The sequence below is a fragment of the Mytilus californianus genome, unplaced genomic scaffold (genome assembly GCF_021869535.1).
Source record: "Mytilus californianus isolate M0D057914Y unplaced genomic scaffold, xbMytCali1.0.p SCAF_5, whole genome shotgun sequence".
NCBI classification, from domain to species: domain Eukaryota; kingdom Metazoa; phylum Mollusca; class Bivalvia; order Mytilida; family Mytilidae; genus Mytilus; species Mytilus californianus.
Window position 1 is genome coordinate 29,147,537 of NW_026262701.1, and position 58,928 is coordinate 29,206,464.

General features: G+C 32.4%; 2 protein-coding genes across 9 annotated transcripts; one reads left to right on the forward strand and one right to left on the reverse strand.

Moving 5' to 3' along the window:
- Positions 1 to 6,686: 6,686 nt before the first annotated feature.
- On the reverse strand, positions 6,687 to 33,275 carry LOC127702578 (protein O-glucosyltransferase 2-like). 4 transcript variants are annotated; one of them, XM_052206832.1, is made up of 10 exons: positions 32,759 to 33,275; positions 27,762 to 27,967; positions 22,680 to 22,891; positions 20,387 to 20,464; positions 19,328 to 19,500; positions 16,709 to 16,946; positions 15,510 to 15,719; positions 12,636 to 12,725; positions 10,388 to 10,504; positions 6,687 to 9,031 (listed from the first exon to the last, which is right to left on the reverse strand). In XM_052206832.1, exons 1-10 carry the CDS (start codon positions 32,962 to 32,964, stop codon positions 9,005 to 9,007), a joined length of 1,557 nt encoding a protein of 518 aa, XP_052062792.1. In that variant the 5' UTR covers positions 32,965 to 33,275; the 3' UTR covers positions 6,687 to 9,004. The 4 variants fall into 4 exon arrangements, with proteins under 4 accessions (XP_052062792.1, XP_052062796.1, XP_052062795.1 ...); XM_052206836.1 differs by lacking the exons at positions 27,762 to 27,967; positions 32,759 to 33,275 and adding an exon at positions 27,278 to 27,284; XM_052206835.1 differs by lacking the exons at positions 27,762 to 27,967; positions 32,759 to 33,275 and adding an exon at positions 26,732 to 26,738.
- A 30-nt stretch (positions 33,276 to 33,305) lies between these two features.
- Positions 33,306 to 53,131, forward strand: LOC127702583 (protein BANP-like). Of its 5 annotated transcripts, none has more exons than XM_052206851.1 (11): positions 33,306 to 33,393; positions 34,873 to 35,021; positions 35,822 to 35,907; positions 37,233 to 37,420; positions 38,208 to 38,248; positions 39,326 to 39,397; positions 39,971 to 40,046; positions 41,209 to 41,372; positions 42,965 to 43,194; positions 43,915 to 44,121; positions 50,472 to 53,131. In XM_052206851.1, the coding sequence occupies exons 2-11, from the start codon at positions 34,889 to 34,891 to the stop codon at positions 50,610 to 50,612; spliced, it is 1,338 nt and encodes a 445-aa protein (XP_052062811.1). In that variant the 5' UTR covers positions 33,306 to 33,393; positions 34,873 to 34,888; the 3' UTR covers positions 50,613 to 53,131. The 5 variants fall into 5 exon arrangements, with proteins under 5 accessions (XP_052062811.1, XP_052062810.1, XP_052062812.1 ...); XM_052206850.1 differs by lacking the exon at positions 33,306 to 33,393 and adding an exon at positions 33,402 to 33,513; XM_052206852.1 differs by lacking the exons at positions 33,306 to 33,393; positions 34,873 to 35,021; positions 35,822 to 35,907 and adding an exon at positions 36,272 to 36,324.
- Positions 53,132 to 58,928: the final 5,797 nt, after the last annotated feature.

Here is a 58,928-nt window from a genome sequence, read left to right on the forward strand (position 1 = left end):
TCTTTCAGCCAAACAGCAGGTGCTTCTTACAACTTTTAGTAGACTGGTTTCAAATAAGTTGCCAAAACCTGCCAGTTGGTTTAGATATGATAAATCTAGAAGTGGAAGAAAGGATTTTGAGATGCTACCTTTTCTTTGATTTTTTTTTGTGACTTGAATTTATCTATGAACAAAGAGTATACACTTGAATATGATATGGATCAAAATTTAATAAATCAGCTCTCATTTTTTTAAACATCACAGTCATGTTCTATTCTATGTGTATTATGTCATGTGTTAAACCTTTGAACACAGAAAGCACAATCCAGGTGTGATGAATGAGGAGCTAATAGGGGGGGGGGGGGGTTTATGGCAAGGGGAGGGAATACACCTATTTACCTCCTTATTCTGGTCGCTTCCTTTGGTGAAAGGTAATTGATTAGATATTAATGGGAGCACCTCAGATGTTATCAAAATTTGCCATTTTGTAGAGCTTAGTAAAAAAAAATGAAAAAAAAAAATGTAAAAAAAAGAAATGAAATAAAAAATGAATTAAAAAACTGTAAACTAAGTTCTAGGAAATAGCAGTATGGGTTGGTTTGGAATTTAATGATATAGAATTCTTCTTTTTGCATTTTAAATTCATCTGATTTGCATATGTGATAGAGAGAGAGTACAAGACTTTAAGGTTTATTCTGTTTTAATCTAACAGCAGGTGCTTATCTTTCATCTTACTGTAATCATCTCATAGCAATATTCAATAAAATTACTAAAACCTGCCAGTAGATTAAAATTGAATAAATCTAGAAAGAGGGTATAAAGTATTTTCATTATTTGGATTAGATTAATTTTGTTTTATGATCGACATTTTTCATAATTAGTTGTTAGATGAAGGTGGAAAACATGATATTTAATTAAAACATCTAAGTGGTTTTTTTTTTAAATTAAAACTTATTAGCTAATAGTTTTAAAAGAAGCTATTACAATTTTGACAAAGATTTACAATGGAATGAAAAACAGCTTTTATCTCCCTTTTATCAAGACCCACTTTTTACAATAAAAGAATACATGTTTAAGAAAACAAAAATGTTTTGATAATTTCTGAATTTGCACCAATTGTTCTCTCAATTCACAGCATTTTTTACTCATAATTTTTTTAACACTATAACTCATGTTCTTTGTTTAATTATTATTTGTTTACATATGGAAAATGTACCGCTTTGTTTTTTTTCTGTCTTTGTATGCCAAGATTTGTGTTTTAAGAATAATGTACTCTTTTTTTATTACAAAGTTGCAATCAAACTATTCATCCTGATTACCAGCTAGAGACCATTTGTTATATATATATATTGCCAGTAATAAAATTTACTTAAGAGAAATGCAGTCTAGCTGCTTTGTTGATATGGAATAAATGAAGGTTTTTTGTGTATGGTTATTGAAATAATAATATTCATTAATAAAAATTCATATAAAAAATAAGCAATGATGGCTTGTTGTCGTTTTAAAATATCCCTACTCTTAAGAGTTGGGGCTATATTGCATTCACCTTGTCTGTCCCTCTGTCTGGCAGTTTGTCCAACAAATATTTCTGTCACATTTTTCTCAGGTACCGCTGAACAGAATGGTCATTTTGGTCAGCAGCTCGACAGTGATGAGTGGTAACATGTGAGGACTTTTCAGATCTGTCGCACACCTACTATCTGTTTGCTGATACTTTTGAGTTAAAAAACTAGTGATATAAATATCATTTTAACAGGACGTGGTCAATTATGTTTGGTACACATTTACATCATATTATTTGGTGTTCAACCACTCGTCCTCTTTTCTTTATTCATGGGCCATTGAAATGTGTTTTTGTCGAGCCTTCGACTTTTGTCGAAAAAGCGAGACATAGCAATCCTACATTCCGTCGGCGTCATAGTCGGCGGTGGCGTCCACAAATATTCACTCTGTGGTTAAAGTTTTTGAAATTTTAATAACTTTCTTAAACTATCCTGGATTTCTACCAAACTTGGACAGAAGCTTGTTTATGATCATAAGATTATATTCAAAAGTAAATTTTGTAAAAAAAATTCCATTTTTTCCGTATTTTACTTATAAATGGACTTAGTTTTTCTGCCAGTTAACATTACATTCACTCTGTGGTTAAAGTTTTTAAAATTTTAACAACTTTCCTAAACTATCCTGGATTTGTACCACACTTGGACAGAAGCTTGTTTATGATTAAAAGCTAGTATCTAGAAGGAAATTTTGATAAAATTTTGTTCCATTTTTTCCGTATTTTACTTATAAATGGACTTAGTTTTTCTTCCAGTCAACATTACATACATTCTGCAGTTTAAGTTTTTAAAACATTTATTAGATTCATAAACTATCCTGGATTTTTACCAAACTTGGACAGAAGCTACTTACAATCAAAAGATAGTATAGAGAGGAATGTTTTTATTAATTTTTTCTCATTTTTGTTGAACCTGCAATTAACACCAAAAGTAGGCGAGACACTGGGTTCCAAGGAACCCTTACAAATTTTTCCTAGTTTCTTGATGGGTAAAATTATCAGGACCAACTCCAACTGAAGATGAGCAACAGTAATATGCTTTAGCATCTACACAAGTGATTTCTATGAAGATTAAGCCTGGACTCACACAGTCATGGTCAATTGACACTAACATGTATGGGTTTTGATCATGTCAGTGTATGAGGATCAGAATCTTATAAAGTATAAAAGATATAAAGTTTATAAGAAATCTTGAAAAAAACTAGATTATTTAAGATATCTTATATATTATGTGAGATATCTTGACGTTAGAATATTGACCCCTTATAGTTGTTGCCGTTTAATGGAGATATTTGCACTTTTTGCATAACTTAAAGATAGAGAATCTATCAATGGTAAAAATGTTCAGCAAAATAAGATCTACAAATAAGTCAACATGGACAAAATCATCTCTATACCCCTTATATAAGTTATTGCCCTTTTCTTTTTACTAATTTTTTGCATTTTTTTTTTTAGCATAAACTTAAATAGATAGAAACTATAAGGGCAAAAGTGTTCAGCAAATTAAGATCTACAAATAATTCATCGTAGGGGAAATCGTCAATTAATCTCTTATGGGAGTTATTGCCCTTGAAATATGGTTTTTGTCGAACCTAAAAGTCGCAGAAAACTCGACATAGGGATAGTGATCCGGCGGGGGTGGCGGCGGCGGCGTTAGCTAACTTCTTAAAAGCTTTATATTTTAGAAGCTAGAAGACCTGGATGCTTCATACTTTGTATATAGATGCCTTATGTTACGAAGTTTCCGTCTGTCATATGTCCAATGTCCTTGACCTCATTTTCATGATTCAGTGACTACTTGAAAAAAAAGTCAACATTTTTTGTAATGTTAATTTCTTTCTTATTATGAGTAATAGGATAACTATATTTAGTATGTGCGTACCTTGCAAGGTCCTCATGCCCGTCAGACAATTTTCATTTGACCTCGACCTCATTTCATGGATCAGTGAACCAGGTTAAGTTTTCGTGGTCAAGTCCATATATCAGATACTATAAGCAGTAGGTCTACTATATTTGGTATATGGAATGATTGTAAGGTGTACATGTCCAACTGGTAGGTGTCATCTGACCTTGACCTCATTTTCATGGTTCAGTGGTCAAAGTTAAGTTTTTGAGTTTTGGTCTTTTTTTCTAATACTGTATGCAATAGGTCAACTATAAATGGTGTATGGAATGATTGTAAGGTGTATATGTCTAACTGGCAGGTGTCATCTGACCTTGACCTCATTTTCATGGTTCAGTGGTCAAAGTTCAGTTTTTGAGTTTTGGTCTTTTTTTCTAATACTATATGTAATAGTTCAACTATATTTGGTGTATGGAAATATTTTATGATCTATATGTCAGTCACGCAGGTTTTATTTGACCTTGACCTCATTTTCAAGGTTCATTGCTCAGTGTTAAGTTTTTGTGTTTTGGTCTGTTTTTCTTATACTGTATGCAATAGGTCTACTATATTTGGTGTATGGAATGATTGTAAGGTGTACATGTCTAGCTGGCAGGTGTCATCTGACCTTGACCTCATTTTCATGGATCAGTGGTCAAGGTTAAGTTTTTGAGTTTTGGTCTTTTTTTCTAATACTATATGCAATAGTTCAACTATATTTGGTGTATGGAAATATTTTATGATCTATATGTCAGTCAGGCAGGTTTTATTTGACCTTGACCTCATTTTCAAGGTTCATTGCTCAGTGTTAAGTTTTTGTGTTTTGGTCTGTTTTTCTTAAACTATAAACAATAGGTCAACTATATTTGTTGTATGGAAGAATTGTTAGCTGTACATGCCTGCCTAGCATGGTTCATCTGACCTTGACCTCATTTTCATGGTTCATTGGTCAATGTTTAGTTTACTTGGTTAATGTTAAGTTTATGTGACAGTTGTAATAAAGCTTTATATTTAGGACTATCAACATAATATAAATGATTAGTAAAGAAGGCGAGACATTTCAGCGTGTGCACTCTTGTTACCCATTTTAGGAAGAAACATAACATGTACTAAGGTTATTGTAAATATCAAAGATATTAAGCACAATCTATAAATAAGTCAACAGGGATGAAATTAACAAATTACTCCTTACAGAAGTTATTGCCTCTGAATAACCATGTTTTTAACTTGGTTTTCTGAAGGAAAAATCAGGTTATTAATTTGGTAAAATACGGTCGGCGGGGGGCTGCCAAGAGTTTCCTTGCAATAACTTATGAACCGTTCAATGCTTTTCAAATTTTAACATGTTCATAATGACAAAATGGTCAAGCTTGATATTGATGATTTTCACGTTTATCGTTCGGAAGTCCTGGTCCTTGTTCTATTGGAAAATGGCACTTTATGTCATCTCCGTTAAACAACTTTCAAACCCTTCTATCAATGGTTTTCAAATTACAATATGATGTTTCTGATGACGAAATGGAGGTCAAGTTCAATATTGACGATTTTCACATTTACCTCTCAGGAGGTATGGTTCTCGATATATTGGAAAATGGCACTTTATGTCGCTTCAGTTCATTAACTTATGAACACTTCTACTATAACTAATGGTTTTCAAAATATAATATATTGTTTCTGATGACAAAATGGAGGTTAAGTTTAATATTGATGATTTTCACATTTACCTTTCAGAAGCTATGGTCCTTAATATATTGGAAAATGGCACTTTATGTCACTTCAGTTCAATAACTTATGAACCCGTATATCAATGGTTTTCAAATTAATATGTTGTTACTGATTACAAAATAGAGGTCATATTCAATGTTGACGATTTTCAATTTTACTGTTCAGGAGTTGTGGTCCTTGATCTATTGGAAAATGACTCTTTATGTCGTCTCCGTTCAATAACTTATGAACTCTCATACCAATGGTTTTTAAATTATAATGTGTTACTGATGACAAAATGGAGGTAAAGTTTAATGTGACAATTTTAACTTCTACTAAAGCCAAGTTTAGTTTTTAAAAGAATTGCCTTAGTCTCGAAGAGAGCTATAGAATCAGTATTTGACAATTAAGAAGTTATAATTTAAACAAATTCACCAAAAGCGTGTGTCTCACCTGAGGTTGCTGCTGTCAGTGTAAAAGTGAAATGATGACTGCCAAAACAAGAATGTGTCCATAGTACACGGATGCCCCACTCGCACTATCATTTTCTATGTTCAGTGGACCGTGAAATTGGGGTCAAAACACTACTTTGGTATTAAAATTAGAAAGATCATATCATAAGGAACACGTGTACTAAGTTTCAGGTTGATTGGACTTAAACTTCATCAAAAACTACCTTGACCAAAAACTTTAACCTGAAGTGGGACAGAAGGACAAATGAACAAATGGAGGCACAGACCGAAAAACATAATGCCCCCAAGTGGAGCATAAAAATAAGTCAAACTAATAAAAAATCTATTTCTTTAAATGCTATTTCTTGATCATGAAGACAAATGTTGACAAAGTTTTTGATGTCTAACAAAGCTTTTAGTGTGACGTCCATTTTCACTGAACAAGTACATATTATTGTTTAGGGGCCAGCTGAAGTCCGCCTCCGGGTGCGGGATTTTCTCCCTGTGTTGAAGACCCATTGGTGACCTTGGGCTGTGTTCTGCTCTTTGGTTAGGTTGTTGTCTCTTTGACACATTCCCCATTTCCATTCTCAATTTTATTTTAAATAGACTGAACCTAAATGCTGACCATGCCAAGAAGGACGATGACAGAAAGTAGAGTTGCTATGTCTCACTTCCTTGATATTACTCACAGGCATGACAAAAACCCTTGAGACGATTTGTTAGTGGCACATTGTTGCTCAAGAAGACAGGAGTATGCACTCGTTTGATATAATAGCCAGGAAGGCAATTAATTTCAACTATTTTTATATGCAAAAAAAACCAACAACAGTGTTTAAAGCCTATAGGTATATCCCAAGGTATATCCTATTATAACATTGTAAATCTATGCATCTACAAAATGAAATATTCTCTGATGGTCACATGCAGTAATTGAGTAACATTGCCATTTTTAGAAAATAGGTATTTTTGCTACCGGTATAATACAACTTTAGTGCCAAGTTGTTTACCCAATCAGATGAACAGACAAGTGATTTCTTTAGAGCATCTTGACTATAGAGTCAGTGGGGCCAAAATTATAATGCCGTCGATTGATAACATAGAAACATAATATAATTATAATTTTTTTTATTAAAATTAGAGTACATATCTATCTTGAAAAATAAAACAAAAAATAAAATTGTCTTTCTGTATCAAGGTCTACAATGGTAATCAGCAAGAAAAAAAAGACTAGTAAAGAATTGAAATGCACTTCTTTGTGTAGGAATCTCATATAAAAATATTTTGTAAGATGAAAAAAACAATGACAGAAACCCATTACTTTGAATGGACTTCTGACTATATTTATATGTAAAGGACGGAAATTTCATATGAAAGCAAACAAATTAAAATAGCTATTAGAAGATAATGGAAAACATCCTAAAAAATAATATACACTTTCTGACCAACAATCAGTTTTTTAAACAAGTTTATAATGACTTAATTTGACAAAATGTAATTAAATAATAGCTCATGTAAAATTTACATGAGAAGATAAGTATTGACCTTATGGACTCAACATCATAATACACTGGCAATACATGTATTAAGATAGTTCAGGACTGTTGAATATGTAGAATTACATATGCACTAAAAATAATAATTTTCTGCCTGAACAAGCCTTTAAAAATTCTTTTGATGTTATTTTCGCAATGTTCCATCATCCTTGTCAAGGGATTATTACAATCATGGATCAATGTCATTTCGTGAACAAACAGCAAAAACCGATGAATGAATGACTGTACAATAACATTTTAAAGTCTGTTCCCCTTCTTAGACTCTATGCATTGCATAGTGTAAGGCTCAAACATTGAAGGCTTACATTTTTACAGGGCATATAAATTGAAAGAATACATAATGAATGAATGACAAATGACAGAAGATGTAATACATGGTTATCTTACAATGTATGATTTAAAGTTATTTTTATTTGGTATAAAACATTACCAATATCCTTATAAACAATTTTTCTTTCCTTTTCTCAAAATTAACACTATAAAATATTCTAAACTATATAAATAATATAATTATTCATTCATGTATTTTGACTAGATTATATACATGCAACTAGCACCTATAAAAATTAATGTAAACACAGCTATTTTGCGTGGTGAAATATTTTGCAAGTTCTTTATAAGAAGATTTTATGTCAGAATATTTTAATGGAAGTTTTTTTTCACCACTTATACATTTTACCTAGCAAATACAGTTCAATGGGGAAAATATAAGCACTATTCTAAACAAATGTAAAATACTTGAAAAATAGCCCCATTTGAAGAGTAGATTAGCTGAACTATAGCCAACCATCTAAAAGTTATAGGGATTTGATTGCACTATTTTACCTCTGAAAATCATCTGAGTGAATAATAAAAAGCTATAAAGGTTAAAGATGTGTATAATGAAGCAGATGAAAGTGCTCTACCAATAAATGTGCAAATAATATCAATAATATTGTATTTTGTAGAAAACTAAATAAGATACCTAACAAAAACTAGAGCTAAGATTTACCCATATAAATAACAATATATTGTGGTGCCAATCTGCAGGGGTTCAAATTTGCTCTAAATAGTGAAAAGGTCCAGGACCATTTGAATTTTCAAATAAAAGGTCCTATATAAAGCATCAGTGTACAAAATGGCAGGTCCTTGACTTGTGTAATTCAAAAATGAAAAGTTCTCACCTAGAATAGACAGGTTTTCTACTTCAGACCCACACTAATTTGAACCCCTGCATTGAGTAATATAATAAATATATCTGTGGTAACCCACACTAAAAACATGCGACTAGATGAAAGGCGAATCATAAAATAAATTCAAATTTTTTAAAATCAAAGGCAGTTTCTGAAAATGTTTGTACACCTTTGATAAAAATAACTAAATTTACTGATTCGGAGCATCACAATAAAAGCACCAAGCACTAAACTTTTGAAAAATGTGGTTTGTTATGGTAATTGATTATTTTTTCAACTAACAAATGTACAGGTTTCAATGCAATATGAAAAATTAATGATAAAAACAACAACAAAAAACTGGTTTGGTGTTGCAACAAAATATCATTAGCATACTATGAACTTTAAAATGTAACAAAAGAAAAAATCTTCATTAATGACCTAAAATATTCAAAATGTATAACATGATAGTAATTGTCAATTATGAAGTCATGGAGAAATGGCCCAAAATCAAAATTAAATATCATTCTCTTATGAATAATGACAGTCATGGATCTAAGGTATCTCCTGAATATTTAGATATTGCACATCATTAACCATTCATAACATCAGCACGTCTAAGTTAGCTGTCTAACAAGCCAATTGGCCTCCTTTTGGTCATATCTTTCTTCTGATTGGTCCCTCATTAGATGTTTATGTAGTCATGGAAACACACTATGTTGTCACAACTCATCTTTTTTCTCCTTTGTCTAAAATTAAAAGTATAAAAACATGAAAGTATTTGACAAATTAGCCATTAAGACGGTTTTACTGTATACATGTACTTAGGCGATAACCCATGCAAAAAGTGTCAAATCAAATTCAAAACAATAAAACAATACTTGCATACAAACAAACGAATAAGAGATATTCTTCAAAATATACTTTATTTTGTTGTGTTCACTATTACTATGTATAAAAGGATAATTAATGAATTCATTAGATTGCTAAAAAAGTTGTTAAAACCATATAAGGAATATGATCTTCTACACACCATGATTAAACATCAAACCAGATATGAATTAAAGGCATCAATCTATACTGTTTCTAGGTATTACACAGAATATATGCTAACTTAAATTATTATGGGATGTAACTCATGCAAAGCATGAATGAGAGACAGGGACTATTTACCTGTTGCATGGTCAGTAGTATTCATAAATAGTAACATACAGGTAGTAAATTGGTGTGATTGGATGATCATACCACGATAAACTAGATATCATTGAGATGGGAGCCATCTCTGTGGGCCCGCTGTGAATAATGTGTGGTAAAAAAATTGTATCTTTATGATTGAACATGGGGTTGTCAACTGAAACCAAAGTTTTGACCTTGACCTTTGACCTAGGAAGTTGTACATACATTATGACACACCCTCTGGTGTTGGTTTATATACATGTCAAGTATAAACTTTGAAATCATAACGGTTCTCAAGATATAGAGCGGACACGATCTTTACCATAGGACATGGGGTTGTCAACTAAAACCAAAGTTTTTGACCTTGAACTTTGACCTAGGAAGTTGTACATACATTATGACACACCCTCTGGTGTTGGTTAATACACATGTCAAGTATAAACTTTGAAATCATAATGGTTCTCTAGATAGAGAGCGGACACAATTTGTTATGGAAGGACCGACGGACGGACAGACGGATCACTATAGGGCATCCGCCATTCGTTGAGGCCCTAATAATAGGGCCTATCAGTTCCAATGTATACTGATGTTCACAGTAATATTACACTATCATTAAATGCCATACCAAGTTACATTGTTAAATAAATAAATCAAACGCATTCCAAACAAAGTTTCTGTTTCAGCATTATGTTGTGCTTGGCATCAACTTAATTTTACAGTAGCATAATTTAACATGGGGGAGTCACTATTATACACCATTAAGATCGTAATTCCTTAATGGTGGCTGTAGGCTCTAGGCCTCTGTTGGTCTTTTTGTGCTTTTTGGTTGCTGTCTTGTTAATATAAACCTCATATCTCCTTTTATTCACATCTTATTAGTTATAATATAAGCATTATTTGATCAGACAATATTAACAATGATTTGTTACCTTTGACTTTGTTGACCTTTTACAGTCACATGTTGCATCATTGTCTGTAGGCTGTTCCACTGACTCCCAGCTAGAATCGGGTAATTTGGGTTTATATTTTAATAATTTGGAAAACTTCTGTAAAATAGAACACAACAGGTATCATGATGAAAAAGAAATATAATCCAAACTATCTCAATAAAACTGAATTTAAAATGAATAGATATAAGATGATGTGGTATGAGTGCGAATGAGACAACTCTCCATCCAAGTCAAAATTTATAAAAGTAAACCATTATAGGTCAAAGTACGGTCTTCAACATGGAGCCTTGGCTCACAACGAAAACCAAGCTATAAAGGGCCCCCAAAATTACTAGTGTAAAACCTTTTAAACGGGAAAACCAATGGTCTAATCTATATAAAAACTGAGAAACGAGAAACACTTATGAACCACATCAACAAACGACAACCTCTGAACAACAGATTCCTGACTTGGGACAGGTGCAAACAATTGCAGCGGGCTTAAATGTTTTAAAGGTACAAAACCTTCATCCTTATCTGAAACAATAGTGTAACATCACAACATAGAAAGACACACTGTAAAATATTAATTGAAATGGCTGAACACAATCAAAAGACATATTAACACCAGTGAACATACACAGAGTAAATAAATTTAATCTATGATACAATGTAAATACAACATAAAAACATTTATATTGTGTTAGACCATATATATACATACAAATATATTTCATATTTCAAAATAAACAAGTTTTCTTTCATAAAAATATACATACGATATATACATTTAAATTTTAACTTTTTCATAGATTAAGCGAGGTACATAATAGGGAAATATCTCCTGAATATTTAGATATAGCACATCATTAACCATTCATGACATCAGCACATCTAAGTTTTCTGTCTAACAAGCTAATTAGCTTCCTTCTGGTCATATCTACTTTCTGATTGGTCCTCATCAGATATTTATGTAGTCATGATATTTTGGTGGAAATAAGCATTGTGTACCAAGTTTCATAACATTTGGTTAAGGCAAAGTACAGTTAGTGTGTGGAAACGGCAAATTCACCAATTTTTCCATTTATAAAGGGACATAACTCAAGAATGCAGAAAGTGACCTACCCAAATTGGAACTTGATCTGTGTTTGGTAGTAATAAGCATTGTGTATAAGTTTCAGAACATTTGGTTGTGGCAAAGTAAAGTGAGAGTGCAGAAATGGCAAATTCACCATTTTTTCCATTTATAAAGGGACACAACTCAAGACCATGAAAGTGATGCCACCCAAATTCAAACTGTATTTGGTGGTAATAAGCATTATGTATAAGATTCAGAACATTTGATTGAGGCAAACTAAAGTTAAAGAATGGAAACCAATTTTGGGACTTACTGACATACAAGGCCCACGTCACTCGGCGGGGGCATAAAAATGACAAATACGTTGTAATGTTACACTACTGTTTCAGGTTAGGGTGAAGGTTGGCACCTGTTAAAACGTTTAAACCTGCTGCATTTTGCACCTGTCCTAAGTCAGGAATCTGTTGTTCAGTGGTTGTGGTTTGTTGATGTGTTTCATAAGTGTTTCTAGTTTTTTTATATAGATTAGACCGTTGGTTTTCCTGTTTGAATTGTTTTTACACTAGTCATTTTGGGGCCCTTTATAGCTTGCTGTTCGGTGTGAGCCAAGGCTCCATGTTGAATGTGGTACTTTGAGATTTAATTGATTACTTTTTACACATTGTGACTTGGATGGAGAGTTGTCTCATTGGCACTCATACCACATCTTCTTATTTCTAAATAAGATTGATTGATTGTTGGTTGCTTAACGTCCAGTGGCAAATATTTCATGCATATTCAGGACGATTCTAAATAAGACTTATCTTTGAAGTCTTGAGATATTGAGCTTAAGTTTATGTGATTTTTTTTCAATCCAGAACAAAACAAGATATTTGTAGGGCACAAACCAGTTTTATTCTTTTACAATCACCAGTAAAAAGTTTGAGCCAATTCGGGTAAGGAAACATTGCGGATTTTCTTTTTCATTTTGTAAAAATAACAAGTACCTGCTACATATTTCTGAAAAAAAAAGCTTATATCCCTAGCTTAAAAAAAGAGTTGTCTCCACTTAGACTACAAACTTTTTTTTTATGAAGATGGATTGATATTTCATATCCACTGATGATAAGGTAGCAATTATTACATCAAACTTCATGATGATTTTATCACTATAGACAATAGTGAACTTACATTGAACACTTTTGCATGGTAACAATATATATCTTTTGGTAACAAGTTTTCTCTCACAAAGGATCTTGCATTGCTTACAATCTTTAATACCTGTAAAATAATAAGGTAATTTTATTTGTACTTATATGTTCTTCAGTTATTAAAGGGTAAGCAAAGAATTAAAATTATTGCAGGGTAAGCAAAGAATTAAAATTATTGCAGGGTAAGCAAAGAATTAAAATTATTTCAGAATTAATAAATTGCTTCGCTAAGCACAGCTGGATACGACCGCAGATGTCCAACCCTGAAAAGTTGGGCCAAAATGGACACAATATTCATGCTTGATACAGGTCTGAATTTGGATTGTAACTAAATTTTTGACACATAATAGGTTTCTGACACAGAATAACTGTAGTTAAAGAACTTCAAATTGGTTATATGATTTGAATATTATATTCAATTTATTGCTTTTGTGCAATACACTATGCTGTTGCGAATTGACCCCCCCCCCCCCCCTACCAAAAAATTTTTATTTTACCCCGGTTTTTTGCTTTTGTGCAATACACTATGCTGTTGAATATTAACCCCCCAAAAAAAATATTTGAAGAAATTTTCTTTAAATTTCTGAAATCTGAAATGAGAAAAATTGTCCCCCCTCCAATTTTTTTCACCTTCCCCCTTTCCCTTATTCCCAAAAAAAATTCTTTCCCTCAAGATATGGTCAGTATCTCAATTCAAATTTCTAATGCAGTTTGCAACCAAAATTACCCATTTTAAATACATCATTAAAGTAAAAAAATATAAAATGACATACATAGTCATGGCTAAAATTAATATTAATTAATAGTAACTGCTAAAAATAAATTGACAGCTAATCACCTCAAGACAATCATCATTTCTTAATACATAATTTACAAGCAGTGTAAGGGAGGTAATCAAACAGTGTTCTTTAATTTGGATTGGATTACCTCCCTTACACTGCTTTTATCTTAAACCAGAAAAACCCTTGATTTTCCCCTTTTTTGCCCCTAATTACTAAATGGTTTGAGCCATAACCCCCCAAAGTCAATCCTAACCATCCCTTTGTTGTATGGAAGTTTGTGGTATAATTTCAGAGAGATTCATACACTTTAACACCAGTTATTGTCTGGAAACTACAAAAATGCTTATTTGGGCCCCTTTTTTGGCCCCTAATTCCTTAACAGTTGGGACCATAACCCCCAAAATCAATCCCAACCTTCCTTTAGTGGTTATAAACCTTGTGTTAAAATTTTATTGATTTCTATTTACTTATACTTAAGTTATTATCCGGAAACCATCTGTCTTCGGACGATGCTGATGACGACGACGACGACAACGTGATACCAATAAACTACCAAAAAATTTTTAATTTTTGCGGTCGTATAAAAAGTATTACTCCTAGATTGCTAAAGGTACCACAATCTGATTGTCATATATACTTTTTTTTAAAGTTTCTCAAATTACTGAAACAAAGGAGTCATCTGACAGACATACAGGAACAATTATAGAACTGCATTTTTTCTCTGGAAATCCAAACATAAGATAAAATATCCCTGTACAAAACAATTTATTTCATTAAAGCATAATATTTCACTTCCTCATGCAACTTTTCAACCACTTTGTTTGTCTGACTAAGTCACTAATACTAGTGTCTTACCTCTTTTTAGGACTCTTAGCACACTCTACTGTGGATTCATTTTTATTCGTGGTATACCAATTTTCGTGGGTTTCGTGGGTCACAGCGAACCACGAATTTAAGAATTCAACGAAGAATAATCCCGAGAAATGTGTATGGAGTCGGATGTTTATTTCCGGTTATGTTATGCAGTTCTAGTATAGTGTTGACTAGCGATAAACATTGTAACATAACACGTGTATTGAAAGAAGATACAAGTATTCCGATTAAATCAATAATAAATATATCGAATATCAGTGATAATGTACTTTTTAAAATTGATTAAAACTGTTCATGGAAAATAACTGCAAGTTGTTAATTACCATGTCATAGTTTGGTTTACTGGTGATTGAAAATCAATAGGATTAAGTACGGGGATATTGCCCGTAGGTAACATTGTTTATGACAGGAACATTTATTTTCACACCTTTTACTTATATGACTGTTTATTATATCGTGATTAGGGAAATGAGCTTTCAATCATAGAGTTTTGAATGCCTTATAAAATTCCGACAAGAATTTATAAATTGTAAAACAAACAAATAATTAGTTGTCTCTGTCCATTATTGTAATAGAAGTTTTCAATGAACACTTTAACCTAGAATGACCAAGGGAGGATTTTGACAATTCAAAACTTTTTCAATGAATTCCTTCTTTTTTGTTTGTTTTATTATTGATCAAACCAAGGAGGTTATATGATCTCCAAATTCAAAAAGAAATCCACGAATTACGTATCTGAATTTTTTTTTTTTTTTTGTAATCAGCGATCCACGAATTTACGTATACCACGAAACGTCTTTTTTTCTCTGTCCACGAAAATTGATACCCACGAAAATAAATGAATCCACAGTATTTGTTTTGAGTAGGTCATTGGGTTCTTAATTCCTCTTCATGGCTCTTTGTTTCCTCTTTTTGTCTGACTAAGACACAGATCTTACCTTTTCCTCATGAGTTTTTTGTTCACTTTATTTGTCTAAGTCACGTAGATTGTACACCCTCTTTATAACGATGCAGATTATCTGTTTGACTAAGTCACTTATATCTTACAACCTCTTCATGAATATTTGCCCACTCTATTTGTTGTGACTAAGTCACTGAGATCTTAGCCCACTCTATTTTGTTTGACTAAGTAACTTACAGTTTACTTCTTCATGACTCTTTGCCCACTCTATCTGTTGACTAAGTCAATTATATCTTACCTCCTCTTCATGATTCTTTGCCCACTCTATCTGTTTGACTAAGTCACTTAGATCTTTTTTGTATGGAATATAATGGACATATGGTTGAAGATCATGATAAAAATGTTCGTAATATTCAGATTCATGTTTAAAAACAACAGCATCTCCTGCTAGTAGGTATGGAAATCTGTAAGCTGCCACTGTACCATCCATATTAATTTGATATTTATACTGAAAAGAACATTGATATCAGTGTCAATTAAAAATATTTTTTTTTATAAAAATTGAAGGACTTTATATGCTTCAACCTACCAGCTTAAACAATGAAAATTCAATGAAAATTCTTCAGTGTTAACAGAAATTAGTTTCAAATGATTATCTTAATTTTTGGTGGACCCCACAGAGATTTATCAATTTCCATGAAAAGGGAATAATAAAAACTTCAAAGTTCCTTTCATAAAAGTATCTTGTTAGAAGCGTATGACATTTACAGAAATTTTGTGTAGTAGACTTGACAGGTCATGGTTAAATTTAATTGCAAAAATTCTAGATTATGGAATATAGATATAAGAAGATGTGGTATGAGTGCCAATGAGACAACTCTCCATCCAAGTCAAAATTTATAAAAGTAAACCATTATAGGTCAAAGTATGGTCTTTAACACGGAGCCTTGGCTCACACAGAACAGCGTGCTATAAAGGGCCCCAAAAATTACTAGTGTAAAACCATTCAAACGGGAAAAACAACGGTCTAATCTATATAAAAAAACGAGAAACAAGAAACACTTATGAACCACATTAACAAACGACAACTACTGAACATCAGATTCCTGACTTAGGACAGGTGCAAACAATTGCAGCATGTATAAACGTTTTAATGGTACCAAACCTTCACCCTTATCTAAAACAATAGTGTAACATCACAACATAGAAAGACACACTATAAAATATCGATTGAAATGGCTTAACTCAATCAAAAGACATATTAACACCAGTGAACATACACTGAACAAATAAATTTGATCTATGATACAATGTAAATACAAAATAAATAAACTAAGGGAAGAATAATAAAAGTAACATGTTATACCGCTGTGAAATGTTAAACAATTTAAGAAAGACTGTTTTCCTTGTGTTTTTTTTGTGTCTTTAGATTGCTGTCTAATTAACATGTACCCTACTTTTTTTATTGAAAACTATAAAATACTATGTACCTCATACCTTAAAAAAGTCAAAGAAAGAAATAGTTTTGACAAGTTCTCCATATTTTTCAGGATCTTTAGGGAAGAAAAACATATGTGTTAATGCTGCATCAATGATTTTAGGTTGTTTCCTTGACAACACAACTAGGTCAAGTCTTTCTTGTCGACTGTCTCTACCTCTCCAGAATGCTTTAGCTGTCTTGTTCTCCCACTGTGGTCCTGTATTACCCTGCACTGAGAAAACATCTAGGGAAACTCTGAAAGTGTGAAATGAAAAACTATTACTGACAAGTTAACACTCTATTAAGATGATAAATATACGAATTATTTACATCAGTTTTAGTTATTTTAAATAAAGAGAAGAACATATCAATCCAGTAAGACAGATCAGATCACAGAGGACCGCCCAATACAATTAAGAAAGACATGATTACACACAAAAAAGTAAAAAAACAATCAACAAAAAGTTAACACTTAGCTCTGACAATGTCAATGATTTAATTTTTGAATATTAATCTTTTCTAATAATTGTTTCCTATTTTTCTCATATTAACATTTAATCTTAAAAGTCCTGTTTAGAAATATATTTGGTTTCCTTGAAAAATTATTTGTAATGGATTTGAATTGGATAGTCTCCATTCATTAGATTAAGTGGGTTTTTTTTTTTTATTAAGATTCTAATTTTATGCTTACTTTGATTTAATAAACAAACTAGAATATAAAGTAGCCTTATTGATTGAACTGCTGAGGTATTCAACTTAAATATGACTGTACAAGTTTCTTGAATATTCGTTGAGTCAATATTTCTATCATAATGTATCATTTGATATATCTTAAGAAAGATCAAAATGATATGAATTTCTCTTAAACTTGATCAGTAGTTGCTGCAGTGGGGAGAACTGACCATCTCCACATGTAAAAGCCAGAAGTAATGCTGCCATTCTCCTGCACTCTAAATTCAGTCTAAATTAGGCTATTTCTCATCATGATCAATAGAAAACAATCCAGATAATTTTGGCAATCTACATCTTGCTGGACTCCTTAGATTCCTCTTGAGTTATCAATTAGCAAATACATTGGGAATATTTTGGCAAGATTTACTCACTTCTAAAACACAGCAAAAATTACACAATAACATTTAAGTTTTGAACCAGACTTTAGAATAACTATTCTTGATTTTATTTGACAATGTTTTACTTAATTGTTGTACATTTATAAATATATATAGCAACTGAACCAAGATGACCAAGATTTCTGATACCACCTTACATACATGTACATCTATAAATGATAGCAGAAGAAACGTACCACACACCATGCGGGTGCGGAACATAAATGAACTATAAATTTACAACCATGTTGATAAACAGACTAACTACAGCAGACAATCAAAAAATTATATATATACCAAAGAATTAACAAGGGAACAATTTTTGACAATTTTATTTTCCATTTGCGGCGACAAAAATCTTCCCATTGTTGCCGACGCGCCAGGAAGTAGTAACATCCAACAATGGCCAAGTTGGAAGAGAAGCCTAATGCGAAGTGGTAGGAACCATGGGAAGATCGTCCATTTAGATACCAAGCCTTTAGAACAATGTCATGTATCATATAAAAGTAAAACGAACTCAAGTTACATTGTATACAAACTTTATTTTTCTAAAGTTTGTCTTATCTATTTATAAACTTTATTGCTACTTTCACTTTTCATGGTTTCTCTCACCTTGACAACGTCAAATTCAATGTACCACTTTGAGTACTTCAGTAATTAATTTCTGTATGTAAATTGTTCTGATGACGCCTGCCTTGCAGGCGAAATATGTAGACCATAATAAGTAAATAAAATTGCAGACCATTTGAAGTGTTGTTGTCAATTTTGGGTATTATTTAAATGTTGCATTCATTTGCATAATTAGACAACCCTGCATACCAAGGTATTCACTTCAGGGACTCAATCGAAATGATTCACACAGGCGTTGGTTCACCAGAGTGACCAGACAGAGTTTAAATTTAAAAATATAATGTTGAGTTCTTTTTGATGTATGTTCCTTTTCAGTCGACAATTCTGTGCGGAGCAGGTCAAAGTATTGGCCATTACACATCCAGGGGAATAGAACACTGACCACCGCCTGTAACATATTTATATCTTCTTTGTCCTTCCTTATGCTGCAGAAAATAAATGACTAAGCCAGGAGGTGCCTCAAAACAGTTTCCATTTTATAATCAGAAAACATCTTCTTTTAATGCAACCAATTTCAAATTTTGAATTCTTTTTATATTTTCTTTCCCCCATATATCAGTTTTCATAAAGTTCTACGATGACAAATTACATTGAAATAATTATAATGTACTCATTGATTACTATGAAACATATAATCTTTTTTATCCTTTTTAACATTAGCAAATTAATCCCAAGTTACTTGAAAAATTGTTTGAATATTTAAATCATTAAAGTTCATGGTCATGTCACAGATTTTAAGTAGATTTTTGTATACAACTGCTGCATGTTCAACTTGAACTAAAAATTGAAAAAAAAAATAATGTATTTATCCTTTGTTTTCTGAAATTTTTTTTTTAACATTGTTATATACTGATTTACCATGGACAAATATTGTTCTTATCTCTGACCTACACCTACCTGGACATCATTTCAATAGTGGCCTCTGTGATATCGTAAGTGGGCATAACAATATCTCTGGTGAGATCTGACCCGCACCATGAGAATATTGGGAGTGGGTTATCTTTCTTGTCTTTCTTCTCTAGTGGCCAGTCTCCTAGGTTTACAAAGAATTCAACATCTGGTAACACAACCTAAAATATAACTTGAATTGTTTAAATTTCTTTTATATTGAGACATTCAAATCATAAGACAATGCTGTTCTGCAAGTCACAGATGAAGCATGGTTGACATCAAGCAAAGTATTTCCCTCAAACTGGTGCTTAAGGCTTGCTAGGATCTTGAACTTATTAGGGGGGGGGGGAGTTTTTGCTCCATGTTGAAGACCTCATTGTGACTTTGAGATAAACAGCAATAAAAGCCTTATTCATTTGATTTTGGTTTTTCCTTGTGTGCATTTAATGAAATGATACACCATATACTTCTTTCCAATACAATTAAAAGAGAAAGAGTTTGCTCTGTTGTTTTGAATTGTGGAGGTTATAAACAGTTTCTCTATGCTTGAAATGTATGCTCTTATATATATTGTCAGTTATTGAGTATTTATTTTTTAACATAACTGTACTTATGTGTGCTACTTTATTTTCTAATTTTGTAAAAAATGAAATCAATTATGGTAACCTGTTGAAAAACATTTTTCATAAATTTAATACAAAAAATCCTATTCCCCTGTCAATTGACCTACATCACATTTAGACAAATGCAAAATGATTACAACAGACCAGAAAACTATAACTTTAAATGACAAGATTAAGAGTGAAACTAACACTGCAACCTCAAAACATAAAATAAAATAGTTCCTGCACTATCATTGACTGAAATACAATTTTTTATACAATTACAAAGTTTTGACATATCTATAGATACCTGAACCTCAACTTGAAATTTTCCACAGAACGGAAGAAGACCAAGACAAGTGAGTAGACAGACTGGAAATCATACTGCCCTCTCTTATCGTTTGAGGGGCATAAAATCATAAGGTTACAATCAAAGGAAGGGAGTAACAATTAATTAACTTACCTTTCTTGTCAAGGATAATAAGACAGAATCACTGAACATCTTAAATCCTACATGTTCTCCATATGTCTTCCTGTATATCTGTTCAAAGATGTTTTACAAAATATCAAAAATTAATAATATTTTACTCAAACAAACAAAAACATTAAAAATTTGTGATGAATGATGGATGCAAATTATAACATTAGCTGATTAAATCAGATACAGAAGATTGGTCAATGTGTTAATTAAGAACGATTTGAAAAGGAGTTAGTTTCCTAAAATTAAGTCCATTGTTTCAAGAGAAAAAATATTTCAAGTTAATGAAAAGACATGCAAGTAAGTGAAATAGAACTATTTTTTTCAATCTTTTCTTATAAATTATACAATGCTTTAATATTTACTACCAAAATAGGTCAAAAGTAGAAATTTGGTGAAATTTGACAAAATCATCAGGAATTCAACCAAATTTAGGACTAGGAACCATAGAGCATAGGCTTCGACAAATTAGATATTCCAGTCAGATATGCAAAATGTTGTAACAAACATTATGTATATAAATCTTTTTTGTCAACATATGCGCTCAATGTTTCCAGTCCAAAAAATCAATGGAAATTGACCAGTTTTTCATTGAATTTTCATAAAAAATCAAAATGTGTTCCATTTGTCATGTCATGCAAAGAATGCTAATACTTAAATTTTTAACAAAAAGACCCATTTCCATTCATTGTAATATTTTTCAATAAATCCTAAATTGAATATTTAGCTAAAAATATGGGCCATATCGAACCTATAGATCCTTATCATATTTTTGATTAAATTTAAATTTTATTAAAGATGTTATTATACCAGAGTAAATATTATATCACTATTAATTGTGTATGCTGAAATCTCAATATGAATAAATGTGACTGATAAACAGCTCAATACTAAAAGCAGCAATTTATTAATTCAAAATCTGAAGAAATACATCAGGTCTTTTTTCTCTAAATATCATTTGTGTTTTTCTATTTTTAAGCGAAATATGACAGGAAATGATACATAAATTATTGTTTATAACATATCATATCTATGAATTTAAAATACATGTACAAGTCAAAATACTAAAATCACCTGAATTGTTTATCAAAACATTATAAACATTTTACCCGGATATAGGTAAATATGTACTTCAAAGGTAATAAAGATAATATAAACAATAATTTCATTTTTAATCACATATGCTGGATCTCAATTAAAAGGTCTGAAAACAACATATCTACAGGGCCAAGATTTACAAACTGATGTATGGGCTGATAAATCACTTGTAAGTAAACAGGAGAAGTGAAGAATTTGTTTGCTTTTAGGCTTTCTGTATCAGCATGCGTTTCTAACTTTGTATCCTAGTTGGAATGAATACTTCATTGATAATATAAAAACACTGTTATGACATGTTAGAGGGCTAAACTTGTTGCATGCCATAGTAAAAAAAAAAGATCAAGAATTAAATTTGGTTTGTTTCTTTGTTCAGAGGTGCAATTTTCAATATTAAAAATCAATATGGGATAGCATACAATTCTCATTATGAAGATTATTTCTTCCATTTGAAATGCATGCTTAATAAGCCATATTCCCATTGAGGGAAAAGGACTCTACAGCTTTTTCTTTTCCTCTTTCCCTTTTTTGATTTGAAGATTTTTATACTATTCTATGTACTGGTGATACTGTGTAGGGAAGAGAACATTAACCACACATCTTTTTATTCTTACTTTTATCCATGTTTCTGTATATAATGTTTAAGACTATAAATTCTCATGGATACTATAATGAGTGAAGGATGGAGAATAGATTTGATTTTTGATTTTTGGTGTTTTAACGCCACTTTTAAGCACCACTTTTGGGCTACTTCGTGGTGGCCAGTTGTTATTGGTGGAGGAAGCCGGAGTGCCCGGAGAAAACCACCGACCTTCCATAGGAAAACTGACAATCCTAGTCAATTAAGATTGGAGTCGAGTGCACCCGCATGAGCGGGGTGATGGAGAATAGAGACGAAATGCATAACATGTATCTAATTAATTTTTCAGTAATGAGTAAGAGTGGACATCTACCTGAATAAAGTTTCCGGGTGGAAGGGTAAAGGGAGATAAGATGTACCACTTTATTCTTTAGTGACTAAAAGTGTACTATGAATAATATTGCCTTGTAAAAGGGATAGGAGAGGAGATGAGACACATCACTTTAATATCTTACTTTATTATTTATTGTTTTGAAGTGACTATGAGTGCACATTACCTAGGGGAAGGGGAGGGGAATGATACATATCATGTTATTTTCGTACCTGATTATTAATTATTCTGTAGTGACTAAGGCTGTGCATTCCCCTGTTACTGAACCTCGATACAGCTTCCTCTGCAACTTTTTCTAGGTCCACATTGTCAAATATTGACAGGTCGTCATCTATCTGGTTGTAGCTTTCTGGACAACCCATCACTTCAAACCATTTCTCAATTCTATTGACTGGACAGTTACACTTCTCATGGTATACCATTCCTAGACATAAAAATAAATTTTGATTTAAATCACTTTTTAGTTTAAATCTGTAATAGTAAAATAGAAAAAAAAATAATTATTTTAATTTTGAAGTTTTCATTTATAGTGTTGCTATAATAGATACTTTTTTGACAATGACATACTTATCATTTTTTCTCCCTTTTACAAACATGTCACAGACACAAAGACTACAATTTTGGAGGTGTCAATTCTTTTCTCATCCAAAATTATGATTGGGTTAATCTATATCATACATGCACTTCTTGAAATACTAGAAGAGGTATTTTATTTTATTTGCGATAGTTAAGATGAGTTGTAATTTACAGGACTACAAAAGCTTAAGGTAATATGTCCTAGGTTGTGGTATCTCTAGTGTAAAACAAAATAGGGATGTGTTAGATTGAGCTAGAGTTCCAGCAGAACCGTCAACTTAACCAAAGAGTTTAACTATAGTGTAATGTTCAACTTAGGGCCCTAGCCTACAATATAAAAATGATTGGTTTGACATCCCATTTAAAGTGTTACTCAAGTTGAAAAAAATAATGCAAGTGATAAATTTCTAGTCAATCAAGCATTCCATTCTAAGAGACCAATCTTAATTTGCAGTCAACATGTGTACTGTAAAAAACAATTTTGGATAAAAATAAAGTAGTATTTGTTTTATGGATATAGGTCAAAGAAGATGGGACTTTTATCTTAATGTCAAGCCCTGTAGATACAAGACCATATGTTTATGTTCGTCACTCATTTGTTTTTCAATGAAAAATAGACATGATATACTACGATTGCCTGAAGTTAAATAGTATGTAAACAAATATTAAAATAGTTGCATAACACATTTGTTTTAAACATAAAAAGCAATTCAAGTATCATAATTTTTTATTAAGTTATTTCCTGATTTTTTTAAAAATTATATCTTTCAGCTGTATACTTGGAAACATGTTCACTTCTCGATTTTTCCATACATATATTTTGAAACAGGCGCCTATCAGATTAACAATTTTCAATCTTGCAAAGAATAAAATAAATGACTAAATTGGTGAATGAAAAATAAAACAGAAAAAATAAATTATTTATAGTGTATGGCTTTATGTTTCTATGGCTATCCATTGAACTATAAACTAAAATAATTGGTGTTGCTATATTCATAAAAAATAACAAAATTAAATTTGTTTCTATGGCTATCAAATTTCAAAATTTACATAAATTTCTTTTTCTTGATTTTAATAATTTTTTTATAATGGAAATAAAAAAATGTTATGGAAACAGGTCAACTGTAATATATAAATGTTTGATGATCAGTGACGAGCTTAATGTGGCATGTAAAGTGTACTGTGATTTGAAAATTATATCATGAGTATTCCAAAAAGGCCAGGTGTAAACTTTAAATATAACTCTATCAGATTTTAATATAAAATTAATAAATATGGGAGGGAAAAAGATTCTTTTGGTGTTATTATATTCATCAACAGACATTAAAATCATTGTTTGAGCATCATAATCATATACAATATTCATATCACATTAGAAACATTTCATCTGTTTATCAGTTTTCTTGCCAGAGGTCAATCCTTTTTTGATTTTATCAACAGTTGTGTATAAAGTTTATTTGATATTGAAAGCCATTAAATTTGCTCAGAAGAAACTTCTATATACACTTCAGGTATGGTGCAGTTCCTGAACAAAGCTTTTACCAATGAGCAATATTGGTTTCATTGATTGAATGTTGGATTTTAACACCACTTTCAGCACACTTGGCTATAATATTGCAGCCACTTTTTACTGAAGGAGGAATCTGATTTACCTGGAGATTACAACCTACCTTTGGCAGGACAAACTGGCAATCCTAGTCAATAATTAGGATCAGAGTTGAACACACCTTTCCGCAAGTGGGGTGTATAATTACCTCAGTGTTGACAAGCTAATGACCACTGAAGATGAAATACTCAGACCAACAATGCCTCAGTTGAACATGATGAATGAAAATTAGTAAATGGTTGTTGTTCAAAATATTTATAGAATATCTCATCTAAGAATTAAATATAGAAAATATTCAATTGTGACCAAACAACACATTAATTCACAAATGTGTGTATCACATGAGTTAATGAAAGAACAGCAAATGAGCAGGCACACATATCTCACCCTCTGGATACTTTTACAAGTCTCTCTCTACAAAAAATGGTCCCTCATTCCAGATGTTTATGATTATCAAACTTATGTGAGGGTTTGATGAGTGGAAAAGATGGAACATTATACTAGTTTTAAGAGGATCTAATAAAAGTTGAAGGCACTATCCTGTTGACAAGAATATGTGGGATGCTTTTACAATCCCCCTCCAGAAAAATTTCAGATTTACGATTTTCTAATTAGCGAACTCTTCCACGGTTTTGATGAGCTGAAATCTTCATACAAATTTGAAGAGGATATGCTAAGAAATCAGAGAACCCTACATAATTAGTATAGGATATTTCAACAAGTCCTCCTCCCCAAAAAAATGGTTCCAAATTTCTCTGATTAGCTGACTCATCAAAGTTTTGATGGGCATTTAAAATCTTCTTACAAATCTTTTAAGTCTTTTAAGATCTGTTCAGATCAACATGGGTTTACTGGTGGCATGACATACCTGAGAGTTTATACAATATGACTAGGTCATGACAAACCAGAGAGTATATATAATATGACTAGGTTATGACAAACCTGAGAGTTTGTATATAATATGAATAGTTTATGACAAACCTGAGAGTTTGTATATAATGTGACTAGGTCATGACAAACCAGAGTGTATATAATATGACTAGGTAATGACAAACCTGAGAGTTTGTATATAATATGACTAGGTCAAGACAAACCTGAGAGTATATCCAATATGACTAGGTCATGACAAACCAGAGAGTTTGTATATAATGTGACTAGGTCATGACAAACCAGAGAGTTTGTATATAATGTGACTAGGTCATGACAAACCAGAGTGTATATAATAAGACTAGGTCATGACAAACATGAGAGTTTATATAATATGACTAGGTCATGACAAACATGAGAGTTTATATAATATGACTAGGTCATGACAAACCTGAGAGTATATCCAATATGACTAGGTCATGACAAACCAGAGAGTATTTATAATATGACTAGGTCAAGACAAACCTGAGAGTATATCCAATATGACTAGGTCACGACAAACCTGAGAGTATATCCAATATGACTAGGTCATGACAAACCAGAGAGTTTGAATATAATATGACTAGGTCATGACAAACCTGAGAGTTTGAATATAATATGACTATGTCATGACAAACCTGAGAGTTTGAATATAATATGACTAGGTCATGACAAACCTGAGAGTAAAATTGAGAATGGAAATTGGGAATGTGTCAAAGAGACAACAACCCGACCATAGAACAGACAACAGCAGAAGGTCACCAACAGGTCTTCAATGCAGCGAGAAATTCCCACACCCAGAGGCGTCCTTCAGCTGGCCCCTAAACAAATATATATACTAGTTCAGTGATAATGTGTATATAATATGACTAGGTTAAGACAAACCTGATAGTATATATAATATTACTAGGTCATGACAAACCTATATAAGATGAATAGGTCATGACAAACCAGAGAGTATATATAATATGACTAGGTTATGACAAACCTGAGTTTGTATATAATATGAATAGTTTATGACAAACCTGAGAGTTTGTATATAATATGACTAGGTCATGACAAACCAGAGTGTATATAATATGACTAGGTCATGACAAACCTGAGAGTTTGTATATAATGTGACTAGGTCATGACAAACCAGAGTGTATATAATAATATGACTAGGTCATGACAAACCTGAGAGTTTATATAATATGACTAGGTCAAGACAAACCTGAGAGTATATCCAATATGACTAGGTCATGACAAACCAGAGAGTTTGTATATAATGTGACTAGGTCATGACAAACCAGAGTGTATATAATAATATGACTAGGTCATGACAAACATGAGAGTTTATATAATATGACTAGGTTAAGACAAACCTGATAGCATATATAATATAACTAGGTCATGACAAACCTATATAAGATGACTAGGCCATGACAAACCTGAGAATGTATATACTATGACTAGGTCATGACAAACCTGAGAGTATATCCAATATGACTAGGTCATGACAAACCAGAGAGTTTGAATATAATATGACTAGGTCATGACAAACCTGAGAGTTTGAATATAATATGACTAGGTCATGACAAACCTGAGAGTGTATATAATATGACTAGGTTAAGACAAACCTGATAGTATATATAATATTACTAGGTCATGACAAACCTATATAAGATGACTAGGCCATGACAAACCTGAGAATGTATATACTATGACTAGGTCATGACAAACCTGAGAGTTTATATACTATGACTAGGTCATGACAAACCTGAGAATTTATATACTATGACTAGGTCATGACAAACCAGATAGTACCATATAATATGACTAGGCCATGACAAACCTGAGAATGTTTATACTATGACTAGGTCATGACAAACCTGAGAATGTATATACTATGACTAGGTCTTGACAAAACTGAGAGTTTATATACTTTGACTAGGTTATGACAAACCAGAGAGTACCATATAATATGACAAGGCAATGACAAACCTGAAAGTATATATACTATGACTAGGCCATGACAAACCTGAGAATGTTTATACTATGACTAGGTCATGACAAAACTGAGAGTTTATATACTTTGACTAGGATATGACAAACCAGAGAGTACCATATAATATGACAAGGCAATGACAAACCTGAGAGCATATATACTATGACTAGGTCATGACAAACCTGAGAATGTATAAACTATGACTAGGGCATGACAAACCTGAGAGGTTATAAGGTGATCTGGCCACATTGTGCTCGTTGTACTTGACATTTATGATGATATCTGGATAGGACTCATACAGCCTGTAGCGTACAATATAACTGCCATCCTGAAGATCAAGTATCTGTACCCACACACGAGCACGGTTTCCATTCACTTGAGTTATTGTCACATCAAATGCTTTATCTCCAATGGACCTTGTAATACTGTAGCAGAAAAAAAATTTTAATACAGCAAATTTGGAATATAATGCTCAGTTGGATGATAATATCTTAATTAAATGCTTCAAAATTTCTTATCACTATCAGTATTTTTTAACTCACTGAGTTTAATTGCCACAAAAAAAACTATTATCAATAGACATTTTCATCAGATCTAATTAAATTATACATTGAAAATTAAAATTGTATAATTAAATGTATATGTATCCAGTTTTATAGTTGTAATTTTATTGAGGCTTTCTAAATCATGACAACAAAACCTTGAAATTTTTCAGTCTAAAAAGAAAGAAGTCAAACCAGGTTATTTAAAATGGTTGACTTCTTAATCTTACCAACAAAGTAATGTCTTAATTTTAAGACTTTATTGAGAAAAATATATTTTTTAGGAGAAAATATCCTCAAAATAGTAAAGCTCTGAATTGAAATGGCATTTTTGATTTAATAAATTATGGACAATATCCTCACTTAAATCCAATATTAGTTTTGGTATGGTAAAACAATAATTATCAATAACCAAAGACCTAATAGGTAAATGAATACAGCCATTCTATATAAAGACATGAATTATTTAGCTAACACAATTACCACTATTGCTAGTTTGATTAAATATCTACTTAAAAGGCAAATTATACTGTTCGTTACTTAAATATATACTTTATTTGCTCAATAGATAAGACGCAAGTTAAACAAACTTATGAAGTCTTCTCAAAAATACAATTGAATATATAACTATAAAAATAAAATGCTCCGCTGGGCGCAGCTTGATACGACCGCAGAGGTCGAACCCTGAACAGTTGGGGCAAGTATGGACACAACATTCAAGCTTGATACAGCACTGAATTTGGATTGTGATTAAATATTTGACACAGCAGAGGTTTCTGACACAGAATGAATGTGGTCTAAGAACTTAAATTTTTTTAATTTACCTATTCAAACCATATCATCTTATTTGCTTTTATATATAAATCAGAAATAACCATTTCAAAATGGAAAATTTTACAGAAAAAAAAAGGAAAAAAAGGGAAAAAAAATCCCTCCCCCAAATTTTTGGAACCCCCTTATTATGATTCATCACCCCCAAACTCAATCCCAGCCTTCCCTTTGTGGTATGGTACCTTGCAGTACAATTTCAGAGGGATCCATACACTTGAACACAAGTTATTGTCAGGAAACTAGAAAAATGCTTGTTTTTAGGCCCCTTTTTGGCCCCAAATTCCTAAACGTTTAGGGCAATTACCCCCAAACTCAAACCCAGCTTTCCCTTTGTGATATGAAACCTTGTAGTACAATTTCATAAAGATCCATACACTTACACACAAGTTATTGTCCTGAAACTAGAAAAATGCTTGTTTTTTGCCCTTTTTTGGCCCGTAATTCCTAAAATTTTGAGGCAATTACCCCAAAATCAATCCCAGCCTTCCCTTTGTGATATGGTACCTTGCAGTACAATTTCAGAGAGATCCATACAGTTGAACACAAGTTATGTCTGGAAACTAGAAAATGCTTATTTTTGGCCCCTTTTTGGCCCCTGATTCCTAAACGCTTTGGGCAATTACCCCCAAACTCAATTCCAGCTTTCCCTTCGTGATATGGAACCTTGTAGTACAATTTCAGAAAGATCCATACACTTACACACAAGTGATTGTCATGAAACTAGAAAAATGCTTGTTTTTTGCCCCTTTTTTGGCCCCTAATTCCTAAAATTTTGAGGCAATTACCCCCAAAATCAATCCCAACATTCCCTTTGTGATATGGAACCTTGTGGTACAATGTCAGAGAGATCCATACACTAACACACAAGTTATGTCTGGAAGTTACAAAAATGCTTATTTTTGGCCCCTAATTCCTTAACTGTTGGTACCATAACCCCCAAAATCAATCCTAACCTTCCTTTTGTGGTATTGAACCTTATGGTAAAATTTCATAGAGATCCATTCACTTAAACTACAGTTAGAGTGCGAAAACCAATGTGTCTTCTGAATACGAAGACGACTACGCCAACGTCATACCAATATACGACCGCAAATTTTTTTTGCGGTCGTATAAAAACAATTCATGAAATACAATATGATCTCTAACCAACTAAAAAAAAAGAAGAAATAAGGATTGAAGAAAATTTGTGTGATGATGACATACATGACATATGTTATTATTAAGTTGATCAAAACTGCATATCAATCCTTAATAATGTAGGGTGTTACTGACAACCTATTATATATGAAAGTGCAATAAGAGGAATGATGCATCACATTTTTTACAACTTGCTATATTTTTCCAAAGTTAATAGGATATGTCTGAATTACTTTATATCTATTTTTGGGATGGGTGAAGGTTTTTAAAGTTTCATTGAATGAAGGGTGTGTCAAGAAATCTTCATCCAAAACTAATGACAACGAAGTGATCAGTAATCTATAAAGCCTCATTATATATGTATACAGCTTATCTAATATTCAAACATATATTTTATATTAGGTATAGAAAGACTTAAGTATCTTAGCAAATTGATAGTATTGGAAGTGTTATCACCTTTAAATGACCAGCTAAATAATACTACTCCTGAACTTCAAAGTTTGTTGTACTACTGTTGGACACTGCAGACTTCAAGTTGTTTCATTATTTTTTACCTTTAATTCTAAAATCATTATATCATGTCTTTATAATTAACAAGTATTTTTATACTAAATAGAACAGCTTTCTTTCAGTGGGAAATTGGTTAAAATGATAATCTTTCTAATTTGAACTGATAGCATGGATTTAAAAAGTTTAAACCATTCAAACTTTGTGCATTTCAAAAGCAAAAGTTAGCCAACTGATATCGGATATTAGGAAAAATCTCAACTTTTAGAACACATATTGACAATGAATAATGAAATAAATCAAGCTTTAAAACAAGAAAAGTTAATTTAATGAATCCCAAAAACACTTTTTTATCTTTTTTTCCTCAAACACAAATGTAGCTCACAGAAATCATCATGATTTCAGACACTGACTCTTCTTTTGCCCTTTTTTTATAAACTTGGTCTACAATTTCTATTCACACCCTGAATAATGCTTTTTAGACACTTTACTTATCACATATTTCACAAGCATTTGGAAGACAACTTCAATGTTTACCGACATTTAAATCAATTACATGGGTGGGTAAAAGAAATTTTTGAATCAATTAGATATTTAAATCAATTTTACCAAATTATTTTTCGTAATTTGTACTGTAAACAGTTAATTTATTCTGTAACTCTATCATGTGCAAATATTTTAGACCTTTTATTTCAAAGAATTATAGTCACTGATAGTATATGTACAGTCTATGACAGTGATTAAGTCTATTTTGAGTCTTATAGCAATCATTTAAAATTATTTTTCTTTCATAATAAACATTCTAGAAGTAAAACTTTATTACATCTTTTTTCTTGCCACCTAAAAGCAAGATGAACTTTTGATAGCAATCAATAGCTAAATGCTAATTTAACCATATACCTTGTTTTATGACCAATATTGCTTAAAGCTAACATAATTCACTCATGCTTTATTTCTTGTCTTTTTCTATTATTTTATGAATTAATATCTTCAATTAACAAACATTTGTAGTGCATGTACATTGTGTGCAAGTGTCAATAGTAATAACATTTTACAAAGAAACAGATAAAATGGTTCTTTGGGAAATTTTCTATGACACCAGATTTGTAAAGCAAAGTAAAAAGTGAAAAATAGTTACATGAAGCATCTGAACAATTATAAATAATAATATATGCAGAAATACACTTACAAAGAGTTCAACAACAATCTAATTAAAATCAAATCTCCACACTCACTCATTTTTATATGCTTGATTGCCACATCATGTACATGCAGTGACCAAGCATAAAAAAATTAGCAAGTGCAGTGATTTCATTTTAATTAGGTTGTGTTCAATAGCACCGTCAAAATAAATTCTTCCATAAACTTTTAAACAAATTTCTGCCTCAATGGGCAAATAAATTTTAAAAAATTATCAATATATTTGATTTTTTCCCCTTAAATTTCCTTTTTGAACACTTTTTATCATCTTTTAGTTTTATATAATTGGTTGTTAAATGTTATGAATAAAATTTAATTTCGAGAATTTGTTTTACTCGTCTTAATGATTAAATTTCACATTTGAACTTGTTTCTTCTAAACAGTGAATCAAGATTTGTTTAATAAGCATTTGGATTTTTATAAAATTTAAAAGGTATTTTTACAATTGCTTTGATAGGACAAATTTTCCTTTATTGCAAATTTTTCAGATTGACCAGCTATACATGCAAGGCAACTATCAAATAGCACATTTTCTTATGATTTCTGGCTAAAGTTTTTAAAATCCATTTTGTCAATCAATACTAAAAAAAATTTCAACCTGTACCATATACACCATAAACTAAATTGATGTTGGAAAAAGCTCACCAGATTCCATTTAATTCGCATATTTCCCACCCTCTACATATAAACTGTTGCAACTCTACAGTGAATTTGTATATGGAGGATTAGTTAAATAGAAGAAATTAAGCTGGAAAATGGCATACAGACATTATTGAAATAGGTTCAACTAAAAATATAAAGGGGGGTTCATACTCCAAGTGCCTTAGTGTCTATTGATAAGGTATCACATTAAAATTAATATTGAATAATGTAAATGGGGGACCATTTTTTCTTGGTTGGTTAAATGTAACAAGAGGTCCAAGTGACTGTTGGATTAATTGAAATGTTCTGTTCAACTATGAAGCAAATAATGATATTAGAAATGAGCTAATTACTTACTTATGATTATTGGTGTCCACAGGTTGGATATAAAAATATCTAACAGGCAATGTTATTTTTTTATCAAGCCCTGGTCCATATATGAAAGTTTTTTCGGTATCCACATTCTGCTCAAATGCAGACGATGCATATATAAATTTATAATCAAAATAAATTAGGATTGGCAACCAAATGTGACTTAGTACGAATTTTGTCATAACTTTCATTTATAATATTATGCACAACACCCAGGCCTCAGTTAAATAACATCGTTTTTTCAAAGTTGTATCCACTTATGCAATCAAGCACCACGGGCACCTGCTAAGAAAAATTCGTCTGATCTTCCGGAAGTTCTATTTGTCAGACACACCCCCTTTTGGAACAAACAATGACTGTCAAGTTTGAGCATTTTTTAGTGTTTTATTCAAAATCATATAAATGTTGATATCTCCCGAATTTTAAAAATCCATGACTCCTCACAGATTTAAACAACTTTACCTTAAACATATTGAACTAAATGATTTTGCAACTTAAATAACTCGGGCGACTCTTTAAAATGTAAGTTTGCGCACGCGCCATTTGCTGCATTCTTCCTCTCGCAAGATACCGTCGAGGACGCCATTACCGTTGACCCGAGATACAGACGGGATTTCAAGGTATTTTTTGAGAAAAAGCGCCAAAATATGCAAACCCGTGGGTGAGGGCTACTTTCACTTTACTGAACGAAAACATTAACATAAAGATGGGACGCTGTACGACATGGAAATACTTTGAAGGTATTCGTTCTCGAGAAAATGCACACATTTCGCATGAACATCCTAATGTTCATGTTGCAGCCGAAACAAATTCAAATTGTGTATATGCGAAAGTGAAAGTAGGACGATCATTAGTAATATATGCCTGCTATTTTTGCAATGTTTTGAAATAATAAATAACTTTTAATCAGACTTTTATGACGATTAAAAACTGCAGTTTGGTCATAGTAAATTGAGGACTAGTACATGCTATTTACCTGTTTACATGATAAAATATATGTATTCTGCTTAAGCTCACTCTACAGTATCTTGTCTGGAATTCTTAACTACTGAAACTCCCACCTCCCACCCCCCCCCCCCCCCCCCCCCCCTTGTGGTCCTTGAAGAAAATCTGCTGTTTCTCTCTATTATTTCAATTTACCAAAATTGTGTAGGTTCTTTGCAAATATTCAGACTACAATATTTAAGAACTGCTTGTCATGCCTCTGTAAAAAAAATAAATACAATATGTACCATAACTTAAAATGGTTTATTTTAAGCTCACATGAGCTATTATCTTCAGATGGTGTCTATTGTCTCTGCAGTTACTTAACCAATTTCAATCAAACTATGTTGAAATTCAAATGATTCAAAATAAGTATCTAGTAAAAAGCTTCTTTTTTTTTTGGTTAACCAACAAATTAACATAGCTGCTGGCTAAAAAATAGCACATAGGGTTGTAATATCTCGTAAACAATCAATATAAAATTCATTAAGGGTTCCACAAAACCTGTGTCTCGACTGCTATTGTTGCTGTCAGAGTAAATTCATTTATCAAGAAAGTACAGAAAAATAAATTGAATTCCAATATCTCTTAATCATAGAAAAGCTTTTGGCAACTTGTTACAGTGTACAAGCTCCTTCATTTTATTGGACTTTGGACAGGAACATACAGAATGTACACCGTAAAGTTACTTACCAAAAGTAAGTGTCTTTTGACAGATTTGAATTGCACTTTGAAAAATACTTTCTTCAAAATCTGAAATTGGATTTCTTGCACAAGAAATCAATTGGATTGTATCCTAAACTGGTTATTATATGTCTACCCTCTGCTAAGTAAAAGACCCTGGGTAGAACACTGCAAACAGTCAATTGTATTAAGGTACCTTTTGCTAAGGTATATGCTCTCTATGAAATAGTTTTTGGTTAAAACAAGAGCAAAGGTGAAACAATTGCTCCTTTTTATCAATGAAAATGTCCCTTACTTTTCACTTGAATTTGTGAGAGAATATTTTAGGCTAGATTAAAATAAAACAATCTGTCATGTCAGTAGTGAAATAAATACAGTTGAGCTTGACTCTTATATTTAATTTGTTATAAATAAAAGTGTATCTTTTTTAGAGGCAGTTCCTCCAAGATGTCATCGGATAACAATAATGATGATGATATGAACTCGGATCAAAGTGGGCTAAATGTAGAGACTCTTCCTATTAATACCTTGTCCGTATTACCACAGAGTTTTAGTGACGATACTGGTTTGATTATCAGTGGTAGGTATACACAAAGTTCAGTCTTTACAAAAAACTTCTTTGATTACAAGCTGGGAAATCAGCCTTTCATAACAAAAAAAATCTGGAAAATTTACATTCTTACTTGCCTGGGCCATAGTGCTTGTGGTTAATCATGAAAACTACAAATTTTGTTTGATGTGTTTGTCTACAGATTAAAGTATTCATGTCTATCTGGCTATCTATTACTATATGTATAGTATGCTAGTTAAATGTCAATATATATACATACATTGTATTTCATGGGAAATAAATGTGGTTTTTTCACTCCTCTGACGTCATACAACAATAGGCGTTGTCAAGACGTCGATAACGTCGGATCAAAACAAATTGTGAATGCGTAGAAAAAAGATATAGTTCCTTACATTTTCTACTTTAATTTCATAAAAAAAAACATTTGTCAATGTAATAAAAAGAATAACTAATCAAAGAATTCAAATATTGAAAAATATTCAACTCCTGACTGAACAACACTGATAATTAACTCATGCGCTTCATGCATTCGTGAATAAATGTGTTTTTTCGGTCACTCATTGAATATTTTTCTCTATTTGAATTCTTCGATTAGTTATTCTATAACTTCCTAATTATATACCATTAAAAAGTTTCTAAATGAACATGTACATGGAACATATCTTTCTATGTTTTGATTGTAACAATAAAAGCATTTATCTTTTACAATGTAGAAGAGTATTATGTATACACAACTGTAGTCTTTTTAAATAATTAGAAAAAAAATAAGGAGAAAGATTATGCTATATGATATGTTACATTTTTATCAGATCCGAGTACAGATGAAGCTCCTCCTGCTAAACGTATAAAGACAGAGTCTCCACATGATCATCTTAGTCCTGATCAGTCAATCAAAGTAAGTGTCTAATCAGAGTATAGCAGGAAAACAATCATCTTAGTCCTGATCAGTCAATCAAAGTAAGTGTCTAATCAGAGTATAGCAGCAAAGCAATCACCTTAGTCCTGATCAGTCAATCAGAGTAAGTGCCTAATCAGAGTATAGCAGGAAAACAATCACCTTAGTCCTGATAAGTCAATCAAAGTAAGTGTCTTATCAGAGTATAGCAGGAAAAAAATCACCTTAGTCCTGATCAGTCAATCAGAGTCTAGCAGGAAAACAATCACCTTAGTCCTGATAAGTCAATCTAAGTAAGTGTCTTATCAGAGTATAGCAGGAAAACAATCACCTTAGTCCTGATAAGTCAATCAAAGTAAGTGTCTAATCAGAGTATAGCAGGAAAACAATCACCTTAGTCCTGATCAGTCAATCAAAGTAAGTGTCTTATCAGAGTATAGCAGGAAAACAATCACCTTAGTCCTGATAAGTCAATCAGAGTATAGCAGGAAAACAATCACCTTAGTCCTGATTAGTCAATCAAAGTAAGTGTCTTATCAGAGTATAGCAGGAAAACAATCATCTTAGTCCTGATTAGTCAATCAAAGTAAGTGTCTTATCAAAGTATAGCAGGAAAACAATCACCTTAGTCCTGATCAGTCAATCAAAGTAAGTGTCTTATCAGAGTATAGCAGGAAAACAATCATCTTAGTCCTGATTAGTCAATCAAAGTAAGTGTCTTATCAGAGTATAGCAGGAAAACAATCACCTTACTCCTGATCAGTCAGTCAAAGTAAGTGTCTAATCAGAGCATAGCAGGGAAACATATTCTTCTTTAAAATTCAACATTGAGTTTTCAAACCCCAAAAAATGTTCTTGATTGTAGGAAAGAGAAAAAATTTATGGTCAATATATTATATTCTATCTATTAAGCTATTTAGAAATATTTTTTTATTGAGTCACAAATAAATATTGTGTTTACTGTGCATGACAACTTTACAAGATATGTAGGGCTTCTTATCCCTGCAATAAGAATACCAAATTTATAAACCAGGTATTCACAGTACCTATTTTATGATGATGTTAATTATTTAGATAAAAAGTTCATCAACTTATAAACAAACATGTTTTATGCATTTTAGTACCTCTTTAATATTTTTGTTTACAGCATTACACACAGTTTAGTATTTTCTGGTAAATAACTGACAAAGTGTAATATTAAAGGCTGATGTAAATCAAATTTTCTGCTCATCAAGTCTAATGAATTCAGATCTAGACAATAATTTGCTGATTTCTCAAAGCAGTCAGACAAACATCACATGAACTGCATGCTTTTTTATTTTTAGCAACTTTTGTTCACAATAAACAAAGCTATTTGTATGAGATTAGATGGTATAGAGAACAGTATAGAGATACTCAATGGTAGAACTAAATATTTGGAGGAACGTATGGATGAACTGGTTGACAATGTAAAAAATGTTCCTGGATCCAGTACCAGTCAAATTTCCCCTAATCCATCCAAGAAAGGAGCAGGGTATTTATTTATGTTATGTGTTCAGAATTATTTTGATTGATTGGTGTGTACATTATGCTGCCTCGTTTTTCATGATTTCTGATAATCCTCTAACAATAAAAGGAAGATGGGAATAGAAATTTAAATAGATAAGACTTCATAAGAATTCGAACATGCATCCAAATTTGATACTGAATTTTTGTAAAAAATAATACTAAAGAATTTAGAAATTGGTATGATTCTAGGCAATTAACCCTTGATGTACAATCTCAATCCATAATCGGTGGTCTCGTGGTATCATATTCACCTCGAGTGCAGGAGGCTGGGATTTCAAACCCAGGCCGGGTCAAACCAAAGACTTTAAAATTGGTATTTGCTGCTTCTCTACTTAGCACATGGCATTAAGTGGTAAGAGCAAAGACTGGTCGGCTCAGAGTCAGAATAATGTGTCTGGGTAAGGTGACATGTCTTCCTGTGGACTGTTGCCTTGTGAACTAGCCCATTAAAAATCCTGTTCTGCGTTTCGGTCTAGTACAAAGCAGGGTTAGTATTCATATTACATTAACATGTTCTAGTCCTGAATATGCATATTAATATGCCGCTGGACGTTAATCAACTATCTATCATCATCTTCAAAATCAAGTGATTTGCTTGATAATATATTTCAACGATAATCATTACACCATAAAGAAAGTGCACATAGAATTATTTTATTTGGTAATTTTTTAGACAATTTTTGCTAAAAAGTTTAAGAAAATGTATTATGCATTATTTACAAGTTTTAATGGAATGTTTAATCTTGTTTCAGGGCTGTAATAGTTGGTTTACCACAGAATGGAAGTCAGACAGGTACAAATATTTCTATAGTGATTCCATAATTAGAGGATCATCAGTCTGCACCAAAATCTTTTCTAACTACTAGTCTGAAGACCAATATTCCGAATCGACTCCAATCTTAATTGACTAGGATTGTCAGTTTTCCTATCGAAGGTCTGTGGTTTTCTCCGGGCACTCCGGCTTCCTCCACCAATAAAAACTGGCCGCCACGAAATAGCCCAAAAGTGGCGCTTAAAAGTGGCGTTAAAACACCAACAATCAATCAATCAATCAATATTCCGACGTTTCCTTAACATATGCTGAAGTGTCTGAACAAAGATTTTCAACAACATACTAGTCAGCGGCATCAGACTAGTGACTAATGGTGCAGACTGGATTATTGTACAGATCTGAGGTTTATTCCAGTGCAAACACAGCTGTCTAAAGATCGATTTTATCAGCTGACACAGAAACAAAATGTAAACCAGAATTATAGTTGCAGACAGAATAATCATGAGTCATTACTGACATAGCAATCTGAATATATATCCTCTGACTATGCTTGGCTTTCAAGGATGAGACACCCCTCTGTTTACTTTCTATTTTAGAAATCTTTCTAGACCTTCATATTTTATGCACAGCATTAAGGAGTTAAATAAAAGTCTGGTGAATTTAACATGTCAGAGTTGAAATAAGACCGTATAGCTTGTGAGAGGTTTAGAAGACTAATGTGTAACAGTTGGTGTATTAAACTCAAATTTAATGTGTTGATTGATATACATGTATTGATACAGTAAGGACTGTTCAATTAAAACTTGCATGGTAGCCAAGGAAGGCACTATGAAAATGGGTTAACCAATTATAAAATTTTACATCCACAGATGAAATGTAGAAGCGCCTTCCCCGAGTCCAGTGTATGTTTTAATGGAACATCCCTAAAATATTCTTCATAAACATTACCTTATTGTAGCTGGTATTTCAAGTCTCAACATCTTGGTTAATTCATAACTATAATCTTAAACATATGTTTTATCATGCTTTAATATCATATTGTGATTGTCTATAAATATATTTACCACTATTTATTCTCAAGATGATTTTTACTTCCAGCTCAGAATGTTGATGCCATGCAGAACATGGGACTAGGACCTAATGTCACACTTATTACTCTCAACTCAGAAGGTATGTAATGCAATTTTGAAATCTGACAGATGTGTAATGAGACTGACCCAACTTAACTTACATGGTAATGACACACTTATTATTTTTATCTCAGAATGTAACAATATTATGGCTTTGGTAAAGAAACTACAATTCATACAGGAATGATCTATTGTGAGTTGATAACTCATGTCTAGTGAGAAAGGCTAGCACTTACTAAAATAAGGTGACCATGACCTTCATTGATGATTTAAATAATACAAATAAAATAAATGGAGAATGTGTCCATGGAAAACTGATGATGTCCGCGCTTTCATATAATGTTATAAAGGCGCATAACTAGAGAACGTTAAAAGTGACACCACCCAAATTCGAATTTGATCTGTGTTTTGTGGTAATAAGCATTGTGTATAAGTTTCATAACATTTGGTTGAGGCAAACTGAAATTAGAGAACGGAAACCAATTTTGAGACAAACTGATGGACAAGGGTAACACTTAATGCCTCCTCTATTGACAGCGGGGACATAAAAATGACTGTCAAAAGGGTGAGTTGTGGTCTGTAAAAATTGATTTCTATAAAATTATTATTACAGATGATTTCCCAAATGGTACATGGCTTGGAGATGAAACTAATCCAGAAATGAGAGTCAGAGTGCCTATTACTCCTAGGTAATAATATTAAACTGATATGCAATTGTGAATGGAAAGGAGGGGTTATTTTTTTACCTCACCTGGCATAAAGGGCCAAGTGAGCTTTTCTCATCACTCGGCATCTGTCCTCCTTTGTCTTGTTGTTTTCTGTTTTATACGTTTTTAGGAAGAATTAAAACCAAACTTTACTACAATTATTCTTTGCTTATCTAGTGTAAGTGGTGTTTCTGATGATCCGACCAACCAGCCCTGTTGGCTGACAAGTCTTTAAAAGAACAAAGGGGTAAAATGCAAGTTTTATTTATTATCTGGCAAACTTTTATAGATAAAAGAAAATATGATAAGGCAGAAATGATAAGAATGTTATCTTCTACCTACTGACCAAGACTCTCAGAAGACTCCTTTAGGAGTTGTTGCCCTTGAATTACTATAAACATTTTTTGCAATTTTATCTTATCTCTTGAAAACTAATAAGACAAAATGGCTGAAAACTTCAGACGCCCTTGAATGACAACTTTTTCTTGCATTTGTTGGTTTTTTTCTCAAAAACTATAAAAGAGAGAAATTAAGTTGCAAAATTGATCAACAGAAAAAAATCTACAGATTGTCAACATTTGCTGAAATAGTCAGTGGACTCCTTATAGAACTTATTGCCTTTGCTGATGTTTTTTACTTAAATTAATGTTGTTGTTTTTTTTTTAACTATATTAGATAAAGAGAAGCTATAATTGGCACAAATGATCCGCTAAATAAATCCTACTAATGTGTCAACTGTCAACGTTTCAGAAATCATTAGTCAACTCCCTCATGGAATTGTTGGCCTAAGATGTTAATTTGTTAACCTATTTTTTGCGATTTTGCTTGAAACTTTCTGAAATATTCTTATTGCATTGTATCAATTCTATCCCAAAATGCCTGTTGAGCCATACAGGCTCCTTAGAGTCTCTTAGAAAGGAGCCTCTAGTTTAGACATTTTTATCTTTGTTAAACCTGCATGGAATTTAAAGAAACAGAATCTTCTAGATATGACCCAAAGACAGTATACATGCTGATAAAAAGTAATAATTTTATTTGTAAAAGCCAATCAGTTTAAGGACAGCTGACCAGACCATATTTAACCATTTCTGAAAAATATTACATAAAAAATTAATTTGTTAATTTTATGTTTGAATTCTTTTAGTGATATATTACATGTACATTCCAATTGTCGGACAGCAGAAAAGATGGCGCTAACTATGTTAGATTATTTGTTTGACCGGGAAACACAGGCTTCTTCTAATTTATCTGGTATGGGAAAGCATGGAAAAAAGCAGTTAGACCCTCTCATGATATATGGTATTAGATGTAAGTATACTGCAAGACTGCATCTCAATTATAGAATTTTGAGTGTTGATAGATAATTCTGTCAGCCTTGCATTGCATTAGGGTTATTCCATTAAAATGTATGTGGGAGGATAGGAAGGGACTTTCAAAATATCCCTACAACCAAGAACCATTTTTTAGGTAATTTTGCATAATGGTAATAGACACATACTGAAAAAAGACCCATGACCCACATTCAATAATTAAACTTCTCTTCCTACCCTCCCACATACATTTTTATGGAATAGCCCTTAGATTTTTTTTCGAATGGTGAAATTAGATGTGATTAAAAGGGTGTAATATAAATTTATGCAAAGTTAAACCCCCCACTCCTGGAGTTGGTGGTAAACAGCAATCTTGTCAGGACTTGTCAGTCTGTCTGTTTATTGGTCCATTATTTACATTGCATATTACTCACCTTCTTATGTATTAACTTTATTAAAGAATCATGTGATTTTTGGTCTGGAAATTTATAATGTTGAGCTGTACAAAGTTAGCAATTTTCTAATCGTCCAGGTACTCACTTCTTGTTTGATGATTATTTTGAATTTTTATTATACTCATTGAGAAAACAATCAAAAGTTACATATAATTCAGCCACTTGAGGATGGAATTTTGTGTAATGTCTATTTACAAGTGGGGGTATACTTTGCAAGACATCACTTGAAACTTTTTGTTTTTCAAGAATTGTAAAATATGACAAAAAAAATGGTAATCAATTTTCTCATAATTTTTGGTTTTAGTTGTAATTACATTGGTTTGGGATTGTAGTAAAGGCTCAAATATGTAGTCTTTGTTCGAATTATTTCGGAAGAGAAAACATTGCAAAAAGTGTGTGAATTTTTGAAAGATTAGCCTTTAAATGGTCTACCAACATTTAATGTTTGAGAATTGCTTATTTGACCTTCAGTTAGCATGCCTCTGCACTACAAGCAAAGAATTTTTTTATCATAAGATTAAACACATTTTTTCTAGAGGTTATTGATGTTTAAACTGGGGCGATTAACTCACAAACTGACTTTTATGTAAAGTTTGTGCGACAGCAACCCAGTTTACACATCAACAACCTCTAGAAAATTGTGTTTAATCCTTATAATACTTTACCCAAACATTTGCAATTTTTAATTAACAATTTTTGGTACATTGGTTACTATTTGTAAGCAAATGCACAATTGACATTTCATAACTAAGAAGTAAGCTGCCATATTGACTTTCTGAAATCCATTAATTTGATTAATGCAATAGAATCTAAAATGAAATAACACCTACCTAAAAAATTCATTCGAATGAGATATTATTTAAATTTGAAGCGTACAATAAACAAAAATCATCTTGAGAGTTTTCATTCGTATGACGCATGACATTAATGCGCCAAGAACATTCATGAAATTTCACGGAATTTTACTTTATTGTTAATTTATACATTTTCCAAGCGTTAATGCAATATTTCTTTTTATTATTCATTAGAATAGAAATGACAATTATGTATTTGTTTTTATGCCCCACCTACAATAGTAGAGGTGCATTATGTTTTTTGGTCTGATTTTTATATCTGATATAAATGTTCATTTTAGGTCATTTGATACACAGATTTCAAATCTCGGAAGCTGATTGGCATAGAATTAAACAGAACATGGATTCTAAATGTAGAACAGCATTTAGAAGAAAGCAGCGAGGGATGCCATTAACTGTCAAAGCTTTTCGTGGAAAATCTGTTCCTAATTTTATAGGACCAGGAGGGACATCTGATTTATCAATCAGTGATGATGACTCATTACAAGACTCAGAACTTCATATACATCAGGTAAATGACCACCAAAGTAATTGTTGGTGATTGGGATGGAGATAACACTTTGATTTACAACCCTGCCAACTAAGATCCGTTTAAGATATATTGAGATATTTCAGGATGAATCATCCACATCCATCAGCATTCATTATGAAATTTGCTACAAAGGAAATTTTTGCAGAATCAACTTGTTAGCTTAGTCATGGTCTATTGGCTTCTAAACTTTTGCGTGGTTTACATGTTAAAGTTTGTGATTAGGTCAGTTTAAGTGGGAAAACTTATGGTTAAGTCGATGATAATTATTATACACTTATATTAGCATTAACACATCTCATTTCCTGAGATTATTTGGCCCCGCCATAGTCATGGTTAATTGACTGAAAGTTTTATATCGTTTAAATATTAAAGTGTTGACATTTAATTTTAATATTTGCATTATACTACTATGAATTCTTTTATTTTTTGGGATTGAGGAAAAATTGTAGTTCTTGGATATTTGATTTTATGGTAATACCAAAGTCTGCATAGAAAATGTGTGTGTCATTGAACATTTAAATTAGTGGTTGACCTTTACCATGAAAATTGGTAGCCTACAAATGATGATGAATCCACAGTATTAATATAACATACAGGTGAGACGTATCTCTGTGTAGACAGTTCATTTATGGAGTTTGGAAATATAAAGTACATGTATGAAAATGACACATGTAACCAAGTTTTTAAAATTTATTTCAGGGTGACCAGGGTGAAAGTATAAAGCAAGCTTTAACCATGCAAAATATAGACAGTAGTATAAAACAGGCCTTGTCAATGCATGGGGACGGACTACCTCAGGGAGAAATACAGATTCTACATGCCACTCCTGAACAAATCTCACAGCTTCAACAAGCACAGCATATACAAATACTACAGGGAGATCAAATTATACAGTTACCTTTACCTGTAAGTCAAATGTCACCTTTATACAACATACACAAATACTACAGGGAGATCAAATTATACAGTTACCTTTACCTGTAAGTCATATGTTACCTTTATACAACATACACAAATACTACAGGGATATCAAATTATACAGTTACCTTTACCTGTAAGTCATATGTTACCTTTATACAACATACACAAATACTACAGGGAGATCAAATTATACAGTTACCTTTACCTGTAAGTCATATGTTACCTTTATACAACATACACAAATACTACAGGGATATCAAATTATACAGTTACCTTTACCTGTAAGTCACATGTCACCTTTATACAACATATATAAATACTACAGGGAGATCTAGTTATACAGTTACCTTTACCTGTAAGTCAAATGTTACCTTTATACAACATACACAAATACTACAGGGATATCAAATTATACAGTTACCTTTACCTGTAAGTCACATGTCACCTTGATACAACATATACAAATACTACAGGAAGATCAAGTTATACAGTTATTTTTACCTGTAAGTCGCATGTAACCTTTATACAACATATACAAATAATACAGGGAGATCAAATTATACAGTTACCTTTACCTGTAAGTGACATCTTACCTTTAGACAACAAATACTACAGGGAGATCAAATTATACAGTTACCTTTACCTGTAAGTGGCATGTTACCTTTATATAAAAGATACAAATGATACAGGGAGGTCAAATTATAAAGTTACCTTTACCTGTAAGTGGCATGTTACCTTTATATAAAATATACAAATACTACAGGAAGATCAAATTATACAGTTACCTTTACCTGTAAGTCACATGTCACCTTTATACAACATATACAAATACTACAGGGAGATCAAATTATACAGTTACCTTTACCTGTAAGTGGCATGTTACCTTTATATAAAATATACAAATACTACAGGAAGATCAAATTATACAGTTACCTTTACCTGTAAGTCACATGTTACCTTTATACAACTTATACAAATACTACAGGGAGATCTAGTTATACAGTTACCTTTACCTGTAAGTCACATGTTGCCTTTATACAACATATACAAATACTACAGGGAGATCAAATTATACAGTTACCTTTACCTGTAAGTCACATGTTGCCTTTATACAACATATACAAATACTACAGGGAGATCTAGTTATACAGTTACCTTTACCTGTAAGTCACATGTTGCCTTTATACAACATATACAAATACTACAGGGAGATCAAATTATACAGTTACCTTTACCTGTAAGTCACATGTTGCCTTTATACAACATATACAAATAATACAGGGAGATCAAATTATACAGTTACCTTTACCTGTAAGTCATATGTTACCTTTATACAACATACACAAATACTACAGGGAGATCAAATTATACAGTTACCTTTACCTGTAAGTCATATGTTACCTTTATACAACATACACAAATACTACAGGGATATCAAATTATACAGTTACCTTTACCTGTAAGTCACATGTTACCTTTATACAACATATACACATACTACAGGGAGCTCTAGTTATACAGTTACCTTTACCTGTAAGTCACATGTTGCCTTTATACAACATATACAAATACTACAGGGAGATCAAATTATACAGTTACCTTTACCTGTAAGTCACACGTCACCTATATACAACATATACAAATACTACAGGGAGATCAAATTATACAGTTACCTTTACCTGTAAGTCACATGTTGCCTTTATACAACATATACAAATAATACAGGGAGATCAAATTATACAGTTACCTTTACCTGTAAGTCATATGTTACCTTTATACAACATACACAAATACTACAGGGATATCAAATTATACAGTTACCCTTACCTGTAAGTCACATGTTACCTTTATACAACATATACACATACTACAGGGAGCTCTAGTTATACAGTTACCTTTACCTGTAAGTCACATGTTGCCTTTATACAACATATACAAATACTACAGGGAGATCAAATTATACAGTTACCTTTACCTGTAAGTCACACGTCACCTATATACAACATATACAAATACTACAGGGAGATCAAATTATACAGTTACCTTTACCTGTAAGTCACACATCACCTATATACAACATATACAAATACTACAGGAAGATCAAATTATACAGTTACCTTTACCTGTAAGTCACATGTTACCTTTATACAACATATACAAATACTACAGGAAGATCAAATGATACAGTTACTTTTACCTGTAAGTCGCATGTTACCTTTATACAACATATACAAATACTACAGGATATCCAAATATACATCTTTCTTATCATAATGTTGACATGTTTTCACAACATATTTAGATCTTACAAGGAGAATAAAATGATGCATATTTACCTTATGTTACATGTCATGCTCACCTGTATACAACTTGCATAGATCAAATTACTGTAAATTCAGAGATTAATGTGCACATTTATTATTGTGAATCCTTGACCACTGGCAAAAAGATGAAATCTAATTAATGTGATTGCAAAAATTTGTGAAGGAAAAATCACTTCTGAAATTATGAATGCATTTTTTAGCTCACCTGGCCCGAAGGGCCAAGTGAGCTTTTCTCATCACTTGGCGTCCAAAGTCCGTCGTCCGGCGTCGTCCGTCGTCGGCGTTAACTTTTTACATTTTGAACTTCTTCTAGAGAACCACTGAATGGAATGAAACCAAACATGGCATGAATGTTCCTTATGAGGTGCTGACCAAGTGTTGTTACTTTGTAGCCGATCCATCATCCAAGATGGCCGCCAGCGGGGGACTTAGTTTAACATAGGACCCTATGGGAAATGCATACAAATGACTTCTTTTAGAGAACCACTGAATGGAATGTAACAAAACATAGCATGAATGTTCCTTACAAGGTGCTGACCAAGTGTTGTTACTTTGTAGCTGTTCCATCATCCAAAATGGCCACCAGTGAGGGACTTAGTTTAACATAGGACCCTATGGGAAATGCATACAAATGACTTCTTTTAGAGAACCACTGAATGGAATGAAACAAAACATAGCATGAATGTTCATTAGGAGGTGCTGACCAAGTGTTGTTACTTTGTAGCTGATCCATCATCCAAGATGGCCGCCAGCGGAGGACTTAGTTTAACATAGGACCCTATGGGAAATGCATACAAATGACTTCTTTTAGAGAACCACTGAATGGAATGAAACAAAACATAGCATGAATGTTCCTTACAAGGTGCTGACCAAGTGTTGTTACTTTGTAGCTGTTCCATCATCCAAAATGGCCACCAGTGAGGGACTTAGTTTAACATAGGACCCTATGGGAAATGCATACAAATGACTTCTTTTAGAGAACCACTGAATGGAATGAAACAAAACATAGCATGAATGTTCATTAGGAGGTGCTGACCAAGTGTTGTTACTTTGTAGCCGATCCATCATCCAAGATGGCCGCCAGCAGGGGACTTAGTTTAACATAGGACCCTATGGGAAATGCATACAAATGACTTCTTTTAGAGAACCACTGAATGGAATGTAACAAAACATAGCATGAATGTTCCTTACAAGGTGCTGACCAAGTGTTGTTACTTTGTAGCTGTTCCATCATCCAAAATGGCCGCCAGTGAGGGACTTAGTTTAACATAGGACCCTATGGGAAATACATACAAATGTCTTCTTTTATAGAACCACTGAACGGAATGAAACCAAACATGGTATGAATGTTCCTTATGAGGTGCTGACCGAGTGTTGTTACTTTGAAGCCGATCCATAATCCAAGATGGCCGCCAGCGGGGGACTTAGTTTAACATAGGACCCTATGGGAAATACATACAAATGTCTTCTTTTAGAGAACCACTGAATGGAATAAAACCAAACATGGTATGAATGTTCCTTATGAGGTGCTGACTGAGTGTTGTTACTTTGAAGCCGATCCATAATCCAAGATGGCCGCCAGCGGGGGACTTAGTTTAACATAGGACCCTATGGGAAATACATACAAATGTCTTCTTTTAGAGAACCACTGAATGGAATGAAACCAAACATTGCATGAATGTTTCTTATGAGGTGCTGACCGAGTGTTGTTACTTTGAAGCCGATCCATAATCCAAGATGGCTGCCAGCGGGGGACTTAGTTTAACATACCACCCTATGGGAAATACATACAAATGTCTTCTTTTAGAGAACCACTGAATGGAATGAAACCAAACATGGTATGAATGTTCTTTATGAGGTGCTGACCGAGTGTTGTTACTTTGAAGCCGATCCATAATCCAAGATGGATGCCAGCGGGGGACTTAGTTTAACATGGGACCCTATGGGAAATACATACAAATGTCTTCTTTTAGAGAACCACTGAATGCAATGAAACCAAACATGGCATGAATGTTCCTTATGAGGTCTTGACTAAGTGTTGTTACTTTGAAGCCGATCCATCATCCAAGATGGCCGCCAGAGAGGGACTTAGTTTAACATAGGACCCTATGGGAAATACATACAAATGTCTTCTTTTAGAGAACCACTGAATGCAATGAAACCAAACATGGCATGAATGTTCCTTATGAGGTGCTGACCAAGTGTTGTTACTTTGAAGCTGATCCATCATCCAAGATGGCAGCCAGCGGGGGGCTTAGTTTAACATAGGACCCTATAGGAAATACATACAAATGTCTTCTTTTAGAGAACCACTGAATGCAATGAAACCAAACATGGCATGAATGTTCCTTATGAGGTGCTGACCAAGTGTTGTTACTTTGAAGCTGATCCATCATCCAAGATGGCAGCCAGCGGGGGACTTAGTTTAACATAGGACCCTGTGGGAAATACATACAAATGTCTTCTTTTAGAGAACCACTGAATGCAATGAAACCAAACATGGCATGAATGTTCCTTATGAGGTGCTGACCAAGTGTTGTTACTATGAAGCCGATCCATAATCTAAGATGGCCGCCAGCGGAGGACTTAGTTTAACATAGGACCCTATGAGAAATACGTACAAATGTTTTCTTTTAGAGAACCATTGAATGGAATGAAACCAAACATGGCATGCATGTTCCTTTTGAGGTGCTGACCAAGTGTTGTTACTTTGAAGCTGATCCTTCATCCATGATGGCTGCCAGATGGGGACAATGTTTAACAAAGGACCCTATGGATGATACATACAAATGTCTTCTTTTAGAGAACCACATACTGAATGGATTGAAACCAAACATGGCATGAATGTTCCTTATGAGGTGCTGACTAAGTTTTGTTACTTTGAAGCTGATCCTTCATCCATGATGGCCGCCAATAGGGGGACTTCCTTTAACATAAGACCCTATGGGAAATACATACAAATGCTTCTTCTAGAGGTGCACTGAATGGAATGAAACCAAAACATGGCATAAATGTTTCTTATGAGGTGCTGATTAAGTGTTGCTACTTTGTTGCCAATTTACTGTTCAAGATGGCCACCAGGATTTTTTATTAAATTACAGGACCAATATTAAACCAAATTTGGCCTCACTCATTATTAAGGTATCTGTTATGATTTTAATCTATTTTTACATGATTTCCAAAACCAAAGTAGAATCAGGTGAGCGACACAGGCTCTTGAGAGCCTCTAGTTTATTATTGCAAACCTGATACGGTCGCATTTTTCTCATTAAAAAAATCGTGTCAATAATTTCTGAATTTACAGTATACAGTGACCTTTTAGCCAAATATTATCTGTAGGTTATTTGTCACCTGTATACCACTTGTACAGATCTTACATAGATCAAGTTCTACCGCTGGTAAATTCATTTATACCATATAATGGATATAAATTAATGTATTTTGTTTGAGATTTAGGAAATATGAAAAAAAATACCTGTTAGACAATTTGAAATTAACTAACAAACAAAAAACTTTTTTTGCATGAAAAATTTATATAATTACTCTTCAAGATGATAATCTTACATGTTTTATTTCAAACATAATCAAAATTAAACATTTGAAATAATTAGTTTCACATGGATGCAGAAATTAATTTTGTTTGACATGAGAAAAAAAATTAAATTTGATCCTGGATGTAACTAAAATTTTAATATTTATAACTGTTTTAAGCAAAAAATAGACTCTATTCATAATCTGAACAAATACTTTAAATAATGACTTGGTCATGGCAGAGATGTTCCATTAAAACACAGAGGTGACACATGTATGTTTTAATGGGAAGGTCTGAAATATCAACTATGAGTGGGTGTCAAGTGCATTGAAAATGTAAGTGAAATTCAAAATTTGCAGCCTCTAAAGGTGGTTACCCCATTAAAATGGAACAGCCCTTAGCTTGGAACTGAAAAAGGACACATTTTTCTTGCACCAAAATACTATGCATTATTATTATTTCATTATTTTCTCCTTCAGATATCTCAAGCAGATGGAACAGAGGGTTTACAAGTTGTGAATTCTGTTGGGGACCACAGTGATAATCTTCAAGTTCACACCGTTACGACAGACAGCGGTGAAGTGTTACATATACAACAAACAGATCACACAACAGATTGATGATGTGTGTAATAATCATAAAGTGCCTGATAGCAATGTTTTTGGACTGCACAATATTAGAATTGATTTATGCAAATTTGTATTTAGATATGTTCATGTTTGTTGGCGTGTTTAGCAATATAAACAAAATATAGTTTATAAGAGTGGGAAATAAGTGAATAATCTGTTATTTTTTCTCATCACTTGGCGCACATCAAGTCGTCGTCTGTTAACTTTTACAAACATCTTCTCTGAAACTAATGGGCCAAATTTAACCAAACTTGACCAAAATCATTATTGGGGTATCTAGTTTTACTAGTTTTGTTCTTCTAAAAATCTTTTCTTATGTAGAAATTGAGTCATTAAGATATGAATAAAAGGAGATGTGTGTTATACATCAATGAGACTGCAATTAAACAACACAGAAAATACCAAAGTCATAAAGAGGTCAACATACCATCTTCAAATATCAGAGACTTTCAAAGACAAGCCATCAAGACAAAATTCACTGTTTCAGATTCTAAAGGACTATTGGTCATTTTATTGTTCTCACCCTAACATTAGGATGATATCATGTTATTAGTTGAATTTCTATTGTTAATGACGTTTTAAGCAATCAAATGTTTTGGAGTTCCCTCTGAAAATATTACCCAGAATGCATTAGATTCTGAAAGAGTGAATTCAGTAAAGATTAGTTAACTGCTATTTGCTTAATGTCCAATGGTATTCACTTAAAGATAAAAACTGTTAAATATAAATAAAGAAAACCAATGAGAAGTTTATTGAATTGGGGCCACTCATAAACATATGGCTGGAGTTAATCATGTTTTTTTTTAAAAACAGTCAACCTTTTTTTTCCTAATTTTGATTGAGTTTCAACTTTATGTAAATAGAGGAACAAATATAAAAATATTTTAAGAAAAAGCACTCTAAATTATTTACATTCATATTATGAACGGCAAAAACCAGGCACAAGTGAAAAAATGGTGGATCAAAGAAGGCCCAAAGTTACTGAAAAAAGCTCAAAAGTTCTAAAACTGCTGATAATGAAATAATGCAATCCTACACTTTACTATTGACAACTTCAAGTAAATGACTAACAGGGAGGTAAAACACAATCTTGTGCAATGCCTAAAATTTGTACAGAATCATATTACAGAAAAGAGAACAAGTATTTAACTACATGTTTCTTCTTTTTAGGCTATCCATCCTTTGCCCACAAATTGTCCTTTACAAACCTCAATAACTACCATCCACCTTCAATGTAGTGCCAATATTTTATTCTATTCCATAGATGTTATTAAAACTTAAATTTTGATATAAGGACACACACATTGAATCATACTGTGATAACTCATCTGGCAAAATCACTTTCCTTCTATGACACTTAGTTTTGTTTTGATTGTATCAAATGTTAGATAAGTACTTTTATTTTGTCATGAATAAACATGTAGCTCAATAATTCATTTTACCTTTTCATAATTATGTCACTTTTTACATTGAAATACTGTGAAGGTATCACTTGACCTTTAGCTATCTTTTCATAAATTTACATGCAATACTGTGAGTCTATATATCTCTTAAACTGAAATAAGCAGTTGTTATACAGGTTTTGGGTAAAATCAGTCTAAGGATTGTTGGTTAGAATTATTCTAAATTCTTTCACTTCTTATTCTTTAGTTAAGTTTACTTATTTGTCTTGATATTAATCTTTTGGCCTTTAGCTTATGCCTGTCTTACCTGGCACAGGGTTTATTTTACCCTGGCCCTTTTTTATGGTTCATTGGTCAACATTAAGTTTTTTTAGTAAGTTTTGTTTTTAGATACTACATGTATAAGCAATAGGTCAGTTGTATTTGGAGTATTGAATGATTTTAGGGTGGAAATGTATGTCTAACAGGGTTAATCTGACGCTTACCTCATTTTCATGGTTTGTTAGCCAATGTTCTCATGATAGGTTAGTTTTCCGATTCTATAAGCAATAGGTCAACTATATTTGTTGTATAGAATGATAGTACCGTGTACATGTCTGTCTTTCAAGGTTCCACTGACCTTTACCTCATTTTCATGGTTAATTGGTCAACCACAAATTTATATGTTCAATAATCACAACTTTTTTCTCAACGAAGGAAACTGGTATCCACAAGCAATAGTTTAGCTATACTTGGTATGATTGTAAGGTGTATATGTTCTGTCTGGCAGGGTTAATCTGACTTTGATCTCAATGTCATTTATCATTGATAATGTTAAGTTTATGTGATACCTGTAGCGAAAACTTTATCAGAAGACTTAAAATACAATTATGGACAATAAAGCAGAGAGGATACTTTAGCATGTGTACTCTTGTTCAGACATAAATATTACTAAGAAAGTACATTTTTGTGTGTCCACACTTTCATTTCATGTGTGTTAGTGATGACTAGCTGCACTCTTATATACATGTGTTTACCTGTTACATTTGTTATGTTATGTGGATGTTGAAAATTAAAGTTTATATTTAACTTATAATCTATGATGATTATTGCATAATAAAGATTTGACAAAAATGGTTTTGTTTCTTTTTTATGACTTTTATTCATAATATCACTAACATTTTCTTTGTTATTTGATCTAAAATGAACTTTGCAGCACTGATGTGGAGAAAGACTAGATACTTTCAAAATGATACAGATTTTTCCGATGCAACTAATTATGAAAGATCTTTTTTAAAACATTCATGCAAATCTTATTTATCTGATGCTCTGTAGATGTAATTTGGGTTATCATTGTTTCTGGTCTACTGAAATCTGGTAATCATTGTTTCTGTTCCACCGAAATCAGATAATTATTGGTTCTCACTGAAACCAGGTAGTCATTGTTTCTGGACCACCGAAAACAGGTAATCATTGTTTCTGGACCACCGAAATCAATAACATATTGCATGTGAAACAATAGGAAAATGGAATACACAGCTACTTTTGCATAGGTACTATTTCTGTACCAAAAATCTGTAGTACTGGAAATCTACTTTTAATATTCAGTACTATTTTGTTACTTTAAAATTATTGTAATATTTAGGTACCTGTATTTTACAGTACTTGCTTTGTACTTGAAATTTAAGTACTACAGATTTTTGGTAAAACCGTTACATTTTCAGCATTTTGAAAGTTTGTCTAATTCAAATCTCTTAAAGTTATGATTTTCAAACATGGAATATTGTGATCACTGTTGGTATTATATCTGTACCAAAATTTTTAGTACAAATCAAGTACTGTAAAATACAGGTACCTAAATATTACAATAATTTTAAAGTAAAGAAATAGTACTAAATATTAAAAGTAAATTTATAGTACTACAGAGTTTTAGTACAGAAATAGTACCTATGCAAAAGTAGCAGTGTATCATTTAGAATCTTATAGAAAATATGTTTTGTCTGCCACTCAAAGTTGGTACTTTAGTCGCATCTAAAGTGAATATTGCAGAATTCAAGACAACCTCATTTTGTTCTTGCACTCTATCCATATTATTGTCTCACCTTGACGGAGTCAAAAGTGAGACGTAGGTATGATGTTTCCGGCGGTTGCGGAGTCAACAATGTATTGGCTTGTGATTAGGTCTAGTTTATGGTGAACCACTAGTGGTAGGTCAATGATATTTGGTATGCAGTTGTATTAGCATTGGCACACTTCATTTCCATGGAGATTATTTGGCCCTGCCCCCTCATTCATGGTCTATTGACTTTGAAACTTTTGCTTACCGTTAGTTTACATTTATTAGTTTGTGATTAGGTCAGTTGATGGGGAACAGCTAGTGGTTGGTCAATGATATTTGGTATACAGTTGTATAAGCATTAGCATATCTCATTTCCATGGAGATTACTTGGCTCCGTCCCCTCAGTCATGGTCTATTGACTTTAAAACTTTTGCTTAGTTTACATGTATTAGTTTGTGATTAGTTCAATTTAAGATGAACCTCATGTTAAGTTAATGATATTTGGTATGCAAATCTATTGGCATTTGCAAGTCTCGTTTCCATAGAGATTATATAGCCCCACCCCCTAATCCTGGTTCATTGTCTTTGAAACTTTTACATAGTTTGCAAGTTAATGTTTGTGTTGAGGTTTGTTTAAAGGGAACGACTTATGATAAGTCAATGGTATTTGGTATGCAGTTTATTAGCATTGGCACATCTCATTTCCATGGAGATTGTCTAGCCATGTACCTTCGGTCATGGTTCATTGACTTTGAATATTTGCATAACTTACATGTTAAGGCTCTGTGTTGAAGACCGTACTTTGACCTATAATGTTTACTTTTATAAATTGTGACTTGGATGGAGAGTTGTCTCATTGGCACTCATACCACATCTACTTATATATATAAAGTATTGCAATTTTAATTTCAACATTTGCATTATCAAAATTACAAAAAGGCAAGACATATCTCTGTGTTAACATTTTATGTATATACAGTAAGACATGTAATCAATCCTGTCTCGCCTGGCAGGGTTCATTTGACCCTGGTCTCATTTTCATGGTTCATTGGCTACCATCTATTTTCGTAGTTGTCGTACAGTAAGACATGTCATCAATCCTGAATTAATTCTAATATATTTTTATATAACTTGACTCGACTTTTAATCTAACAATATCGGTTTGCTGCATTTCATCAACAGTGAGATATAAATAACAAAAATTTGAGAAATTTTAAAAGTACAACCTAGTTTATTCTAGCACAGATCTGGATATCCAAATTTTATACTGTAGTAGGTATTGGAATCCTGATTTGTACTAGATTTTAATTAGTAGAGATCAGAACTCCAATTTGTTCTTGTAGATATAGAAATTTCAATTTTTTCTAGGAGGATTGTGGATCCTACGGTATTCCAATTTGTACTGTAACATATAATATTTCGTTTCTACCATTGTCTTTTATAGTGATACATAGATCAGCATCAGTTGGTTCACTTTTGCCCATAGTTGAGCTAATTTTGCTTTAGATTTATCTTAAGCCCAGTTTCTAAGAAGCCAGTAAAATTTGACACCATTGGATAAATACTGATTATCCATGAAATATTTGCCACTGGAAATAAAGCAACAAACAATCAATCAATTGTTTTGTCGATCTTATTAATTAATGTGTGTCCCTTGCATGGTTAAGTTTTGTATTTTGGTCATCCCTCATTGCAAGAATATTGCTCCACAACCTGCACACAAAAAAAAAACGATGCAGAAGGTAAAACAGGGTCTTGTTGACAATTTGTGCTAACACCTAATGTTTAAGGTTTCTGATTGGATACATTTTATAATAGAAGTCCTTACAATAGACCGTAACACGTTGTTATTTTGCAATATGTATTTTTCCAGCTCATCAGTCATGCTCCATTAACTTTTAATTCGGCACATCAATATGTGGAATCAAACTATTTTATATCTCAACCAACTTATAAAGGCCATTCCAAAATAACATACAAAAATGCACAGGAAAATTACTTCATCAATGTATTATAACCTGGTTTAATCCACCATTTTCTACATAAGGAAATGCCTATACCAAGTCAGGGATATGACAGTTGTTTTCCATTCGAATGATGTGTTTGCGCTTTTGATTTTGCCATTTGAGAAAGGACTTTCCGTTTTGAGTTTTCCTTGGAGTTTGGTATTTTTGTTATTTTAATTTTTGATAGCATCATAGATGACAAAACAATATAGGATCAAAATGCTCGCAGTTACTGAAAGCAAGTTCAACAAAAAGGTTAACTGCGTAATTCATTCCACCGGCAGCACACCCCTTATACCGATGTATGATCATCACAATAGATTTCAAACAGCACCATCATGAACAGAACAGGAAGACAGGATATTGTGTAATGGCCAGAACAAGAACAAATCTGAAAAAAGCAAACAGAACAATTTTCTGGGAATTTAGACATCTAAGTATTCTTATAACTTGATTAGTTCTTACACTGACCCTTAATGATATTTAGTTTTTGGTAGGGGTGACGATACCAAAGGGCCAATCAAAATCCAAAGAAAAAGACAAACAGCTATCCTTCAAATAGTACAAGATGCATATGTAAGGTAAGTAGTTCCTGCCCCCACTAGTGGAACCCATCGTGTTGTAATGATAATCACTTCGATAAAGCTATAACTTAGAAAAGAAGATGGAACTGTGGCTACGAATATTCCATAATGGTTATTGAAAAATGTTTTAAAAAAGAGGTGACAAATTTTCCATCTAGAACCATTTGGTTCAGAAGTTTCATTGGAAGCAGCGATTCCGCTATCCCGAAGATCACTATAAAAACAAGTCGTCAATCTAATTAAAATATAGATATGTGAATTCGCAATGCACGTCGATGAGTATGCAAGTTACGATATATATCTGAATTTTAACCAGATTGGCAAGTATACTCCATATATACAGAAACATAAAAAAAAAATCAATATAACTGAATTGAAAGATATGAATGGAAATTTGAAACCATCTCTTTTGTCGTTAAAGTTTAGTTCAACCGTTCTGTCAGTATAAGAAACCGACCTTACTTTTTGTGTGGTATCGTTAGTGTAAACAATATTTTATTATGGATTATACCAATTACAATATAAATTCACATTCACAAATAGGATTCAGAAACAAGCAACAAGTGCTTATATTAATCTGTCTCCTTGTTAAATAGGATACAATATACAAAAATAAATCAAAACTACATGCTCTGTTACATAATAAAAATATTGATAATGTCAGTTAAGTTTCATAATGAACTGAAAAAAGAAAAAAAGAAAAATGCAACTATGAAGATGAAATGCTTACAGGTATATCGTATGAATTATTAGTTTGTAAACCTTTTAGATTTAATAATTAACCTTTGCACATGCATAAGAAATAAACTAATGATTTCTTCAGTTGAAATCTTATTCGAGTCATTTATAAGTTATTCAGTGACCATTGGTACTGTTAGTTGTAGGCTTCCAAATGACATTATCATTTCTTGTCTTATGTCTGAATATAATGGGCAAAATAATAAAAAAAAATGCGAGTTAGTTTCCAAGTCACCACAGCGACAGTGAGGAGAAGAAGATAAATTTCTTGGAAACAAGTGACAGTTTAAAGAACTGCTATTCATTCTTAATCGCGCATGTAGAATTTGACCTGTTCGACATCAAGCATAAAAGTATAAAGGGACTCGATCGTTTTGATTACGAATATGTTTCTTAAATATAGTCGGAGCGATTCACAATTTCTTACACTTAATAGTGTGTTTGTACATATATCGAAGGTGTGCATGTGGTCAGGGTTTTGATTTTTATTAATATTTGCTCTTTTGGGAGATAGTTGAACTCTGTCATTTTTGGAGTATATACTTGCATGAGAGGTGCATAGCGTTTCCGGATAACTCCTCCCACAGTGAACCATAGACCTATGTGCTCCCATGCTCAACTTTGTGTATTTTGAAATAGCACAATGCATCTACGGGGGCATCATTTGTCACGGTCTCCCAGACGCAATAATATCTCAAAGAAAGTCCTACATTGACTTTGTTATAATACAGTTACTTCAGAGTGGAGTGCGGGGGCATCACTTTGTGTAGTTTTGTTTTTGTTTTTGTCACTGTTTTTTTTTTATTTTTTCATTATGTGAACGTTTCATGGCGTTTCAGGGGTTGGAACGCCCCTTTCAAAGTGGCTAGATCCGCGCCTGGAGTGGGCTGTGCAATTATGTCCACTATGGACAGTCAGGGGCCATGACAAAATCCATAATGACTGTAGTATACATGAAATGATCTCTGTAGTTTTAAATATAGATCCTATATTACATTTTCACCCGTCCCCATTAATTCTATATGACTTTTTAATATATTTTTTTTTATTTTCAGAACAAGGGTTCTTTATTAATTTAGACACATATGTGTTATGTCAATTGGACATGCTTTGATACTATATATGCCCTTGAATTTTTACTAGATAACATTTTTGTTCGCTTTGGAGATTCCGTATATCGTCAGGTTATCGGAATTCCAATGGGGACTAACTGTGCACCACTTATTGCGGACCTTTTTTTGTATTGCTATGAGTTACAATTTATGACAAAAATCAGTAAAGACCCATCGAAACAACATCTGATACACAAATTTAATAATACTTTTAGATATTTGGATGATATTTTGGCTCTCAATAATGACGACTTCAGTATGTATACTAAAGAAATTTATCCTGTTGAACTTACTTTAAATAAAGCTAATACTAACAATGACCACTGCCCTTTCCTCGATCTTGATATCTATATCATTAACGGAAAGCTTAATACTAAAATATATGATAAAAGAGATGATTTTTCATTTCCTATCGTTAATTATCCA

Excerpts from the sequence above, each read along its gene's own strand:
- LOC127702583 (XM_052206851.1), top strand. The coding sequence starts at position 34,889 with ATGTCATCGGATAACAATAATGATGATGATATGAACTCGGATCAAAGT. Across the intron at positions 41,373-42,964 it reads CATGATATATGGTATTAGAT|GTCATTTGATACACAGATTT; the intron begins GTAAGTATACTG and ends TGTTCATTTTAG. Across the intron at positions 44,122-50,471 it reads TTATACAGTTACCTTTACCT|ATATCTCAAGCAGATGGAAC; the intron begins GTAAGTCAAATG and ends TTTCTCCTTCAG.
- LOC127702578 (XM_052206832.1), bottom strand. The coding sequence starts at position 32,964 with ATGAAAGTTATGACAAAATTCGTACTAAGTCACATTTGGTTGCCAATC. Across the intron at positions 27,968-32,758 it reads GTGGACACCAATAATCATAA|TATTACAAGGTCCATTGGAG; the intron begins GTAAGTAATTAG and ends TTTCTGCTACAG. Across the intron at positions 22,892-27,761 it reads ATCACCTTATAACCTCTCAG|GAATGGTATACCATGAGAAG; the intron begins GTTTGTCATGCC and ends TTTTATGTCTAG.